Source organism: Tasmannia lanceolata, unplaced genomic scaffold (genome assembly GCF_043159265.1).
Source record: "Tasmannia lanceolata isolate RefF3 unplaced genomic scaffold, GAP_Taslan_0.1 ptg000006l, whole genome shotgun sequence".
Taxonomy (NCBI): Eukaryota; Viridiplantae; Streptophyta; class Magnoliopsida; order Canellales; family Winteraceae; genus Tasmannia; species Tasmannia lanceolata.
In genome coordinates, this window is record NW_027518683.1 from 1071099 (window position 1) to 1132046 (window position 60948).

The following is a 60948-nucleotide window of genomic DNA, read 5'->3' on the forward strand; positions in this document are numbered from 1 at the left end:
TAGGCATTTTGGTTCTTGTCTTTTCATTTTTAATTAAATAGTAACTTTTGATTAGTTAAAATCATTATAAAAAGAAAAAAACTTAAATTTTTTTTGATAATGTATGGGCCAAAATTCTCTAGGGTATTTCTGTCACATAGAAAGCTTGTGACATCATGTCTAGGCCGTATTAGCAAATTTACCAAAAATATCATTATTTCAGGATTATTTTCTTTTGTACCCACGAGGAGAAAGATATAAAGAGAGCAATGGTCCCTTGGAACTAATAATTTTGAGGAACCCAAGAAGAATATATTGCAAGATGTGCTTTGACTCGGTGGAATCAACCCCAAGACGTTCAAGACCATCGTCATCCTTTTTGAAAAAACATTTCTTTTCTTTTTCCTAAACCTATCTCAATAGAATCCAATGTCAAATCAGTGGCCACGAGAACAGAACATGGAAGGTTTGATTGCTGGGAAATCCCACAATTTTAGTGGACAGAAATGACAGCCTAAGGTCATCCCCACAAGCAGCAATTTGCTGGTTTGAATGGAATAATCAAAGCTGAGCTTTATACTGCAATTTGCTTTGGAGTTTTGAACTTTTGATTTACAACCATGACTTATAGTAGTCTTCTAATGGGTTTCTACCAAGAGTTCCCAAACTTTTTGGATGCTTTGCAAGTTTCAATTCAATCATTGTAAATTTACAAATAGAGAAGCTAAGACTAGAGAAAACAATTAAACATGTGTTGAACACATTTTTTTTTTTGGTGGTAACGAAGGGTGTCCCCACCCCCTTCGCGGGTAGGACTATTTCCCTACGGATGAGTGCAATCATCCGGAGACCACGCGCATCGGGTAAACAAGGGGGGATTCGAACGCTCGTCACTGGGGAGCAAACCCATGACTTTACGCCAAAGAGCCACACCCTTCCGGGTTATGTGTTGAACATCTCATACAACATTTCATTGATTTCTTTTATGAGTAGTTATTAGCTATTACATCATAATTAATTAATAACAAAAACACAATCTTTTCTATTCGTGCTGTTGATGGACCTAGACGTTCGGATCCAAATGATCTAAGCATTAAAAGAATGTATTTGAGGGTGACAGTTGGATTTGAATAGTGTCCATTGGATCCATATCCTAAGGTCTGAACTTATATTGGATCGTGCCCCAAATGTAGCCACACAATCCGATGGAGTGTCCTAAATCTGAATGGAGGATAACCTAGGGAAGTACCCTTCATATTTTTGTTTATTTATGTATATTTATTTATGAAGGGTTATTTTGTAATATATAATAACCATACTCAAAATGACAAATAACGTTTTATTTCCATGCCTTCTGTTTTGATGACATTTCTCCTCTAGCGCGTGCGCTTGCGCTTTCTCTCATGTTTCTTCCTTCTTCTCTTTCCTAAACATAAGCCCTGATTGTGCACAACATAAGTAGGAGCTAGGATGCTCTGATGTGAAATGGATCGTGACCCAGACTCAAAAAGTAGGATTTGATAGATCATGACGAAGACGTAGGTAGATTCGATTTGAAGTTGATTCATTGACACTTAGAGTGGTGTAGCTTATTGAAAATCAGAAACTAAATCAAGGATGTTACCATATTCTGATGCATATAAATTATGGGTTTTGCTAAGGAGTGCCGTAAGGGCACCCATTAAGGTGCATATATTGGAAAAGATATTTTCCAATCATTTTACACGTATTTTCATACTTTTACGCCTGTTTTAAGGTTTCTTTATCAAAATATTTGTAAAATATCTTTTCCAACACACCTTTTTTTTTTTTTTTTTTTTAACCCGGAAAGGAATGCGACCCCGGGGCGGGCCTCTGCATATTATTTATTGAAGGCACAATACAAGAGGAGGGCAAACAACCAGCCCTCTAGACCGCGACAAACAAAGGGGTACCAAAGACCCTACACAACACCACCTTATCTTTTCCAACACACCTTATCTTTTCCAACACACCTTAACGGGTGCCCTAATGGCACGCGTTAGCAAAACCCATAAATTATATATGGATCTAAAACACACACACACACACACATTAAAGGGATTTGCTAGCGTCCATTGCAAAAGTCATTTCGTGGATGGTCTGTTGCATGTGAGAGCAAATCCCATATATTAAAATAAGCTCCTCAGTAATTTCCTCCTGTTGAACACAGATGGTGCTGGTAAAGGAAATCCTAGCATTGCTGGAAGAGGGGGTATTGCAAGAATGCCACTTTAGGTATTAATAAAATTTAGATTGAATATGATAATTTTGTCCTTGTCAACATCATCAAAGGTAAAGACATAGCTCCTTGGTACATTCACTATATTCTAAAAGAATTAAAGAACATATCATCTGATGTGGATTTTGTTATAACTGATATTTTTAAGGAAGGTAATCTTGCGGTGGACAACTTGACCCATCATGCTTATACGTGATACCAACATTAATGCAATTTTTTGGGTTGGGCTACTCTTCCCAAGAACTTTAGAGTAGTTGTTAGATGTGACCAATTATGTATTCCTTATAGATAAAGTGTTTCATGTTTTCTTTGTAGAGGGGTTTTATTTTTTCCTCTTCCTGTATTTTGTTGGGTAAGAGGGAAGGTTCTATGCCCTCATCTTGTAACTATTTTTTCTAATTGATAAAATTTAAGGTGCCGTTCTGATTCCTAGATAAATTCCTGGTTAAAAAAGAAAGAAAAAAAGCCCCATTTCCTAGATAAATTTCGGGTTAAAAAAAAGAAGAGAGAGGGTTCATGAAGGTTGAAACTTGAAATAGATGTTTTGCTCGTGTCAGTTCCTCATTCCGGTGAACTGCATCCATCCCAAAAAAAAGGCACCTAGGCAGCTTCATCTTCTCACCAGAGGTGAATCATGGGAAGCAATCGCCATCTTGGGGAGAAAGGAAGGAGGACCACTATAATATTTGTCTTGAATTGACCTACAGAACCAAGTTTCAATCCAAGTCTATGAATGATTCCACTTGGAAATGTCTTAGGGCCCAAAGTGCCATTTAAAGCTAATAGATTTAAATGTTCTTACATTCTCAAGCATGCTATGATTTAGAAGACCAAGTAAACATAAACCCTAAAATGGAAGCCTATGAAAGGAAAAGCTTTCTTATTACTACTTATCACCACCCTAGGGCCTAGTCATGCCCTCACGGATTCCACTTACATCTCCATACAAATGGTCGCTTTCAACTTTAAATTAGCTTTACTGTTTTGTTGCAAGATATTCATTATATTCAACAAGAAAAGGGTTAAAAAATTATATGCCTCTAGTAACTTTTTTTAATTTGTAAACTTTAGGGCCTGTTTGGATACCAAACATACTCTGTATTTGGATTTGGAATTGAGTTTTGAGTGCAAAATGAATAGATCCGGCAGCTGATGTTGAGGGAGAGAGAGAGAGAGGGAAGGGGGTACTTTCTAGTGGAGGGGAGAGGTTGAAGAGCAAAGAGGGTGTAGGAAACTGTGCCACATCCGTTGATTTCCAATTTCTTATTTCCACAGTAAACTTAGAAATTTGATTTTTTTCACTGTCAGCTGCTGAATTAGAAATCCAAGAATTTGATCCAATCAAAACTACAATGCAAAAATGGCTACAAATGTGAGAAATCAAAATCAAAATCTTCTCGGCATCCAAATGGGCCCTTAAGGTGCCGCCCCGGGTTCCTAGATAAATTCCGGGTTTAAAAAAATATATATCCAACAAGAAAAGGGTCTTCTTGCAATATTATTTTCTTTGCATTTTTACCCTTCTACCGATCATAATTCAAATCTAGCTTAGTAAAAAGTTAGACAATAAATAAAGGAAATGATATTATGAGAAGCACATGAGAAGCATGACCTAGGCCCGCCCACACTAACTCAACATGATCTCAACCCTTCGTCTGAGTGGCCTGGATATGTAGATGACGTAATGTGAAATCACTTCATGAAACATTTCTAACCAAAGGATCATAACTTAAATGAGGATCATTAATTGCTCATTTTCTCTTAACTGTACAATTTCAAACCATCAATAGGGATTATTAGGATCATGTGCTGGCTTAGTTTTCTCATGTTTATGATAGGGCCCACAAAATAAAGGGTAGTGGATTATGCTAATGCCATGTGGGTGGTCCTGGATTAGGATTCTATTTGCTTCTTGTGTAAAGTTTCTCAAGGACAGAGAGCATCATTCCCCATAAAGTACATTAAATAGTGGAGCTGATATTTGCACCCCCTTGTTTTGCAACCCTACCCACGCCATCTCTCTTTTAGAATTTTCTACTATTTGTTGTCCCAGCCAAAGAGAAATCTAGAGCAAGAAATGGGGTGTATGGTGCTAGAAGTTGGGTCTGTAAACATGGAAACGAAAGGATATATGAAGGTGAAGGGAAGTGATGCAAAGGACAACAGAACAAAGGGTGTCATGGGTTCTTTTCCATCTGCATCAATTTCATTAAAAAACACATGTTCTGGTTGAATTGGCCGTTCACAACCATTTTGACTCTGTACATAGTAAGAAAGACAAGCATTTGTAGTACGAAATTGGGTCTTTGCCTTTTTTAATCTTATGTCCTTAAAAGTAGATTGAGATGTATCCAACACATGGGGGCGTAGTACGCACCTACTATTATCGTATTTAGTTCAACGCATGGATGATTAGAAGCAGAAGAGATAGCTTCCATTTATAGCACTGAAATGCTACCCCCCCTCTCTCTTTCTCTAATAACTTTTTAGGGTTTTGTATGGAAGTTAAAGCACGGGGACATTTTCTAGTTTCTACACCGATCATGACCCCCCACGGTATTCAATACCCAACTAGGGTTTTTGGTGGCACGTGAGATGGTGGGGGTTTCACTCAAGTGCCATTACATGTGGGTTGGTAGGCAGTCGGTGTTCTAGAACTAGTCTTTTTGTAGCCAGAATCCGACACCTTACTTTCATCATTTCCTCTTGTTTTTTAAGTGAAATTCATAATCAATTTTATTTATGTAGATTGGCAAAAGAGGCCCAAGATTGCTAATCATCGCTTTCAGTATCATATATATGTTGTTTTTTGTGTGTTAAACTTCCATACAAATTGGTTTTAATCTGTTTGGATTAACTAATTTTCCTTTCAATGTGCAAGAGAGTTCCATGTGTGCCACTTTGAATTTTGCATAGTAAAATAATGATTTTTTCTGTTACTAAGTTCTCTTGCGCTCGGAGAATGTTGATTTTTTTCTTTTCAGGTAAAATATCAGTATTTCAAAAACGAGGATGCTGGTCAAAATGCAACGAAAGCAAATTCTAGTCGTCTCGGCACAATGCGCTCGAGTAATAGGTCGACACAGTCATAACTCGAGAATCGAGAATATCAAAGGAGTTTTAATTGATTTTGTAGGGCAAAATGTGGGCAAGGTAAAAATGAGTTGACTCGGGTTGTCCGTGATGACACCATGCACAGTTTTGAAACTAATGAAAATATCCTAGTTTCATAGAAATGACACAATATCCCTATCTCAACAGTTAATTTTAAAGTAATATCAACATCTCTATAGTAATCTTTGATAGTCAAACAAAAGACGAACACCGATCGAAGTCTCGTCCTCTGGTTAATAAGGTGTTAGAGGAGAGTTCAACCCAAAAAGGATTTCTGTCAGTCATTAGAAAAATCAATCTAAATTGTAAACCTAGAATTTAGATTAATTTTCAATGGCGGAGTTCCATTCTTTCGGTGGTCAGATTTTCCTCATGTCAACATTTGTGTTGGATGGATGCAGAAGATAACTTCTCATCCTCTTCTAGACATGTCGTGCTTGTCTATGAACAATGTTGGTAAATGGTAATGAAGATGGGATTGCATTTTCTTGACAACCCTCTATAATATTGTAATATGTGTACTAATTAACTAGATTGTGTTAATTTTTAAAAAACTAAAATTTAAAATAGAATATCAAATGGATTAGCCACACTACGACAACAGAGAATGTTTACATAATATTTAGTCAAATAATATATGAAGGATGCAACCTAAACAGTAAAAATTACAACTATGTAGCTATAAATATAGGCTACTGATATTGACGCTACTATGTTAGATAATTTTACAAATTCCGCTTGAAAACCTTTGAAAGGTTAATACAGTTCCCAAAAAGCTCTCGAAGCAAATTAAAAAAGAAAAGACAAGCTGAGTTTGTGCAATTATTTAAGCATAGTAGTGTCAGTAGCCTAAATATATTTAAGATGAAATAGCTATTTCATGCGAAATTCATTTTCGCTTGCAATTGAATTACGTACATTCATTCAAATAACCCCTATCACATACAGATTACATGATGATTCGAAAATTGTCGTCAAGTAGGGCCACTGTGGATGCTAGTCTAGAAACCGCAACAATTGGGCAATCCTAGTCATCGAATCATTAGCTTGCAAAGGAATGGTTCATATTCAATTTTGTTATGAGATAATTCATCAAATAGTTGGATCCCTTGACTGGTGAACTTTATGAATCATTGTCAATCCATAGTGGAGGAAGCAGCAACATTACATGGTCACTTCAAGGTTTTGTGGGACACACATTTCAAAATACATGTTGGTTTTCTGTTGGACACACTAATTACTTTACCTAAACACAAACACTACTGCCTTTCTAAATTACATGTTTTGTTTGTGCTGCATATGTAACTCCCAATATTAGTAGTTTAATCACAACATAAAGCTCTCTCTATTCAAAGACAAAAATATTAGTTGTTTCCTAAAATGATCGGGGAAGGGAGAGAGATTTATGTTTATGAAACCTAAATATACGAGGTATTGTATACTGTTGAAGTATAAATGAATAAATAACACCAACTCTAACAGCGAATGCTTTTGGAGTATCAGAGCCAGTTCACTGTAGAGCTAGGTTCACGATAGGTCCTTGGGAGGTCATGGGTTCAAAACCCAACAACTCCTTGATATTAAACATTCATGTGTGGCCAACCCCGAAAGAGGGGTCATACGTGAGGGGGAGTGTTAAGTATAAATGAATAAATAACACCAACTCTAGCAGCTTAAGCTTTTGGAGCAATTGGTTGTTTCACACATATCTTATGGGTATGTGACTGTGGGAGTGAGAATGATTGCTTATAAGAACAACAAGACAGGGGGTACGATGAATGGATAGATTTCATCCATATGATCGCCATGCAAAATGATCCATTAGATGAATGGATAGATTTCAACCATACGTTGTGGAAGAAGAAATCTATCCATACCTTGATGAATCTGACATGCATTCATGAGAAAAAGAAAGAAGTAGCCAAAAAAATTACCAAGGGGCCATACGTGAAGTGAGTCTATATCGACTTGCAAAAGAAAAGATTAAAGAAAAGGAAAGTTAAGTCGTTGAAGCTAAGGTGAATGACTAAAACTGTCGCTCGTGCGGGTCATAAAGAAAACGAATAAAGAAAAGAAGGTGAGTCAAAGAACCATAGCTTCCCCTCTCTGTGATTGGAATTGGGATTGTTTCTTTTTGGCCCCCCTCTCTGTCTCAGGGGCTTGTTTTGCAAGTGTTATTGTTGTTGTTGCCCTCTGCATGTAGAGGGCTTGCTTTTCCTGCTTCATGTATATCTTTTCTCATTAATACATCTGGTCGGGGTCTCGCCCAACCAAGCTTACCCAGCAAAAGGAAAAAAAAAGAAAAGAACCATAGCTCCCAATCAGCAGCTTCTAGTACGAATAATCAAAAACTAAGAAATTGGATATGCCTTCGGTTTTTTATATAATTACGAATGTGAAAGTTGCCCGTTAGAAATGAATGATCACTGTTAGGTCTCGCATGAGACATATGTGCATAATCTGGGCCGTTGATTTTAGTTGACGATCGTAATTCATATGATCTTTGGTCCCACACCCAATGGAAATCCCATCCGTAAGATTGTGGAAATGAAACAAAATCTATTAGGGAAAAAATTCCACAAGAAAGGTTTTCCTCACTCATATTTTCCTTACACATATATTTGCAAGTTGGACGTGGATTCTCAACCCTCAACTTTTGCAAGCTACTCGTGCGTGCACATGTACAAAAATGGGTAAACCCGCGCCCCCCCCCCCCCCCCCCAATATGGATTATCGCTAAACCATTCATTTGATTGTCCGGACATAGATATGTCGTGCACCAAATTTTTTATATATGGGATTATCTTAAGATGGCTTAGAAAAATTCAAAAACTACATTTTCAAAACCTCCTAAAATCGGAGGGTTAGGATCATCCTGTGGATATAATTTTTCGTCTGCTGCCTATGTACATCATGAATTGGAATTGACATCATATTCCAATTCTTTCTCAAAATGAAAGACAAAAAAAAAATAAAAAAATTCAAACAATTCTTTTAAAATTCCATTCTGACTAGGGCTGATTCAGAATACCACCTCTGAGGGCGGGAAACAGCATTAATTCCTCTCTCTAATTCGGCTCCGGTGTCAATTCCATGCATTTGATTCAGCTCTCTTCATGAACGAAACTTTGTAATTAGACGGAATTGGAATCGGAATCAGATCCCAACTCCCGAACCTAGAGCTAGACCTGGCCGGGTCAACCCGCGGGTGCGGGTCACACGGGTCGGGTGAGAAAATGACCCGCATTTTTGCGGGTCAGAACTTAGGTGACCCGGGCGGCCCGCGAGTGGGCCGGGTCAACCCGCGGGTCACCCGCAAATTCAAACAGTAGCTTATTTTGGGAAATGTTATCACTAAATTTTGATGAGGGCGGTATGGCCGGCACCGTGGGATGATCCAAACCGTCCATTAGATGGCCCACAGGCTAAATAGGTGTTGCCCCAAAAATCATTTCAATAGGTTGATCCTAACCCTCCGATCTATAGAGGGTTAGGATCAAGTGATCAACCCTCTAACATTCAAATCGGAGGGTTGGGATCAACCTATGGTGCTAGCCATAATCTATTCAGGCATCAAACCCTTAAAAAATAGATTAGCATGACAAAATCACCATCCTTGGCATTAAAAAAAAAAGCCATCTAACTAGATTAGCATAACAAAATCACCACCCCTAAAAAAGCGGGTGCCCGCGGGTTGACCCGACCCGACCCGTGTTTTTACCGGTTGGGTCACCCGCGGGTTAATTTTGACGGGTCACTAAAACTCAGACCCGTGCCTGCAAATTTGCGGGTGGGTCGGGTCGACCCGCGGGCACGTGTCGCGTTTGCCAGGTCTACCTAGAGCCCTAGAGCGATTCTGAGAATCCAAACGTATCAAATAAGATCATGAGGTTGCAATTTTTCACCCTTGGCATTGCCACGCGCCTCATGAGCGACATGAATGTAATCTCACGCTTATTTCTCATGGATGGCTAACTCGGTAATTACGAGCAACTGTATGGGTGTTTTCTGCAACCTTCGAGATTTACTATCATAATCTGCTAAAACTTGAATTTGCATGTTACAAGCGCGGTTTGGATATCCGGGGTTTTTTCAAAATTTTAGCTAAAATACAAGAGAAGAAGCGGACCAGCCGTCGCTTTTTACTCGTTTCTGACTTCTCGCCATTCTTTCCGACAGCAAGAGAGTAGTAGATCCTCTCATATTTCTAGGTCTTAGAAATCTCAGGATATAGGAGAGATTTTTAAAATCTGAATTTCTCACTTAAAATCGGAAAAACGCTGTAGCTTGATCATGAACTCTTTTACACTGTTTTCAAACTAAAACCCTGGATTCTAAAATCCGCTTATCCAAACGCCCCTCAGTCTTTTAGTTTTTACAACCTAGGATTTCAGCTATCCCCCTTTTTCTCTCTCTCTATAGGGGTCTAGATTCTAGCCTAGCTAGGTTGATTCATTTCCCATGCTCTGATAAAGTAATTTCACCACCTGTAATAATCTGCAGAAAGCCTGCGTTATTTTCTCACACACCTCCCACTTGTCGATAAATTGAACTTCTCACAGCTATATATATTGGACATTAGAGAGTAGCTTTGGTGCCGACTAAACTTCAAGGCCTTTTTCAATAGGATATAATACAATGGTTGCAGGGCTATTCTCTGTTGTTTTAGTAGGTTTGATAGTTTTGTTCTTGGGTTTGATTTTCACCCATTTTTTGCCCTTGCTATTGAAGCTTGGACATGCTCCAAGGGGGAGTTTTGGATGGCCTTTAGTCGGTGAGACTTTGAGTTTCCTTAAGCCACATGCTTCAAATACTCTTGGGAGCTTTCTACAAGACCATTGCTCGAGGTGGAACTTCTTAATTATTTTGTTCTTGAATTTCAGATGTGATTACCACCAAGTAGCTGAATGTCATGTTTGTCATGTTTCTTTTGTTCCTTTCAAAAAATTCTACCCTTACAAAATTGACTTTTCCAATGAATTTGATTCTATTTTTATTTGTACGGGTTTTGTTTCTTTCAGTTTCCACATATGTGGTTTCAGTTTTAAGCATGCAGTTTGAATGAAATTACAATTTTTTTAGTGGTAGAGATGTGATTCAGACCCTTTTTATCAAATATTTAAGTAGTAGAGAAGTGGAATTTTTATGGCTTCGAGTGCTAGAAGAAAGGGAAAACCATAAGAAAGCTAATAGAGTGATGGGTTTTGGTTTTCAGGTATGGAAAAGTCTTCAAGTCTCATCTTTTCTGTTACCCAACAGTTGTTTCATGTGACCAGGAGCTGAATAATTTCATTCTACAAAATGAGGAGAAACTGTTCCAATGCAGCTACCCAAAACCCATCCATGGAATATTGGGGAAATCCTCAATGCTTGTTGTCGTAGGAGACACACATAAGAGGCTGAGGAACTTGGCTCTGACACTGGTCACCACAACAAAATCAAAGCCTGACTATATAAACGATATAGAGAAAACAGCAATTCAAATCATGGACTCATGGAAAGACAAGACACAGGTCATCTTCTGTGAAGAAGCAAGAAAGGTATAAAAAGAAAAGGAGAAAGGAATAAATTAAAGACATCCCCTTCTAGTTAACAGAAAACCCATACTTTTTTTGTGTGTGTGCTTTTCCCTCAATAATGAAAAACTATTCCCATAGGAAAATTCAAAGGTTCTAATGTTCTTTTAGTCTTTTTACTCCCCAGTTCACATTCAACGTAATAGTAAAGCAAGTCCTTGGATTAGACCCGGATGAGCCACAGACTGCAAAAATACTTGAAGATTTTCTCACTTTCATGAAAGGATTGATATCTTTTCCAGTCTATATTCCAGGCACTCCATATGCAAGAGCTGTCCAGGTACTTTAATTCATTTTCATGGAGACCATTTTTAGATATGATAACATAAAGAATATTTCCTATACATAATAATATCCATATCCATTACTTTCGTAATAACTTTTCCCTTGCCTTTTGCTCTCTCTTTACAGGCTAGAAGTAGGATATCTTCCACTGTCAAAGCTATTGTTGAAGAAAGAAGAAGTGGAGGGAATTGCAAAAAGAAGGGTGATTTTCTTGAGATACTCTTATCAGTTAATAGCTTATCCGAGGATGAAAAAGTGAGCTTTGTACTGGATTCTTTGTTGGGTGGCTATGAAACTACCTCCCTCTTGATGGCCATGACAGTGCAATTTCTAGGGCAGTCTCCACCTGCTCTAGAACAATTAAAGGTACCATTCTTTATCCCCCACTCCTACTTTTCCTTTACTATTTCAAGTTCTATTTTACAAACTAAAATTCACGAGAAAATTAGAAATTAAGCATGTCTGATGTTATTTCTGCAGTCAGAGCATCAAAACATAAGAAGCATCAAGCTGAAAAATGAGTATCTGAACTGGGAAGATTACAAGAAAATGGAATTTACACAACATGTAAGCTAATATTTGATCTCCTTTTTTTATTATTCTATCTGTTTTATCATTTTCTAGCCTGTTTTCAATGATGGGTGTATTTTTTTATATTTCAGGTTATTAATGAAGCTCTTAGATGTGGGAACATAGTAAAGTTTGTGCACCGAAAGGCTCTCAAGGATGTCAGATTTAAAGGTTTCCCTCCACTTATGATGGCTGATAATATAATCATGTTATATGCTTTTTCATAATATCATGCATGCATGAGCCCATCTATTTTAATATCCTCAGTTTTTTAATTGAAGAACTTAAATTTTCCTTTACAGATTATTTAATTCCTTCTGGGTGGAAGGTCCTCCCCGTTTTCAGTGCTGTACATCTTGACCCATCTCTTCATGGAAGTGCCCTTCAGTTTCATCCTTGGAGGTGGGAGGTAATTAATAGATTCTGATGAAACTTATCTTGATTTATATGTGTCTGTTCTTTGACTTTTTGAATAGTACATGTGTATATTATATTTTAATATAAAATTTAGCATTTTTTAATGTCAAATAATTATACTAATAGAGAAGAACATGGGGAGGGACCGATCCATATGATCGATACAAGACAACTCAACTCAACTAAGCCTGTGCTCCAAACTAGTTGGGGTCGCCTAATCAATACAAGACAACGAAAAAGAAATCATAAAAGCTCACGATACAAAACCTCGTCAAGAAGGGAGAAAGTGGGAGGTATCCAAAGCCGCCCAAGAGACTCTCCCTCTCTAGGTAGCCTATCAGCTTCACTATTCTCACCTTCTTACATGATGAAATGAAACGGAGGATCCTCTTAAAGAATAACAGATAAAATAATGCCATCTCCAAAGACTTAAGCTTTTGGAGTAATTGATTGTTTCACATGGAATCAGAGTAAAGGTCCTGAGTTCAAACTCCTTGATATTAAAAATCTGCATGTAACGGCCAAGCCAAAAAGAGGGGCCACATGTGTCACGTGTTGGCCAACCCTAAAAAGAGGGGCCACACGTGAGGGGGATTAATGTTAGTAATTGGTTGTTTCACTGATCCCTCGACACGATCCAAGATTTCGTCCATCCAATGAGCAAACTAATAAAGGTGAAGGAATACTCCCCTTAAACCACCTTATAACTTTAAGGGAGTCTTCCTTCACCACTGGGTCAATAATCCCAACACCTCGGATGAACCGCTCTGATCTCTACCTCGTTTGAATTTGTAATCCTAATAGGAGCTGGAAATGTTTCACTGCGTTCAGCTAGAGGGGGGAACACCTATTCCAGTCGGTCCTAGGCTTCCTGGGAAATTGTATTTGTAAACTTTTTCTGTTTCCATATTTTCAATCTGGAAAATTGATTTCTATTTTTTTGAATGAAAATCAGAATCAGAGTCAAACAACGTGCAAGAAATTTGCTCCGTTTGGTGGGGGACCAAGGTTCTGCCCAGGATCTGAACTTGCCAAGGTTGAGACTGCTTTCTTCCTCCACCACCTTGTATTGAGTTTCAGGTACTTAAAATTTTAACCGGATTTCTTATATGATATTATATTGATAACCAATATATTGGGAATACTATGTCTTGTGTGTGCCATAATAGCATTTCCCATTTCTGAGATGGGCTACAATGTCTCAACTAACATTGTGGCATGCCTCACTGTGCTTTGAACTCCACCATACATGTGGCGGACTGTGATGATCGGGACCATTGATATGGGGGATGACCACTTGAGTGGGGCCCCCCTAGGAAAGGTTCCACTAATTTTAGAGACCTTTTTGAATGCAGATGGAGTACGCAAGGCGTGGACCCCCCGATTGCCTATCCGTACGTTGAATTTCCAAATGGGATGCCACTCAAAGTCGAACCTATTCTCTCCCAATCCCTCTTTTGACCCTACATGAAAAGTGAGCACTGTATCTAAGCCAAATCAAGGGCCGCGTTGTAATTTCTTTAGAATTGAGGGACTTAATTGCATAAATGGAGATTTTTTCCATCTCCTTAACTTCTCGCTTGCTTCTCGTCATTATTTCGCGATAGAATAATTATCGGTCAAAATGAAGAGTTTGACTCTCACAATCGAGTTGACTGTGTTTTTGTTTGCTAAAGGGACCCACACACCCTGACATTATCTCGAATTACAAGGAGCAATAGTCTTTGGTTAAAATCCCTAAAAACTCCACAAGATCAGTGGTTGTGAATCTTTTGTGATACTCCTTGCATTACAAAATACAAAATTGGTTTGGGAAGTGATATTTTCACCCCATTTTCGTCCTTGGGCCACACCCCTTCTAGTGTAAAAAAGAGTAGTCCAAAATACACTGGAATGGGTGTGGCCAGGGACAAAAAGGGGGGGTGGGGGGTGAAAATATCATTGCCCTTTGAATCACACTCTTTGGGATTGGATTTAGAAGTCCCATCAATATTTTAGTTTTATCCAACTAGAAAGGACCAGGATGTAACCTTCTCAAGAATCCTGAGATGACAAACTCTGATTTTAGCATCAATATGAGCATATCAAACGACAACAATCACTAGGAATTAGATAAGCCATGGGAATTTTAAAAAATACATTTTTTTGGAGTGTTTAAGAGTGCAGATGCAGTTCGGAACGTGGCCGAAGAAAATTCTAGTCGACTCGGCACGTCGTGGTTGATCAGATTGGTTTTGGTCCAATGAATTTTATACAAGAATAGTGAATCAGCAAGATGGATGGATTGAAAATAGTAATTAGTCCAGGAATCAGTAAGACCTAGCTAACTGTTCTAGAGATTTAATATAAAAAGTGCTTAAAAAACTGAAAAAGTAATATGTTGGCTACCCATCCATATTATAACATTTCATGTGAAAATATTCAAGTATTATTTGTGAGTGGATCATAGGATTCATGTACATTTTTTTAAAAAGACAGAGTTGAACTTGTGAATGTTCTTCTCCTGATTTCGACTTGGATTGTAGAATCTGAACTGTAAATTTGAATTTGAATAGCATTAGTTTTTAGGTGTCTAAGAAACACTACTGATTTCCTCAAATAAGTATCAAGGTCCATAACTGATGAATGGAAGACCATGTTGGCGATGCATCAATTACATAGATGATTATTCGCTCAGTCGAGTTGTTTCTAGAGGCGTGGTCGGCAATGGCTTCATTATATTTACTTGGCGATTCCGTTCAACATTTAGGAATTTGAAAGGCTATCTTAGGCTAAATTCTATCAAAATTACAATTTTTTTGTCTCCAATGATGGTTATGTCACAAATAATAATGGGTATCGAATACAAATCATCTCTAAAAATAATAATGGGTAGTGATGATACAAACTTTCTCCTTCTGAAAATGTTGCTTATAATTTGCTGTTACAGAAATAATATAGGCATGCAAAAATTATTGCAGTAGACCGAGAGGCTATCTCTAAAAACTCAAGCCTCAAAAAGAATATCAATGTCCCAGGAAATGGTTCCATGGGGAATTATCATTGTCAAAAAATTCTCTTTACCTTTGAATTCGAAGGCTTCTTCTTTTGAGTTAACAGTGCAAAACTTTGGTTTTCTGCTTGAATATGCTCCAAAACGACCGGAGCCTCTCCCTTTGATGTTTAATTTACAGTTAGAATGATCTCTGATCATGTTTATTGCTTCCACAGCTCCACCAGAATTATACATTTCAGTTAATCCAATGGCCGCAAACTCAATCTTTTCATTGTAAACCTGTGGTAACCATAGGAGAAGAATCTTATGTTTTCCTTCTAAAATAAGATCACACTTGGAGCAGCCAATTGAACGTGAAATCAGTATTCTCAATGTGTATATGCTTTCAGACACTGATGCCATCTGTTAGTTGGAGTCAAAGACAAGTTGATAGATTAATCACTAACCTTGATTGGAGATATAGTGAACACATCGCATTCCAAAATTTTGAGTGAGACATCCACTGATTCCTTCTTTGACAATCTACAAAGAGATCCTGCAGTTGAATATAAGTACATGATAGTGTAAGAAGAAAGAATGGCATGTACTTGGTATTTCTTGAGCAAAATCTGTTACAAATTTAAAAACTGCAACAAAGCGAAATGGAAAATGAGTAGATTAATCTTAGTCTCTTAGAAATAAGGTCTTTTATGTGTTTTGTGGGAGGAAACTGCAAATCAAATCTGAAGGATGGTGTTGATTAAAATTGACCTGGTGGACAAGCACTGTCCAGATCCGTCCGGATCAATCCTAATGATCAGTTCTTGGGTCCATGAGGGGACATGTATGTGTAATCAAGATTCAAGCCCATTGATATTGCAGACTATTAACCACATGGTCATTGGCCCCATGCCGAATTAATGGACATCCCATCCATAAGATAAAGGACTAAAAAAATCAATGGTTTAGCTTTTCTTGGCAGATCTCTACAACAAGGCTTGAGTGGATCATGGGGTTAGGATCATCCGGTCAAGGTGCTTTTAATGGAAATGGGCTGGACTTGTGGTTACTGGTTGGATCCATCAATCTGATCATGTTCTTGTTGTAGATTTGGCGCCGAAAAAGTGGCTATTAGGAAAGATCCCAACAGCCACCATCTTTCTAGTATTTTTTTCTAAAGAAAAAATAAATTGAACTCAAACAGAGAAGCATGCAGTTAGTATGCACTTGGCAGTGAAAGTCATTTTCACAGGTGTGATAAACACATTTTGTGATGACCATGTACAGTAAACTCATTTGGTACCTAAAGCTGGTTATTAAATTAACAAGATTCAGCTCAATCAAATACTCAACTCAACTAAGCCTTTGTCCCAAACTAGTTGGGGTCAGCGAATGAATCCTTTAGAAAAATTTCATGAAGAAGGTGAAAGAATCTACCCGGCTCAAACTGACTAAGTCTAATCCTGACACTAGTTTGGTTCATCTACATGGATCATTTTCTTCCATTCTCTCCTATCCAAGGTCATGTTCTCTGTTATGTTCCTAGCCATCAAGTCTTTCCTCACTGTTTTTCTAACCAAGTTGTTTTCGGTCTGCCCCTACCTCTTTTTACTCCATCAACTTGGCACGAGTCACTTCTTCTCACTGGAGCATCCAGAGGCCTACGTTGGTTATGCCCAAACCAGCTCAATCAAATACTAAAGGAGATAAAATACGTGTTTCTAGGGTATTGTATGAACTATGAAAAGAAGAGAAGAAGAAGAGAGAGAGAAAGGGGAATAAAAAAGTGAGAAGAGAATAGAATTCATGAGTGGGTCCTACAAACCCTCCTCATAAACTAATTTAATTATAAAAAGTATGGATAATAATGTCCTTAAATATATCACAACACACCCGCTCAAGTTGGTGCATAGATATCCGCCATGATCAATTTGCCTAAGATCTCAAATAACCGAGCCTTGCTCCCTTAGTCCAAACATCTGCTAATTGCTGTCTAGTAGTAACAAAGTGAGTACAGATCTGCCATGACATCTCTAATAAAGTGTTCAACTTTAATATGTTTTGTCAGGCCATGTTAAACAGGACAATGAGCAATGCTGATAGCACCTTTACTGTCACCATACAAGGTCGTAGGACCTTTATGTCGAGCCCCAGATCATGCAAGAGGCCCCTGAGCCAAAGTAACTCACACCATGTGCCAAAGACCAATGCTCTACTTCAATACTAGATCTAGGAACAAGTGATTGCTTCTTGCTTCTCCAAGTCGCTATATTTCCACCAACTAAAGTACAATAACTAGAATTGAATCCTTGATTTGTAATAGACATTCGAATTAGCATCTCTGATTGCCTCTATCTTCAGATTCCACGCCCAATAGCAGAATGGCAGTAATATGGTCCTTTTATGTAATTCATCTTTGCTATTAGTAGTGTACTGTGTACCAATGAATTTTCTTCCACAAAGTTTTATCGTAGAAAGAAGACCACTTTTATAACTTCTTTGAGTGTACCATGCCTTTGCTCTGAGTCGCCACAGCTGTCAGATAGTACTTTTATGAGTAAATCACAAATTGTTTTGGACTTTACACACTATTTTAAGTCAATCAGTCAAATATGAAGCAAGTTTAGGTCTTGATTCAGAAAGAAATTATCTAATAAAGCGAGTTTCACAGGGCCTAAAATACCTATATAGATCAGGTAAGAAGGATTTTACCTGTGTTGAAGGAAAAGACAGCACAATCTCCTGTCCAATTTCCACCAGCAACCTCTTCTAGGTACTCAACATCAACAGGAGAAACATGCCCTTCATGGCATGATGGTTTTGAACTTGACTCATTCTTAACAATGTCCAGACAGGGCCAGGTTCCCGCTCCTTGGCAATTGAATATGCCAATAATGCCAGAAAATGTGTTCAAGTTCCAAATCTTTAACAGACTGCAATGTGAGCACCAGACAAGAAGGTATTGAAGAAAGGGAAGTAGATCAAGATTTTCCATCTGTCAGTTCCTTGTATTCCTAGTGAGCCAGAATCCAGATAAGAAAGTATACCTTTTCCCATCCATAACTGGGTCTCTGAATAAACAATCTCGTGTGGGCCTACCAGGATACCTAGCTCTGAGCACTGACCCGTTGGGAAGTACAAGCCTCTTCAGTATATTGAAATCATGCTGACCAGGCTTATCACTACAGTGACAAAAAAATGGGGATTTCATTATCACTGCCATTAATTTCTTAATAAACAAATCATTGATAGAGTAACCTCACATACCTAACATAGATTCCACAGCCTCCCACAGCTCTAGCTGCCGCATGAAACTCAGCTGAATAATGGTGGCTCTGATATTCAGTAAACATTAAAAATATCAGCACAAACCCAATCAAACAGACAGTAGCATCTAATTGTGAATAAAGGATGCATCTTACATAGAACATATCCCAATCAGGAACCGTGATTTCTCCTAGAAAGATGCTATTGAAAGCCACGGCAGCAACGTGCAATGTCTGTGATAATTGGTTCCTCGGCATGTAATCATCTGATGCTCTGGTAACAGCACTTCTTTTGGAACTGAAATGGTTTAGTAAGCAGAAAAATATAATGATCACATGAATTATACAGTGCAATACTTCAAAAAAATGAATTATATAATGTGATGATTAATGTAAACTTTTACCAGGGCTTGTGTTTATTTCATTACCTGTAAACAGAATCCGTGCTATGAGCCATGCAACAGATTATGTGGTTGTCTAGAAAATTTCTGGCTATGGACTTTTCTAGTGCTTGATGGTGCTGTTGAGTCAGAGTAACCCGCCCTCCAAGCCCAGCTCCAAGGGTTTCAGTTATATTCTGTACATCTACCTTAACTCCATCCACATTCTGAGAGGCAAGATAGCTGTGAAGATCATTGTAGAATTCAAATATTTTAGATGGATCGATTGCACCAACACCGTACTTCTCCATGCTATCCATAGATAAATCTCTTTCGTTTGTTAGAGTTCCCGGAGACTGAACAGGGTATACTAATTTTGAATTGTATTTCTGTGTTCCAGGTGCATTTGGGAGGAGCCCTCCCCAGTATCCCATCAATGCATGCCAGAGGTAGACATACCTTAAAATTTAAAGAAAAAATATTAGTATATGAAATATGACCCATATATTTTTCCTTGGAAAATAACAGCATTCAGAAGAGGTTATTGAATTAATCATACTTCAATCCAAAGGTACTTTTAATGCTCATGATGAAACTCTTGAAATCCTCAGGTCCCTCGTTTGTATTGGCATTAGCAGTTTTCCGAAACTTATTGTTCTCTTTGATGCTGACTAATCTGGCTCCAAACCTGTAATTTGGGAGAAAAGGAAAATCCAGGGAGATGGTATCCATTGATCAGACCCATGGAGACAAGACTAATTTCTGAATAAATGGAAACAGTTTTTTTTTTAATAAATGGAAATAGTTATGGATAAACTTACTGAGAGCCTTCAATAAATGGTTCACCTTCTTTCTGGAACTCATTTTGTGTGTCTTGCCACCCATCATCTATAATTAAAAACTTTGCTGGAGTACCCCCTTCAGATAAGCTAAACCAACACAAAACAAACCAATAATGTGGAAACTATGCTGAGACTAGGCACCTCTGGAGGTTTGAAAATATTAAAACATGTAAAAGCATGAATAACTGAGTGCTTTTTGACACTATAAACAAGGGAGAAAGAAAAATGGCAAAGGAATTGTGATAAAAGAGATACACAAGTCGGGCAGATAGATCCAAATGCGAGATTTAAGAGTTGAAATGGCCTGTATTAGATGAGAATTATTTAGAAGAGTCCAATAAAGGTATAATATGTAGTGGGTTGTGTAACTGGAAGTATGAAAGAAACCAGTGGTGAAATAGCAAGGTGAAAGAAGAAGTACAAGGGAAAACAGTAAACCTCATTAGGCCATCTTTGATACCTTGAGGATTAACCTCAAAGTAGAAAGCATCCCAAGTGCACCAACCAAACCAATCTAACATTCCAGGAAGCTGATTCAATAAGCAACAAAGATCAGCTTATTGAAATCAGTGAATTTTTGCTCAATGAACATGAAAAAATTGTGACTTGTGAGGCCAAGATAATTAGAGGTGGTAGGCCATGAAAACCAGTTGACCAAGCATGGGAGTCACGACTTGCCTTTTTGGTTTCACGGTGTGAGAAGGTTCCCTTGTGCTTCTCCAATATCCTACAAATGGATAAAGTTCTATAAATAGTTGGCATACAGAATTTCAGAATAATAAAAGTAGGTATTTTATGAAATTTGATCTTGTCCATTTCCCTGAGAGGCAACCTACTTCATAGATTCCTTCATCAGATCAAAGGGATTGTCTCCATAATTTACAAATACTGTCTCTAGAAATTGAGAAGATGCCACAGCAGGGTCACCTAAAATGATATCAAATAGATAAGAACCTTTCATAACTGCATAGTGAATCAGAGATACTTCTAAGTTCTAAATAACAACGAAGTTATCTAAGGGCATATGTAGGGATCAAAACCCATCAAAGGATTTTCTTCAGAACAAAATCTGTGAACAAATACATTTTATTCTCGATCAACATGAAAAAATTAATAATTAGATTCATTCAAAAGCTTACCACTTTCAATGCAAAACTCGAGTTCATTTGCTGAATTCCCTTGCAAGCTGCTTCTAAATTGACCATCTAACACGGGCAAGAAGAGAATATAGCACTCAGGTCTGTTGGAAACCTCATTACTTGTCTCATCAGCATATGATTCTTCCCTTCCCTCCAAAAGTAACATCTGTGTCTCAACAGGAATGTCACTTCCAGAATTCCCTACACGAGGAATCATCCAGAAGATCTTGAATCTGAAGAGGCAAAGTAATCTGTAATTCCTGCATCATAAATATATATGACAAAACTATTAAATCAGTTTTAACCTTTGAAATCTCTCTTTGACTTGATTTGACATGAGAAATGCACATAATGCTTCCATTGACAAACAAAATCTCTGCTGCCATTACACTCAATTTCAATTTGTAAAATGTTGAGATAGACACTGCAGAAATAGACACTAGGAAGAACTATGAAAATCGTGCAATCAGATAAGTTATTTAGGCCCTGTTTGTTTTGATTTTCAGTCCAATAATCAGTTTTGGACTCACAATCGGTTCTCAAAATCCAAAACAAACAGGGCCTTAACACGTTGAAAGCAAATCCCACAAAGTTTTTGCAATGTCTGCATTAATCCACTGACAGAACCATGAATGCAAACATTGTGCAGTTCCATTAGGAAGGATACAAGGCTTGGGTAGTGCTGTCTTTTTTGAAAAAAAATAAATTAATGTTCTGATCGGAAAAAAAAATCTTGAAAAGGTGATGGGGTGCAGAAATTGACTAAAATATCGCATGTTTACATTTTACCTTTCTTATGCTGATAGAAGATATTGCCACACTACTCTTTCAAGTGTAGTCCATTATTTTAACTACGAAATGTTAAATTACGAAGGTCATCTTGATGCAATGGCTAAGCTATCACAACATGTGCTTTTTTGAGTTCAGATAATATCTTAAATTACATGCTTATTAATTTACCAAATCTTGAGATTATAAAAAAGTCAGGCATTCATGCACACATATCAATTGTAGTTTGCCAGGACAACATCGTTCATGATCTTGGAAGACCGGTTAGGAAACAGGAGCACTCCATCAAAAAGAATCAGAACTTTGTTATTCAGATCTCATAAGAAAGAAGATCAGATGGTTCTTTGAAAATACAATAGCAGTGGTGGTTGGGCTGCTTAAGAAAGTCAAATTTCACAAACAATCTAGAAAATGTCTAGACCGTTAAAATGTCAACCAACCACTAGACAAAAAATTTCCAAATTGCAAAATCTAACCTGACAATAAGAATGGATTTCTATATCAGTCTACAAAAAAGATGGGTAAATTTCTATATCAATCTACAAATCGTAACTCCCAATTTATATGCTTCCTGAACACAAGATTGTCAACTTAAGAAATAAAAACTATAACACAAAAATCCAACCAACCACTAGAAAAATTTCCAAAAATTGCTAAATCTAACCTAACACCAAGAATAGATTTCTATATCTATCTACAAAAATGATGTGTAGATTTCTATATCAAGCTAAAAAAAAAGAAGAAATAAAAACTATAACATAAACCCCAACCAACTACTAGAAAAAATTCCAAAATTTTCTAAATCTAACCTAACAACAACAACATATTTCTAAATCAAACTACAAAATTGATGTGTAGATTTCTATATCAATCTACAGAAATGATGGGTCTAGCTTTCAAGCAGCAATAAATCAATTCAATAAAATTAAGACTATTCTATTAATATAAAAAGACACAAACTTCCATAACTTGCAGTTTATCTTCTTCCTGAACACAAGATTATCAAGAATGGAAAAAAAAAAAACATAAGAAACATAATAACTATAACCTAATACCAAACTCACTGAAGAAGTCCAAGCTTGAAGATATGTCGACAGCTCCTCTCCGGCGAGACTGCGCCCAAGAACACTGACCCATTCAATGAAGGCGTGACGATGACATTCTCTGGCACGCGAGTCAGTGCCTCCACACCGTTAATCCTTAAAATCCCATCTCTGATTATGGGTTTTAGACTTACACTCATTGAGTGCTTCCATGACTTCCGAAATTTCAAACACCCATCTGGTAAAACACCACGTTTTGGAGAAAGGAATAGGGAAGAACGGGAATTGAGTTGCAAAAGTTGGGTAAGAGACGGAGAAATCATGGTTTTCTGAGTAATAAAAATGTAGGGGGATTTGAATTTTCGGCCGTTGGAGAAATGTTTCCCGGAAAAGATGGGAGTGGTCTGGGGAATGAGAAGAATTTTAGCGGGTGGATGAAATACTACAGTCCATATCTACTATGGGTGTACACTATTTGTGTTCATTCGAGTGACCAAAATGCCCTTCATTTGCATTGCACGTGGAAGTCACGATCATTTTTCAACTGGTCCTTTGGCTCTAGATCCCACGTTAAATTTTAAAATTACTGACAAACCCCCTTGATGTAACCCCCTCTAAACAAAATATCACCAAACTTTTGTTAATCAACAAAAGGATACTTATATTGGCACTAACCATGTTTTGATAATTGGACCGGACTCGCCTTGTATTTTATTAGTTATCCAGTTTTCAAAGCTATTAAATTCCGAAAAATCTCCTAGCAGCTAGTATAAAAAAGAAACGACAAGGTGAGTTTGGCCCATTATCAAAGCATTGTAGTGCCAACATCAATTAGCTTACAAAGAATATATTTATTGACTGATTATATATTTTCTACCTCTATACCATTGGCCAAGGATATCATTTAGTTTTACGTTTTTATAAGCAATAAACAAGAAATAGATAAAAGAACTCTGTTTCTTTCTGTGTAAAATGGGCATAAAACAAATTTTAAGCCCTTAAAATTTGTTTTACGCCTATTTTAGGTCGAAAGAGATAGAGCCCAAGAATCTAACAACCCTTTGGCCCATTTTGTGCTCAGTGGATGCAATCACGTATCCACAAATCTAGCTAGGTGCCATTGAGAACACCATGATTGGATGATCATTGATCCCCGATGAAAAATTTAATGTTAGATTTTGTATACAAGGATTTATATCATCCAACATTGTAAAATCCTACATTTTACAAGCAAAACCTTGATCTTATAAGTTAAAAACTAGATTGTACATTTTCTTCAGGATTGCAAAATCCAAGTTTATATGGGTTTTAACTTATAGTGGCAGTTTAGATATCAATATTTTAAAATCTTGGATTTCCTCAAAATCCTGCAACCGAAAGAAGGAGAGAGATTTAAAAAACATGGATTTCTTACTTAAAATTATCCAGGATAATAGATTGTAAAATCCAGAATTTTACAACCCTTTCAAACTAAAACCTGCATTCTAAAATCCACGTATCCAAACAGACCCGTACAATCCAGGACTGTAAAATCCACGTATCCAAACGGCCTAAAGAGAAGAATTTTTGAAAAAGTTAGGGCAGACTTGGATGTTTTTGAATGACAGAGGGTAAAATGGGTAGAGAAAACTTGAGTTACTTAAGCAGGTTACTAGTAATTAACCGAAGTTTGGGGTTGAGATTAATAAAGAAGACGTCATGTTGAAAGCGGAAGAAGCAAAGCTCCAAAGCCTCTATTTTTGTTTTTAGTTTCGACGTTCGTTCTTTATACTTTTACTCTTTCTCTCAGGAGGAATCCGTACGTTGGTTAGAAAGATGAAGATCACTGTAATGACGGCCGATGAGCAGTTCATCACCTTAGACGTCGATCCTGAAGAATCTGTAAGCCTAATTTCTTCTCTAAAACCCTAATTTCAATACCGGATTCAGACTTTCTTAATTGTTTCTGTTGAATTGCTTTGCATCGAACGGATTTGGTGTTTTCTCCTTGACATTTTAGGGTTTTATACTCTCCTTAACTCTGGAATTCCATTCATCTCAATCTCAACCTTTTCCCTCTTTCTTTTTGCTTAATAACAGGTTGAAAACGTAAAAGCTCTTCTAGAGGTGGAGGTGAGCAATAATAATTTCTCCTAATTCCTTTCTTTCTACTGTTCTTTTTCCCCCTTTGGTGGTTTTTTTTTTCACTGATGATTCATCTTCTTTTTCTGTAGACACGCGTTTCCCTTCAGCAGCAGCAGTTGCTTTTTAATGGAAAGGAGATGAGGAATGCAGAGCGCCTCAGCTCTGTTGGTGTTAGAGATAATGATTTGGTGATGATGGTTTTGCACACATCTGCACCCTCATCTCGGTATTATACTTACTACTCCTTCAATTGCATTTAGAATTTCTTTTCGTGAACTCGGTGTTGTACTTACTACCCCATCAATTCCATTTAGAATTTATTTTCGCGAGTTCCTATTTCCATCAGGATTTGTACGCATATATAATTTGAATTTTCATAAAGTTACATGATTTTTTCGTGATGTAATAAGAATTTTGAATTGCACTGCCGTGAGGTTTGTCATTGTGGTATCGATTGATGATAATTTAATTGAATTCTGATGGAACATAAGATTTGGGTCCCTGTGTTCTAAATTACATGGTGGAGTCTTTGTAAACTAATCAGAGGAGACAATTGAAGTTTATGATGTATAAGCCTTAGGTTATCAAATATGGTAGTTCTCTCTTATCCCCACCGTGCATATGGTATATGTACAATGATTTATCATTCAGTGGGACTTTCTGCGGAGGGAGCATGGTTCAGGACTTTAATTGATCAGATGATACTAGCCGTATAATCAGTGGCTTGCACATGGATGGTTAAAAGGACATGGCCAAGATTTCCCATTCAGCGAGAAAAATTCCATTGATCAGATGGTCATGATCGATGCAATATTCGGGCAGTGGCCCTCCTCGGTGGGTTGTGGAGATTGGAGTGGACCAATAATTTTGGTAGTCCAAGGATTGCCTTCACTGTTTATTTAGAAAACATTCTAATAGCACCCAATCTTTTATGCAATGTTTCAAAACACGGATGCGGGCCAAAGCAAATCTAGTTGACTCTGGCATTTGGCGCAGCGCGGCCAAATTCCCGGTTGATGTGGTCATAGTTCGGTACATTTAAAGGAGTTTTGATTGACTTGGTAGGATAAAATATAGACTCGGATAAGAACTTGACCAAGTTAAAAAGGAGTTGACTCGGGCCAGGTTGAGGGCGAGGCATCCACTGTGGACAGTTCATGACAACCCCTCCTCTCTCCGAAGTCTTTGATTAGTAGGGGAGTTTGAAACAGTGCTTTTATGTTCATATTTCACCATAGTTACTTCACTATATTTTCCAGTGCTGTTTAATTGTGATCTTTGAGTTTTATAATGGATGATTTGCCATAAGTCAGAGGTGGCTCTTCCATTTTAACTCTTTCTTAGATCTCTAAGGGTTTTCTTCATTTTGAGCTTCATGGATGGGTCATTAGGTCCTGTTTTCTATTGACTATAATGCCTTTCTTTGACATACATGGTCTCACTTTTGGTTTTTATTTGTGCCATTATAAGTCATGCTCGTGACAGAGGTTATTCTTCAACGTTATCATTCTGTCCATCTAGAATGAAATCTATGACTTGTTTTGCAATGTTGATTGCTTTCAACCCAAATCTTTCAGTGCACCTACCAATGATCTGAGCTTTCACCCTGATGGTTCTGCCATCAACCCTGGAGCCTTCCAGCAGCATGTTAGGCGTGATTCTGATATGATGGCACAACTTCTTCAGGTAGGTGAGCCGTGCTTTCCAAATTTCTTATATATCTGATGATCGAGAATTTCTTCTGTTAGGAAGAACAAACACAACTTCATCTTTTCCTTGTCATGATGATGTGCTTTTCTTTTAGTTAATGGGCTTTCATTCATCTATGTATTTCAGTTTTACTGCAGACTTCTCTTCTATAAGCTAATAAGTTTAGGTGAACTAAGATTCAAAACAAAAAAAAGATTGTTACCTTGAGTGTCGCAATCCTTAATTCTCTCAGCACCATTCAAAAAAATAAAATAAAAAAAATCCTAAATTCCCTCAGCAGGACTTCTTTTTTTTTTTTTTTTCCCTTTTTCATTTTTTTGGCTTCATTCATAGTTGTTGAACTTGTAGCGTGATCCTGCATTGGCACAAGCTATTCTTGGAAGTGATCTCAATGGGTTACAGAACCTTTTAAGAGAGCGTCATCAGCAAAGATTGGAGTTGCGACGCCAACAAGAGGAGGAAATGGTAAGAGTTTATTATGGTTTGCTGCTTGTTTTCTTATTGTGGCCTTTTCGGATGAGTACTCATGCTTCTTTGTTCTGAAATGATAATATATTCTTGCCAGATTTTTTGTCATGGTTATGAGTCGTGGTGATTTTAGACTGTAGTTTTGATTTAAAGTTTATCTAGTTTCAATTCAAGGGGGAACTTCATTATGTTGCTATATTGTTATATATGCTGCAATTAGGTCTATACTGGTTACATATACACCAACTGGACTTTTCAGTAATATTCTTTTTATTACGGTTCACAGGCACTCATGTATGCAGATCCTTTTGATGTTGAATCACAGAAGAAAATTGAAGCCGCTATCCGACAGGTCAGTGTTTTTTTCCTTTTCTTTTCAGACAATTTCAAAAGTACTTTTTTGAGTTTTTTCAATCAAATAATAATAGTAGAAAGTTATTCTTCACTAAGCTAATAAATGTCATGCTTGTAAATGTTTCTTTTTTGCTCAATTGCTTTTGCTGTTTTAGATCCAATGCAACTGAATCCATAGTAGAGGACTAGATAAAACTGTGGTGCTGATGGAAATAAATCATGCCATTCTGATGAGTACGAAAATTTGTTTTGGCTATTTATTCTTCCCCTTAAATAAGGTGTGTTTCAGTGTCCTCTGCGATGTTCACCAGCCTCTGTGAAATCATCTTCTGTTGGTTGAGGAACACTGATCTGTGGCTTTTCATAGACTTGTACATTTTATCATATACGGAGTTAATTCTTGAATAAAAGGAGACTCGGCATTACAAAAGCACCATATTGTTGATTCTACTACCGAGATAGCTGATGAACTGAGTCCTTTCCTCACCGAGATGAATGCCCATCAAGATTGATTTGCTAAAGTTTGTTTTTTGATCAGTTTCTGCCTCATAACACCAAAGGAAAAAGCAGAGCCTTTTGGGTTAGATCATAGTCAATCCGGATCATTCTAGTAAAAAAAATATTTATGCAAAGGCCTCATTTTACTATGGAAGACATCTCTAAATTCTCTACATAAAAGCAGACAAACATGCAAAACAAACACAAATAAAAGTACTTATCCTAAAGCAGAAAAAAAATGAGGAAATAAAAATGCCAAAAAGTAACTTCCATATGCTTGAATCTTTAGAACACTTGTTTTACTTGGTCAGAATTTGCTTCTGTTGGACCAAATGAGCCTGATTACAAGTGTTATTATTGCCCCACCTTTCACCTCCAAAATTGTGATTCCTGATCATCCAAATCTTGAAATGAGCTAGTTACAACATTACCAGCCAAACAATATGGGAAAGTCTATGTTATTTGTCATAGAATGGAAGTAATCTGTACATCAATTTTGAGAAGGAACATCATGCCATTAGAAAAAAAATTTCAGTTTTGCTTTTTCCAGTTTGAGAAAGTATTAGTCATGATTATCAAAGTAGAATATCCTATTGTCATGGTTCACAATATGAAAATCATTTCAGCGCTGCAAATTCATTGGTCTCTCTCTCTCTCTCTCTCTCTCTATATATATATATATATATATATATATATATTTTCCTGTAGATTATTGGAATGTTGACGTCTTTCTTGAGTCTTGACGTTTTCTCCACTCAAATTCCATTACTCCTAATGATTCATTCTTCACCATTTTTATACCTGGTACCATTTTTTCAAACCACAGAAAGGAATTGATGAGAACTGGGCTGCTGCACTGGAGTACAACCCCGAAGCTTTTGCACGTGTGGTATGCCTCATCTCCTTTTTCAGTCCACAAGCTATTAGTTTTCTATGTCTACTTCTAATTTGGTTTTTCTTCAGATCATGTTATACGTGGATATGGAAGTCAATGGGGTGCCTTTGAAGGTAGGGCCATGGCATCTTATCATTCTTTTTATTTAGGCTCCGCTCTTTTTCTTTATCCTAACTTTCTTTAAACGACTACTGAGGTTTATACTGATTTTCTTAAAGAAAGTTAGCATAAAGAAAAAGAGCAGTGCCTATTTTTTCTTTATCCTAACTTTCTTTAAATGACCACTAAGGTTTATACTGATTTTCTTATTTCTCTTGTCTGACATGAGAAACTATTTGGTGAACATATTTGAAGAACTATATTGTATAGCTCAATGGATGTCGTAATTCTTTTCTTGATACATAGTGAATTCAAGGAGTAACTATTTTTTCTTGGCGATAACCTAATGAGTAAATATTTATGTGGAATGTTTTTGTTATCCAAATGTGACTCAAGCCATGCACCATACTTGACCTGACCGTTTCTGACCCATGGCTTAGTCATAACTGACATTGCTTTGCAAATGGTGGCTCAATGCCTCAATCAAATTGCCATTCAAAAAAAATAAAAAATTGCCTCAATCAAATAAAAATAATCTTACATAATATGGGATATATCAATGGCTTTGAGTCGCCAGACCATTATTAACCTGTCAAATTATGTTTTCGTAACGTTGCTTTTTCATATGTAGAGAAGGATCTTGCAAGTATCTGCAAATTCGAGACTTGGTGTTTAATAATTAAATATTTCTTTCCTCTTTTTAGTTTCAGGTCAATAAAATGCTTATAACATCCTCTAACAACTAGATGGAAAATTTGTACCTCGAGGATGATGGCCAATATTGACTTTCATTGCAGTTTTCTTTTCTCAATGAGCTTCCTAGTTACCTAGTATTACTTTTATTTGTATTTTCATATGTTGCTGGCTGTTACTGTGGCTGTTTTATTGCCAAACCAGATTGAATCGAAAAGCTCGAGTATTATAACCTACCTACTTCCACGATTGGATTTGCATACGCAAGTGACTTGAATTTCAGATTTAAGAAGAGTTTGTGAAATCAATTCACACATAATGCAGCATAGACATGGATTGGTTTGGCTCTGTTAAAATTGCATGTGGAATTAGAATAAGTTTGGAAATAACACTCTTTGCTCGCGTTGTAGCTCAACACAATTGGGGGCATGTCTTCTTTTGGGGATTAATCATAATGCGGATGTATTTCTGTTTCAAGACTGAAGGGCGAGGGCACTATCCTGAGACAAACCTATTACATCTCTCATTGAAGTTCTAGAATTTGGCTTATGTAGACCAACATTGTTCCTGTATGGTTTGACTTTGAATTGAATTGTAACTTTATCTCTTTGTTGTGCAAATCATTTTTTTGTTTTGTTTTGTCTTGTTTATGTTTTCTTCATTGCTTTCCTCAAATTTTGGTCCCTTCAAAGCATGACAGGTGTGATTCACTTATGATATATCCTCTCTCTCTCTCTCTCTCTAGAATAGTATATCATAGATCCACCCACCGCTCTCTATCAGAAAGCAATTATCTTGTAAACTTTGACATTGTTGAATCTATTTGTTTGCAAAGCTTCAAATTTTAGCAGTCTGTGTAACTTGGCATTTCATGTACATCAGCTGTTTACCTCTGTTTTAGGCATTCGTGGATAGTGGAGCACAGTCAACAATAATATCAAAAAGTTGTGCTGAACGTTGCGGGTACATTATTTTGTATTTCTTTCTTTTCTTTTCTTTTCTTTTCTTTTTTCTCATTTCTAAGTTTTAAATTAATTGTCTGAGATTAGTACATCAGATACTTTGTCAAAGCAACTTAAATGATAATAGGCAGAGACATCCAAATATGCTTCATCTTGGAGGTTTATTCAATTAGTTATCCAGTCACTATGAGTTAACTTATTTGCAATTTAGTCACTATATAGCTATTCTACCTATCAGCTTAAACAATTATTGAAATAAATTTCTAATTGTTCTGCTGATGAAAATTTAGTCAGCATTCTCTTAATGCAGATATCATTTATGAAACATCAAGGTGATGTGATTTATGTAGCCCACTTTTAGAGGAAACAAGTTATCAGTTAATAAGTTGTTGGATTGTCACACACGTCAATGCAATGCTTGGGTTTTGTAAATACTGAAGATTAAGAAATATAGACGGAAAAATGATTTTTTCTTTTAAATAACTAGAGTAACAGAGACAATGATATAATCTCTCTGGCTTAATGAGGACTCCAGCATGATGATAATTGACTGGTTCTGACGGATCATGAAAAAGGAACCCAAAACCCTCCCCCAGAAGCCTGAGAACTTGTCGTCGTCCTAAATAAAGGGATAAAAGTCTTTTTCTCAGGTTTTATATCACCCCATGCCAATCCTGACCACCAAATTGTTATGATGATGAATTGGCTTCTCAATACCTACATTTCAAAAAAAAAAAAAAAAAAAAAAAAAACCCACCTCCTGTCACTCTTCCATATCTGAGAATCGTGCAGGGAACTCTATGCAGTTAAAAAAGTGTAGTGGCAGGACAGGATGAGTCTTCAGTGCCAGGACCACAATGTTTGTCTGATTTCAAGGGGCTGAGTTATTGAATTTAAGCCCAGTTGTTAAAGGGAAGGACAGACCTCTGGATTGGGATTTCAGTGACTTTTCTGTTGAGGATCCAGTGGATTCCAAAATCTGTGATCCAACAGTTGAATTGAACTGAAACTTGCCTCATCTTACTTTTTTTTTGAAGTAATACATGCCTTATCTTATGTTATTACTACATAGAGTCAATCCTCATAGTTTGAAGCCGATCTCACCATTGGATCATTTCCAAATTTCTTGGGCAGTCTTACTTTTGATATTCACACCCCTCCCCAAACTAAAATTGTGCTAATTTCCGTTCTTCTCAATTCCCTCTTTTGGCTTCCATCTACTTCACTATTAATCACGCAATCAATCCCCTTTATTATTTCCGTAGCCCTCCCATACACCAAAAATTGTAGCTTAAACTGTGTCACCGTCACCTCTTCTTTTTGAATGCGGCATATGTGTCACCTCTTCTTTTGCAACATGTTACTGTGTTCTTCCTTTTATGGTCGTTTATGTGATTTAAAGTACATGAGATGTCCATTCACAGAAAGAGTCTAGTGTGCAATGGCTGTGAGATATATTTTTGAACGATAAGAGAGATTCAAAAGAGGAAAAAAACACCTAGAGAGCAGACCAAGGAGGTCCCGTAGCACCTACCTAAACATAAATTAACCTGCGGCCAAAGCCATACCAAAAAAAATCTATGCCGAAGGGTTAGAATCAGAATGACTAAGATATCCTGTGGCTTTTTTATACGGTTGGTGGATTGTCCTGTCAATTGTTTAGAAATACTTATGCCAGATATGGCCATGGAAATGGTTTTCTATAAGAAACATGATTAAAATTTGATATAATCCAATTTCTTTGTTATTTGGATATGCTGATATTTGTTTTTTTACTATGATTTGTGGACATGGACATGAGTGTCGTGTGTCGACACGGACACGGAGTGTCGGACACAGCAAACTCCCAAAAATTAGAAACGGGGACACGGCTAAAATAGAAAGTCTGTATAATCATGATGTGTGGACATAGATTAGTGTGCTGAGTTTCGACACGCATACGAGGTATCTGTCATGGAAACCTCTAAAAATCTAGAAATAATGGCACTCATACACGTACATACATATAAAGTTACTGACGCTTCTACCAATACACTTAAAAGTGTCTAAAGGAGTGTCGACACGTGTGGACACGGGTGTCCGACACGACACGGATGTTTGCAATAAATTCAAAGTGTCGGCCAAATCATAGTTTTTTTTTATCACTTTTATTTTCTTTCATTTCAAAATTGACAATGATGAACATCTAATGTTATCCATGTATTAATATGGTAGCTTCACCTATCCATAACCAATTGATTATGTTCTCAAATGACCACTTTTTGTTGATAAATGCATTTTTTTGGAATATTATTCCAGGTTATTGAGACTCTTAGATCAACGTTATAAGGGCATTGCTCATGGAGTTGGTCAAACAGAAATTCTTGGCCGAATTCATGTTGCACCGATTAAGGTAATTTTTTGTTGCCATTCATTGCCTCAAAGCATCAAATATCAGTCTTGTGGATGTTCACATTTTCTTTATTGTTGTGTGATTGCATCATTTGGATGATAGAGCATTTCCATTAATCTGGAAAGAAATAGATAACCATCCTTTCTGACGATCACAGATGTTTGCACATTTCTTCCTTCCAATGGTTCATTAAAGTAGAAAGCATGCATGTGTGTCAATAAGATATACCAGGAGAAACTGCTGACTTTTTGCAAAATATTGAACTTCCCCACTCTTAAGTTAATGTAGTTGTAAGAGGTCACGATGACAATGGGGAGCCCTACACAATATGATGCATATAGTTGTTATATTTTCTTGCTTTTCTATACCACTGTCATCTATGTCAGAATGACTCTCTGGAGCTCAACTGGATTTTATTTTGATATTCCCTTGATTCAAACTTCCCATGCAATATTTTTAGCTGTTGGTATTTCCCTTTGGCATTTGACCTTTCATTTCAAATCTGTTTCTCATTGTATTCCACTTATTATGAAATTTACTGTCTATTTATATATATTTTTGAATGCTAAAGGGCCCAACATCTACTATATTATACGAAAGTAATGTACACATTAAAAGCTGTGAACACTCGTTCACTGTATGTTACTCAATATGTATATATAAACTTAATCCAATAGATGCATGCTGCCATTTGTTACTTGTTAGCATGAATTGGAAATATTTTTTGACATATCAATAGATTTACAGAAAACCTAGAACTTTAACTCGTTAGTATTCTTACATAATCCATTCCATAGCATCAAAATGGAATAGAAAACTTTCAAATTCTAATCTTTTATAAGCCATGGAGGATGGAGTTAGCCTCTATTAGGTAGACAGACTCTGGAGCTAAAACTAAGTTCCATCCTTAGCATTTTGCCTCTGGTACTCAATTGTTGATGGAGCCTTCCACCATCATCTAAAACAGGCGCCAAAATAAACCTCATCAGATAGAAAGTGCCATAGTGCATTAGGAAGCTTGCTCAATGCTTGGCGTCGGAATTCAACGATAAAAAAGGAAAAGACACATTGACACAACATGTAGTTAAGGTTCTGTATTTCAAATATGTAAGAGATGCTATGGGTGTATGTTGATATGTGTGGCGTGTTATGTTACGAAGTCCTGGGGCGCATTAAAGCCTTATATGTTGCAGAATTAACTTTTATCTCTTATTTCTGCTGTTATCTGTGACAGATTGGTAACATATTTTATCCTTGCTCATTCATGGTATTGGATGCACCCAATATGGAGTTCCTTTTCGGGCTCGATATGCTCCGGAAGCATCAGGTAACATGCTTAAAAGGCTTGATTAATTATTTATGATTGAATATGGTAATTATTTTAAATGAGGTAATTTGTGCAGTGTATAATCGATTTGAAGGAGAATGTCTTGAGAGTAGGTGGAGGAGAGGTTTCCGTACCATTTTTGCAAGGTTTATCTGTGTTCTCCACATTTTATTTTATGTCAAATTTATTCATGTCTTGCAAGTCTCATTCATGGTGCTTCAACTAAAGAGAATGTATTGTTCTCTTTAGTTTACGTATGTGGCTTACTGTCAGCTTCAGAAATTTCCGATATTTAGTTAATAATTTTTTTTTTTGGAATTACCTAATGAAAGTGAGCAACATTTTCAGAGAAAGACATCCCAACTCATTTTCTTGATGAATCAAGATACTCAAAGCAAGGCTCTCTAGGCCCAGGATCATTACCGGTAAATAAACACATTTTATAATTCTGTGCATCGTCTATTTTATTTTCGCTTCTATTTAACCTATTCTGGCTTGTACTCCACATTTGCATTCTTTTATGTGCGTGTTTTTTTATTGGTCCTAGTGCTTGCAGAAAAACATGTCATTAGTTATTTAGTTCCCAGTCTTACCAGGAAGTGAAACTGCTCTTCTACCTTGATACGTATGTTGTAACCAAACATTTATTAGCAATTTAATAAATGTTTTATTGGTCAGTCCATGAGTAATGGAAATGTCAAAGGGCTCATTTGAAACGTGCTATTGTATTTTGGTCTTCCATATTTGTTGTCCACGTCTCTTAAATCATGTCAAATGGGGTGAATTAGTCTCATTTCATTAGCTCTTCTGAAATTCATTTTGTCGTCGTCATTGTTTTAATGTTTCTTGAATGAATGGACTGAAAGCTATGAGGTGGCACTTTGTGCCAAGTACATATTCGCATCTACTAGACCATCTATATATCGATATAGGGTCAGCCACACTGCCACGCTAGCTATACTCACATCTTCGATAGAGTAGGGATCATGCTCTATGGGAAGCCCAGTTTTTGCACCAAATTTGCCAAAATTATAAAGGTAATGTTTCTCTCTGCAGCTCTCTCTCATGCACAGCCACCTCTATTCATTGCCTCCTTTCACCCATCTCTTCTTCTATTTCTCTCTTTTCTTTCCTCCATTCCTTCCTTTCTTCCTCTTTCCTTCCTTTCTCTTCCTTCTTCCCTCTACTTCCCCGCATGGATAGGATGATACCACCAAGGTCCAAGCGAATCGTTGTGTGGCCCTTAAACATGTTTTTGAGGACCTACTCGAGAAAGAACTTCTGGTGGGAAAAGTGAGCGTACTCGGTCTAGTAGATAAGCTTATCTACTCAGTCGGCTAAAAACAGTGGGGGTCCACATTTTTTTGGGATCTTGGCAGAATCCTAAAGGTGCCCTTATAGATCAAAGGTTAGGATCTACCAATCAAGCTGGGCCAGCGTAAACAATCTTGATCGTGCCACATGTACGGCCATCGATGAGGGGTGGTGATCGAGCAAGTTACCATTATATAAATTGCATCTTCCTGCAGGTGGAATGCAGATCTGTATCATGCATTTATAATAAAAATGTGAGATGACTCGCTTGCTATGTTACATGGATTATTCTGAATGGTCGATGTAGCACCCATGTCGGATTCCAATACTTTAGGTTTCACTGCGTCACTAATACATCTCTTCATCTATTTTTTTTTCTAAATTATCTCTGATATTTTCAAAATATAGTGATTTTATCGCGATATTTTGATATGACGACTAAATCCCAAAATATTCCTGAGAATTTAAAAAATACAACGATAATTTTTTTACCTCGACCATATCAGTGTAATATCACGATGTTTTTACGATAATTATACGATATTTTATATTTTGTATTTTTTCTTAATTTATATATATTTTTAAATAATTTTATTTTATTATTTTTCACGATATAAACCCGAATAAATAAAAATAAAATTAATGTATTCCGAGATTTTCTCTTGCTGAGAAATTCCTGAGAACGATATCTGTGACATAGCTAAATACTACCACAATAAATTTAAAATTTTCACATGTTATGAGTTTTATCTCGACCATATCTATATAATATCACGATGTTTTTACGATAATCATATGATATTTTATATTTTGTATTTTTTCTTAATTTATATATTTTTTAAATAATTTTATTTTATTATTTTTCACGATAAAGACCCGAATAAATAAAAATAAAATTAATGTATTCCGAGACTGTGTGTAAGCATAAGTATATGGATCTGTGATTAGCGATCACCCAACTCTGATGGATAAGATGGTCGGCTGTCAACATTTTGTCTAAACAAGCAGTCCAGCAGAATGCAATGATCCTAGGCGATGTGGGAATAAACCTAAGTCTATAGGAGTATCACACCACTTCCCTTGGTCATCAGCCTGAAATGGAAAGACTTCACTAGAAAAGAATCCTATGGGGCCCACTTCCAAACACAACTCTCCTAATGTACACCGCATACAGCCTAGCCACTGTCTCTGTGACCATATCTGATTCGTGCTCAAAAAATTCCTACGGAAAGGAGTGGACCAGGAAACACATCCATATCTAGCCATATAATATCTCTGCACACTTGTGTCTTTCTAGCTGGCGGGTTTCCAATAGTGGTTGGTCTCAAAGCCAATCCTCATAAACCCCCATATCTCTGAGTTTTCTGATACCAAATTCTCCTCAGACAGGTACAGCATCCAATCAACCAAGTGATACTACCGTCCTCTCTCTCTCTCTCTATATATATATATATATATATATATATATATATATATTGAGTCTTACTTCCGCCCTATATTGTTCCAAAGGAAATTTTTCTGTAGTGTGTCTAATCTGTGGATCACACTGGCTGGGCAATGGTAGAGGGAGACAAAATAGCTTAATTTGCCAGGCCCGACTAAACCAATACGATTATGCCACCAAGAGAAAGAACACATTTCTTCCTAATAGGCAACTTCTTTCAAATCTTTCGGCAACAGGAGCCAACAAGGCCTTATGAGGACATCCAAAGCAGAGGGATCAGCCCAAGATAGGACAAGGGAAGATCTGGTGCTGGTAATGACTTAGTTATGGGTTCACCATGTGCTTCAGTTTTTTCCCCCTTCAATTCTACAACACTTCATTATTCCAGTGATGGTAGGGACTATTGGTTATAGTGTGCACTACAGCATACTCCAATTTGAGCTGTAAGGGTCTTGTCTTCTTTAGGATCATACTGTTCAATTTAAGTGTTTGGACTTTGAATTTAAAAAATACCAATCCTTCAGGGTGAGCGGCTTGAGCCAATCACTGCTTCATCTGTAAGGAATTTTTTTGTTCTAGGACCATACAGTTCAGTTTGAATCAGTATCCTTTGTCCATGGTCTTGATCCTCGGAATTCTAACTTCCTGGGGAGAAATTCATGGTCACTAATTTCACGGTTACTGACCCGATAATGAGTGGTCCATGTACTTCATATGCCAACAAAATAAGGAAGAATTCTAACAATGGTTCAAAGATCTAATTTAATGTTTAAACGAAAATGGCTTTTATATATTTTATCTGAAGTTGTTAATATGATAGCTCCTGTAACTGTTTAAGGTTGTTGTTGATTCCTGTATCTATCTTTAACCTATAATGGGGAAGACAAGCCACATCCAGTGCCCATTGTGCTGCAGCAAATTGCTCTTAAATTATACTACTAAATATCCCTGCCAATTTATGTTTCTTTTTTCTGTGAGTACGTTTGGTTATGGTTTAGCGTGGTTGACTTTCTTCAATTTATTGGTTGATTTTTTTTTTGCCGAATGGTTTCAATTTATTGCTTGATATTGGTTGGTTAATTGTGATTCGTCAGGAATCATCGGGAGCAAAAGAAAAGAATGATAATATGCCAACAGGAAGTCGCAGTTCTGGTTAGCTTCAAAATTTGCTCATAGCTTTCATACTTTCTTTTCTATATGTAATTAGCTGGCTCTTATCAGCTCCCATATTTACTGTCTTTCAGAGGGGCTCCTTGTTATTGTTTATTTAATTAAATCGGTTTTGTGATTCATCCTTCCTATTTTGTTCTGATAACTGTACACAAAATTCTTACACGTTATTTTTAATCCGTCTCGACATTTCACTACTGACCTTGGTGCTCTCTGTATGCTCACAGGAACCACACTCAGCGATCCAACACGGGTAAGATGTCGCTACTAAAACTTGTTGCTTGAACTTTCTACTCCTTCTACCATTTTCCTGTCAGAAAATTCAACTATTTCTATTATTTATTTGTAGTTTACTTGGTAATTGGTCTATGTCGTTTTTGTCTGAGCCGATTTTCATTTTCAAATAGACTGGAAAAACAGAAACTGCTTGGTATTTGTTAGGCATATATCATGGATTGCCTTAATGTTAATCAACTCAACTCAACTCAACTCAAATCAACTAAGCCTTTGTCCCATACTAGTTGGGGTTGGCTAATTTTTGAAAACTTTGCCATTTTCTATGCCTTAATGTTAATCAAACTAAACAATGTTTTGTTTTTTGAAAAAAAATAAAAAAATAAAATAAAAATAAAACTAAACAAAACGATCACATTGTTTTCTCCATTCTATTCTATTCAATGGATCATTTTAAAAAAATGGTAATTGGATTCTAAATTCAGAATAGTAGTAGAACAGGATGAGGTGTCCTGGCATGCAATTAAAGAAAAAACAGAAAAAAGGAATAGCTTAGACAATAGAAAAGCATTCGCTGATGATTAGGATAGCACTCTCAATTCCTTCCATCACTGAAGCACCTGCCTCACCATTTGCTTATCTGAATTCTCAACCGATGAAATCCACAGTTTTTAAGATAATTGGGGCTAGACGCCATGGACCCTCAGATGTTTTTTTCTCCCATGAAATCACCTTCCTTGAATCGCCTTCAATGATACACGTGCCACCGAGTTGTTTCTTGAAGACGCTTATACCCATGAGAAGGGTTTGTGCTTCTGCTTCATTAGCATCTGTCATGCCACACAGTCCATAGATGCCAGTAGAAAAGGGGCTTCTCCTTCTCCATCGTTCTGGTCATGTTGCAAGCTCTGGATAGCTTCTCTGGCAAAGACTGCTTCAGCAGATCAAAGGGTCGGAATGGGATGGAGGAAAGGACTGCTCTGGAGATCCTTGTTGAACTCCCCACAGATACCAGTAGAAAACCAACGATCAAGCACCTTCAAATGAATCAAGTCTCTCAGAAATGCCCAATCAGAAGATAAGATCCGGGATCGGGTACACTTGTCACTGTCATTAGCTTCTCATGCATCTACACCTCCAACACTTGGCCAAATATCTTCCCCAGGGAAATCATGGTTGATTTAGCCCAGGCATGCAATGGAATTCCGTAAATATCACACCCAGCTCTCCATCTGCCCATCCTGTGAATCCTTCCAGCTTCAACATCCGACTGGAAATGGAATAGAATCTTGTTGTTACTGATTTTCTGTCTGTCCAATGTCTGTATTTCCTCTATTTTCCATTTGATTTCCTTCAAACGGTTTGTCCCGACCTCTTTTTGAAGTTGTGAATTGCAATATGAGCACTTCCAGTCCCCAAGTAGGAACTGGACTCTGCTCACTTGGGGGATTCTCCTTTTTCTTCCGGTTTGATATTCCCATTTCCCATCTTTGTCCTCCAAATTCTCTATCCTCCAAAACCTTACCTTGCAACAAACCTTTCCTTGTTCTGTTAACTGCTTTTTATGTTAACAAAGCAACAGTTAGGTAACACATGCAACTGATCTTCCACACCGCTATTCAATATATCATGTTCTGAACAATAATAATCTTGCAGTCATTTTCTATAAAGAGACATAATGCCTCTATACTGAGACACTGGTGGACCCTTTCTCTTACTACATGGAGTAATGTTTGTGCAGGGACCAGAATTTGAGGCCAAAATTGCAAAGCTTGTAGATCTTGGGTTTGGGCGAGAAGCAGTAATTCAAGCCCTTAGTTTATTTAATGGAAACGAAGAGCAGGCTGCCGGCTTTCTGTTCGGAGGTTAAAATTATACCACTTGTCTCTTTTAGCTACGTTCTTGAATCTGTGTCAACTTCAAAAAAGGGTCTCTTTGGATGTCTCAATACATGTTTGCATGTAATTTTATATGCAAATGGCTTTGAAGTTAAATGTGATTAATTGCAAAGAATGCTCACAAGCTTACAATAGTTTTAGGAATTCTATAGTTAATGGCTTCCAAAGAGCTGTTAATGTCGCATATTTGCGAATAAGATTAAGTTAATATTATATTATTTGCAAATATGGACCAATTTTGATGGCATCCAAAGAGGCCCAATAAGTCATTTTTTCTAATTCAACAACTGCGCTCAAGAACAGATCAATTGATTTCTGTGTCATTTTGAAGCCATGGGTTGATGGATCAATGGGTTTAAAAACAATGCCTTGAGTGGGTTTGGGCTTCTTCCATCTTTTAATAATCTTTGATGGCTGATTTTGTTTCCTCTCTGCTTTTACTTCAAATTTGTGAACTATAATTACTTTCAGAAAAGCACCGTTTTCCTTCAACACACTCATATGAATATGGCTCCACTGTTGAGGTTATGCCATTTTTTTTTGACCCCATTTTGATTTTGCAATAGGCAATACTGACCATTCCAGAATGTGATACCGTTGTAAACTGAGGAATAAAAAATAGTGGTTTAATACTTACACGTTCAGCACAAGAAGCTATAGGGTTAATATAATCCTAAAATCGTGTGTCTCGGCCTGGTAGAGTGCTTTTGCCGTTCTTTTACACATTTGTAAACCGTACACATGGATTTTTAATATCAAAGAGTTGGTGGGTTTTTAACGCAGGACCTGCCTTGAGGCAATGAGGCAATAGCTCTTATACCTTATGAAAATAACCAATTACTCTAAAAGCTTAAGCTGTTAGAGTTGGTGTATTTAATCATTTATACTTCAACAACATTTCACCGCTCTACCTTCCCTCTTGCCCCACCAGTAACTACGAATCATAACTATAGGTTGGTGTGAAACACAGCTTGATTTGGATTTAAAATAAATTCATAAATCCCTGATGATTTCTGTATTAGAAGAGCTTGTTTGGGATTGTTTTCTAAAAGATAAACTTAGGCATTTATTGTATTTTTTTTACATCTGTTCTATTCCCTAAAAACTCATCAGCCAACCAGAGAAGTGCATTATAAAATCCACATAACACCCACGTCTTGCAGATACCAGAAAATACAATCACTTGTATTTTCTCTCAAGAAATGTACGAGCTTGGACACTACTATGCATATGCATGCACTTGAATCCCTGTTGAAAAGTATGAGTGCAGATGCTGAAAACCAAAGTAGGAAGAAAATTCTATTAATCTTTCTTCACTTGGCCAGAACCCGAAAAGACATTAAAACCAAAGCTGAGAAACCTAACAGTCCGGACATTTAGTGAAATGGTAGGACTAGCTGAATGTTTTCAAGTACATTTTCCTTTAGTGTTACATGGATGCCATCTAAAGGACTAGTTGAATGTTTGAAAGTAAAAGATGGTGCATCTGTTAGTGCTTTGGTGAAGCCCAGAGTTTTACCACAAAAATCTTCTAACTGAGCCGAGCGAATAAGTACTCTCATAGTAATTTTGCTACTGTTTGGCAACCAAACACTCATAGCCGACGCCGCACCCCAAAGTGGAAAATAATACCTAATAACGCCAAGCTTTGAGGCAACCAAACAGAGAGCCCAAAGAATAGTATGATGGAAGACTTCTAAATACAACCTTCTTAGCTATTGTTCACAAAACTTTTAGTAATGTAATTCTTTGCTATTCAAAAAACATAAAAAAACATAAAAAAAAAAAAAAAACTATGATTAACAAAACAAATCAAACATATGTTTATTTAACTTTTCTACAAATTTATTAGCTTACTGCTTCAAGGTTCGTATCAACATACTAAGGGGCCATTTTGGATGCGCATATTTTAGAATCCTTGATTTCCTCAAAATTGTAGTTGGGAGACGAGGGAAGAAAAGAGAGCAGTTGGACTTTTTTGATTTCTAGCCCTTCTTCCCAACAATAAGAGAGCTGGCGATCGTCCCATGTTTCCAGGTTTTAAAAATCACATAGGTTTTTTTTACTTAAAATCCAAGAAACATTGCCAGGACAGCGGCAGCAGCTCGATCTTGAATCATCTTTTACACTGTTTTCAAACTAAAAACCTGGATTCTAAAATCTGCGTATCCAAATGGCTCCTAAATGTAATTGTGGCCATGTGGGCACATTAGACTGCAATTGTGTGCGGGAGTTGGCAGAAAATTGAACCAAAAAAGAAGGAAAAGAAAAAAAACAAAGAAAATGCTGGCAATTTCCTCCCAGATATATTCTTTTATACTAAACCATAAAGTGAACATAAGAGAAACCCCTTTTACCATATCTACGTGACCACAATAGGACTCCTAACATAGTGCACACCATCGGACCAAATTAGCCTCCCAAAACTATATTCATCAATCAAACCACCTTTCTTAGGCCTCAGACTAACCTTAAACATCTTCTCTTCCCCAATCTTCTCAAACTTCAGGCTCTTCGGCTGGACAGAGACAACCACATTCTTCGGTGCACGGAAGCGAACCTTGTATGTGCCAGGGGACCCGACGTTCTTAACAGTTCGAGTTACAGTGGTCAGCTCGGTGAGATGTGGGACCGAGATGGATGGGTAATTGAGGCTTGTGAGACTTAGAGTCTTAGATGGACATGAGTAAGATTTATCAACAAATGTCGCAATTTGAGTCGAATTGTAGCCAATGGCGCAAAGGAAATTCAAGTAATCATCCACTGTTATGTCGTAGACCAAACCAGGGTCCATGGCACGGTTGGGTCGGACATGGCCTGCGCCATAACTGTATGGGGTGGCCTTGATGAAAGACGAATTCTTCATGGGCTCTCTCACATTATCTCGGGATCTTGCTACGGACCAAAACATTAATAAAGAGTTAGCACAATAAAAGTAAATCTAACTAAAATTACACGCAATGTTTCAAAACTCAGACTCAAAACATAGATCGGGGAAGGTTAATTGGACCCTAGCCAATGAGCGAATGGTTTAGGCCCTCAACCTTTCATTAACTTCGAACAAGCGAGTGGTTTAGGCCGTCAAAGAAGTTTTGATTGATTTGATAAGATAATGGTCAAGGACTTCGCCGAGGTAAAAGGAAATGGATAGGACAGAGTTAGCGTGCCAAGAGTAAATCTAACTAAAATTACAAGCAATGTTTAAAAACTCAGACTCGAACCATACCTTGGAAAGGTAAATAGGAACTGACCCAAGTTAGAATGATTTATGCAGAACCACTAATTAACTTTGGGAAGTCAAAGAAGTTTTGATCGACTGGATAGGACATTGCTCAAGGACTCCACCAAGGTAAAAGAAAGTTGGTTAGGGCACATTGACAAGAGACTCTGGGAGTTTGAAACAGTGATTACATCTAATATATAGTAATTTTCGAATTAATATTTTCTTCAAAAAGCCAATTTAATATTATATCTAGGGAAATGATTCCAATGTTTTGATAAACTTGCGCTCCCATGTTTGTCATGTAGTGTTTAAAGGGCTTTAAGAGCCTGTTAAGAACCATAATATTTCTCTGACAGCCCTCAGCCCTTTAAATATTACACGACAAACATGGGAGCGCATGTTTATCAAAACATTGGAGCGCTGAAATCATTTCCCTATATCTAATCTCATAGAAATCAAGAGCCAAGGATTCTCACAAGTAGTCATGACCGCTGATCGAATTGCCGATGGGCTCCAATCAGGATGGAGTGTTTTCAGAAGGCCAACAATGCCAGCAACATGAGGGCAAGACATCGATGTGCCGGATATTATGTTGTAGGGAACTCTCCGGGTATCGAAGGGAAGACCGGTAGGGCTTGTTGCTGGAGAATAGGCAGCAAGGATACTCAGTCCAGGTGCAGTAATATCAGGCTGCAACAAATAGTACCAATTAAATTAAAAGCATAAAATTATATAAATAGAGTTGAGAAAAATAAAATAAAATAATCGGGTTTTGTCGTAAACCTTGAGGATCTCAGGATAAATGATGCTGGGACCCTGTGAAGAAAAAGCAGCCATGAATGGTGCCGGTTTTGTGCCCAAATCGGTCGTCGGACGTGTGATATATGCAACTGGTGATCTATAAAAAATTCAAAAAATATTAATATACTAAATAACATTTTGCATGAGGCACGTTTGGCTGATTGGATGGCATCTATGCTATGTTAGAGGGATTTTTTGAATGGTCAACGTACTTTAGGATTCACCATGGCACTTCAAATTTACAAGTATCAGACACTCGCTACCCATGTCGAATTCCGATACTCGTACCCACACTCATGCAACATAGCATCTATGCCATCTAACACAATGACATCAGTTGTGAAGTTAAAGTAAATTATCCAAATGGAAATGTTATAATTATGATGCCAAAGAGAACTAACTTGGTTGAATTGATGTATGCAAAAACAGCAAGACCATCGACGGCAGAGATTTGAGTGGCCGGAAGGACATGAGGATCGGCCAAAATTTCGTTTCCGCTAGCAGCGTCGTTGGCAAGAATCATGGCAATACCGCCAGCCTCGCGAACTGTCTCCCCCTTCTGGACTCTTGCGTTGACACCGCGAAGGCAGACCACAATCTTTCCTTTCACCTTCTTTGGGTCGAGTGATCCAGCTTGGCAGAGCTCTCTATAAAATTAAACACAATCATAGGCATTGCTGTATGCATAATTACATTGAAAATAACAATCTAAAACTTCAAATTGGTTGAAAAATGTAGTATTAAATAGCAGAAGAGAACCCCCCAACTAAGAATATTGTCCAACATGATGAAATTATAGAATTTTGAATAGTGACAAAAATGATATAGAATTTAACTTTAAAATATTATGCGCTATAGAGATGGGTCTGTATGTACGTATAATCTTCCAATATTATGAGAATATTACAAAAGAGGTTGAAACTTTTAAACTAACAATAATATAAGATAGAGTGAAAATATACTTTTAATACCTAATAAAAATAAGAGAAAAGCGTTCCAGCGCTGCAACGCAAGGAGCTTAACTGCGCTTAAGTGGTTTATAAAGCCTTCCATTAGTTAGTACAGCGGGTACCCCTTTAAAACGTATAGCGGGTCCACAAGAAAGGAACCGAATTGATGAAATTAGATCATCTCAAATGGAATAGTAAGAACGAATACAAATTTAAATAGTGACATTTAAATTGACGAAAACAAGTAAAACAACATTTAGACCCCCTGTGGTTTTTGACACATTCAACTTAACCCCTAAAGTTTAAAAAGTTACAAGTAGACCCCTTGTGGTTCCAAAACGTGACAAGTACACCCCTTCGTCAACTGTCCGTACGTTTAACCTGATGGAAAGACTAAAACTAACCATGGTTAATATTTTGAGGACAGAAATACCCTCATTTGCAGAGGGATTAGGGTTACGCCATTTCCCACCGCCGCCGTCGCCCTTCTGGCCACCGCCGTCACTTCCACCACAGACAATCGAACCCCACCCCATGGCTATATCAAACCCACATTTCAAGAAAAAAACTTTGATAAAAACAAAAAATAAAGCCCTAAAACATTAGGGTTTTTGTGCAAATCATTATAGTTTATAATGATGTAAATGAAGACAAATAAAACTCCTAAATGGAGGGTTTATGCTGATAAATCAACAAGGATTTGAATCAAACCCTAATTTTTAGTTTCCAAGTATGAAAACCCTAATTTTCAGTTGGGGAAGACGAGGGCGAGGGCATTTTGGTCTTTTCCTTCACACCGTCAGCTCCGTCCAGTTAAAAAACCCCAATGAAACCACAGGGGTCCACTTGTAACTTTTTAAACTTTAGGGAATAAGTTGAATGTGTCAGAAACCGCATGGGGTTGTATTTTTCCCTATAAAATATTATACTACAAAAGAGGTTAAAAACTTTGTTACTAGAAACAAAAAGTAGATAATCTCAAATGTAATAGTAACAAAAATTACAAATTTAACTACAAATTAACAGAAGCAATAGAAATCTAAAAATACAATTAAAAGAGATTGAATTTGTTGAAACGAAAATAATTTAAATTATTAAATGAGATGAATGTAATAATAAAATGACAAGTTTGGCCTTACGCATCGTTGACTGTTGCATTGGCAGCCTTTGCATCTTCAGACTTAATCAGAGGGTAGAACTTTTTGGGCAGGAATTTAGATGAAAGGCTCTGTCCCTGTAAGTGAAGGGAAAATGTTTATATCCAATTTAATTAATGGAATGTAAAAAATATGGAGAGGGGGGCATGTAAAGATCAATTTTCAAAAGAAATCCTCACCTTGTACACCTTGTTGTTCCCAAGCTTAACGTCCGAAGGGAACTGCCTATCCATGGTGCTAGCTCCCACAGTGAAAATCCACGGTGCCACATTTGAGACAGTCCCTGCGGCGGGCCCTGAATTCCCAGCCGAGGCTACAACAATTATCCCCTTTTGAACGGCATGGAACGATCCGATTGCAATCCCATCTTCAAAAAAATCAGCAGGGGTCCCACCAAGAGAAACTGATAGAACATCTACACCGTCGCTTATGGCAGCATCAAAGCCTGCCATTATATCGGCATCAAAGCATTCGCTATCGTTGACTGGGGGCCAGCATACCTTATAGGCTGCAACCCGAGCATTCGGGGATCCACCCTTGGCGGTCCCATTAGCGTTGCCAAGGATGTTAGCACCCACAACAAAGCGGCCCCCGGCCGTTGATAGGGTGTGGGTCCCGTGGCCATCATTGTCACGCGCTGTATGGAAGGAGGAATTGAGTGGGCCCACGGCGGCCCGATATCCATCGTTGAAGTACCTCATTCCGATCAGCTTCCTACATTGTCATTGAAAACGAATTACACGATGAGATCTTAATTTGAAGCTCCAACTACACCCTATGGTTAGTTTGGATTCCCGGAATCAGAATCGGCGTCCTCATTCTAATTCCACTGGAATCACATTACAACTTGTTGGGTAGGAAAGAAATGGCCATAATTAATGCTCTATAAATTTATAATCTCTTATATCCTATGCTTAGATCAGGAACCGACATTGTTCCTATGTTGGTAATTTATAATTTCTTATTTCTAATACTTAATGGAAAAATCTAGTGATATAAGATACAAGAGAGTATCTTCTTAGAAATGTTGTTAAGAGTACCTATATAATACTATTTGTAGGTTTAACATACGAAAAAGGTAATAGATTGGACTTATGATTGGGGTTTGAACTGTTAGAATTTCAGTTTTGATCATTATTATCATATATCCATGCGTGGTTGAGTACCGATGGTCTCTTTTTCAAGTCAAGCCTTCGCCAATGAACCAACGGTCCATCTCATAGGGCCTTGGTACAGCTCGGCCATGTATAAAAATCTAAACTGTAATTTTAACCCTTCAATTTTGGCTGTTAAATGGAGGGTGAGAAAATAAAAAAGTAATCAGAGAAGCAATGGTCTGTATTCATGGTGACATATTGGAGGGTTGGAATCATCGGATGACCTGATTTTGGGACTAACAAATAAACAGTTTGGATCACTGAGCAAGTGAGCCTCACTCACCAATTTCCAAGAGTCTCAGTGCTTAACAAACTGAGAATCACTCACTCTCGAAGAAAGGAAGTATGGCGTTGTTGAATCAAGAGACAATATTTTTAACATTTTATTGGGGAAATGGAGAAAACCAATCTTAGATCTAAAGTAAAGAATCTTATTAAACTACATAAAAATGGTGTTTATTTTACTTTAATACCTAAAAATGCTTAGGGTTTTGAACATTAAAAAACACAAAAGTGATTTTATATATACATCTGTTGACCACATAAGACACCAGAATTCCTATTAGTCCATATAGTAATGTCTAATGGAAGGTTAGGATTGGTTGATCCTATGGATAATCGAAATTGAACCATCCATCTGTTGACCACCAAACAGTCTCCCAAAAGAAACCCAAAAAGGAGCTCACTTTTCATGATTCCCAAAACGAAATAATCGCTCTAAAAGAACCGCACGGGAGTCATAAAAATGAACTGTTGATGAGAACTTTTTATTTGCTACTTTATTCAATGCAATAAAGTTGAACAACTTTGTAGTACCCACCAAATTTAAATTAACTACTTCTTCTTAGTGGAACATTCTTGGCCAAATTTAGATTAATTCTCATAAGCTAAATTAGGAGTATTTTGTGGTGGTTTTATATTGAAATTAAATTAACAGGTGGTGGAAAAAGAGACCTGTTGCAACGAACCGATTGGGCATCATCGTTCTGACAGATTCCTTTCCACTTTGATGGAATGGGCCCAATTCCTTCATCCTTAAAGCTCTCTGATTCCGGCCACACCCCTGTCTCCAACCCACAAAAATGTCAAAGATGATAGCAACTGACAATGAAATAGTTATAAATTAAAAGGTATATATGGGAAACAAAAGCAGAAAGGTCAATGCTACTCTGTTTCATCTCATTTTAATTAGCAACCCTTATTTGGCATTCAATTGGTAAGAATATCATGTGGGTGAATCAGATCAAATGCAAAATAGAAATAATAGGTATCATCATGTAAGTTAAGTTTTATGACAAATATGGAAAAAGCTACCAACTACTTTCTTCCTTTTTAAAGTTTTACATGAAATATTCATATGGATCAATCAATCAAAAGTAATAATCAAGTGCATAAAAAAGGTGGGGGGATCGAATTTCAGTGATTTGAGGATAAGCCGAAATCAGGTGAGCTGATTTTGACAAAGAGGGTGGTTGAAATTGAATTACAAAACTTGTATTGAAATTTTAACACAACATCCATTTTGTTCAAATACCAAGATGCAAAAGCCTTCCCAACAATCAAAATTTTATTCTTGGGGCCAATTTAAATTGATATGTTAGTCAATGACAACTCAAATTTCATGTTTTGTGTTAAATTTTTCCAGCAATATCTTAGGTGGGTCTAATTATATAAAGTACATAAAAGTTTAGAATTATAATTCAATAAAAAAATGAAATCATGCTGGCAAAATTGACATCAACCAGTGCGTATATATTTGACAAATTTATGGTCAAAATTGTGATGTGGGCTGAACAAATCAGATAACCAAACAAAAACAATACTAAGTAGGGAAACTAAATCAGTTTGACAGAAAGCATGCGATTTTGTTTTGGTCAGAACGATAGAAATGTGAACAGGGTTTCAGACAGGCTTTTAGAACCAAGCATCCAATAATTCATAAACCATGAAAAAACTATAAAATTCTATGACTCAGACAGTCAGACTCCACTGAAATGAATCAACTATTACATTTTTTTTTTTCCCTTTTCAATCATGATGTGTAAAATTGAATTTACAGACCTTTTGACATTTTCCTATGATAGTAAAATGCAGCGAAGGAGAGAACCGAAATGCAAATCATGAATTTAGATAAATTGATTTAATGGGTTCTTATCTTCACGTTTCTATATCTGTTTGGATGATTAGATACAGGGTAATTGATTAACAAATGACAATGTTATTGGAAAAGAAAGTATTATTCAAATGGGAATGAAAAGAAGTACCAAAAAATGCTAAAATCAGTAGAAAAAAGTACCTGTGTCTAGATTTCCGATAATTGTATCCTTGCCAAATTGTGCTTGTTTCCAGATGGATTCAGATGGGATCACACCATCTTTCTCTAGTCCGAGAAATTGCCAAGATCGAGTCGTGTGCAATTTTCTTCCCTTATTTTCAAAAACAGATATAACTTCTGGATACTCTACACAAGTGAAAACGAAACCAGGTGAACATAAACTAAATAATGCAAAACAAAATGCAAACAGAGAAACATAAATAGAGAGTACTTCTTACTTGCAATCTCCATTGCTTCTTCGTCTTCGAGATTTGCAGCGAAACCATTGATGTTTCTTGTGTATGAATAAAAGATTGCATCTTTTGCTTTTTCCTTACTGAATAAGAGAAAATAAGAAACATGTTCTTTGTCAAAAACAACGAGTGATAAATACAGAGATTTGAAAAGTTCAGAAAAATTATGAACCTGCCCAAGAATGATCCCAGAAAATCGTAATGTGAATCAGTTACTCTCTCATAATCAAGAGAAGAAACTTCTAAACCATGAGAATGTCCTCCAAAGTAGACCACATATGACTGATAAACAAACGAAGTGAAAATGGAAAAGAAAAACCAATCAGTACACAGACTAAAACAAAAGAGAAGGATAGAAAAAAAAAATCCCAGATCAGACCCATATAAGAAATGGCCAATAGTTAATAAGGAGATTATAAAAAACCAATTATCAATATTAAAAAATGAAACCCACTTACCTTTTTGATAGCAAAGGTGGGTCTCTGCAACAGGGAGAAAAGCAAGATTGAAAAAATAAAAAAACAAGGACTTGTAATTCCCATTTCTTGTCTCTTTTTTTTTAAATTTTTTCTCTCTTGTGCCCTGTTTCCCCCAAGAAGCCAAAAGGCTAAGTGCTTTCCCCTATTTTAAAAGCCTTTCTAATGTCCCTTTTGAAGAACCTCTTTTTTATAACGGAAAGCAGAGAAAATTTCTGTTACAAAACCTTCCTTGTATAGAAAAACTTGCAATAATAATCGTTGAATTTTTTTTTTTACTGATTCAGTTCCTATAACTATATAAAGAAAAACTTCTAATTACTGCACAAAGAATATAACGGAAAGCAGAGAAACTTTCTGTTTCAAAACCTTCCTTATGTAGAAAAACTTTCAATAATAATCGTTGGGTATTATTATTCTTTCTTTTTATAGTTATAGGAACTGAATCAGTCAGAAAAAAAGTCAACATAAATCAAGGGATATGGATTCAACAAATTAGAAAAAAAATCAGTTTTTTGGGGCGAAACTCTTGGGGTTCTCTACCTATTCATTCTCAAAATGGTGTTTGTAACTATTTATTTTATTTAAGAACTTGAAGAGAAAAGATCACTCAAATAGCCGTTTTACAGCTTTAATCAGAAAACACAGAACCTTAGCCGTTTCATATTCAGTATTCACATTGAGGTGCTGCGAGCTATGGTAGTTCGCGCGAGTGACAGTAACATGTTTATGATGATCTTTGATGTCTAGTGGTAGTGGGCCATGGCCATAGACGAAAATCACGGCAATTGGAAGGTCAGCCAAAAATGGAATACTACCAAATGATGTGTCTGATCATTGCAATCTCATGCTACATCTTGGCGAGTGCTTACTGGTATTTTCTCTCTACGATGGGACTAGATGATGTTAGATTTGTTCTTTGCATAATCTTTGGCAAACGCGCATGTCACTAGCCTGTTAACCCAACTTGGACCCAAAATTGGGCAAGTTGCCCTCACGTTGAAGATCAAAAATAGTGTTTGACACTATTAGTAATAGGGGTGCAACTTGGGTTGGGCTCAACCCTAACCCAACCCAATGGGTTAACCCGATTTTGGGTCCAAGTTGGGTTGGGAAAAGGCAACCGAATTTGATTTTGGGTTGGGTTAGGGTTGAGGTCATGGGAAACCAGACTCGAACCAGGTCCATCCTCTAATTTTATCACGATTTTTTAAATCTTAGGGTTATCTTTTCTTTTTTCAATTTCTTTTATATTTTTTGCCCCGAATCACGCTGAACCCAAACCAACGGACCCGAGCCAATTTGTTGAGTTAGGGTTGAGAGATTTAGTGGCGGGTTGGGTTAGGGTTGACCCTCTTCGACTTGAGGCTCGGGTTAGAGTTGAGGGAATGCTACAGCAAGTTGGACTAGGTTTAGCCTCAGCCTGACCCAAGTTACACCCCTTATTGACATCATGTTGGTGGACCTAGGTGAAGCTTCTCGTGGGATTCTCCGTATTAAGGGAAACATCTTTTAAGATGAAACCGTTTTGATGAAGGGAAACGATCATGTAGGTATATGGTGATTGGGTCTATTGTTATTGTTGGCCATCGCCAATCTTGCCTATTGCGCTTGCTCGCACCCTTATCAAAAGATCTTAGACCGTTGATCAAGCATAATGAAAATCTGCCCTAAAGATGTGTTCATGCCATTGATTCTTGCAAGCCCCATACAGGCCTCTCTCTCTCTCTCTCTTTCTCTCTCTCTCTCTCTCTCTCTCTCTCTCTCCAATGTAAATAGGTAAAAATTTCTTTCGAAGATTTAGAGGGATATTTCCAATCCCACTCATTGTGTTAGTTTTGTATTACCATTGTAATCATGTCCCTTGCTCCCTTTTAACTTCTCTGAATCAAAACTAACTTCTGATTGAAATAATTATAATCAATGCATTACTTTTTTTTGCTAAATAACTATTAAGACGTCGTTTTATAACAATTAAGTTTTTTTTCTCGCCCGCGCATCGCGCGGGGTGATTTACTAGTGTATATATATATATATGAAATATTTGAGTGTAGAGGGTTGAGGCGAGTTTTGTATTAAGAGAGCTTAAGGAGGAAGGAGGTCAATGTTCGAGGGTCGAGGTGCTAGGGTTTTTATTAAAAGAGTATGGGTTATACTTTCATATAAAAAAAGTTAAGAAGAAAATATGTTTAAAGGGAAAATATATAGGATTCACATTTCAAAAGAAACAACGATGAATCAGATTTGTCGGAAAAAACAGAATTCGTTCGGGACACGGCTACAACAAGAATCCAGGTATGTCCCACGTGAATCCATGTCCGATTCGGATGTGGAGACATATCGACACGGATTCGGCATAGAGGGGCAAAGAATCCATGCAACATAGTTGGGAAATCTAGGGCCTGGGGTATTGGAGTCTCCTTCGAGATCATGAGGGGGCAACCATCGGGGCGTTTTCGGTCCATTTGAATCACAGACTCAAATGGGGCAGAGATTAGAGCGGTGCACAAAGAGTAAGGCTTCTATACCCGAGTAATATCAATTGGGTGAGAGTGGTCAATGTAATAAAGTGGTTTAGGGAAGCTTTTCTCATCCTTGAAGGTTTGCACATGGGTTAATGGGATATTAGATTGAGCAGCGGGATCATCCATCTCTTTTCAACATGTGAGAAGATCAACAAATAGTGAGGTAGACCGGTTAGCAAGGGAAGGGGTTGCTAGAGCATCTTTGGAGACTTATGACTTTCTCCCCCGTGACAAATTGGTCTGGGTTGGTTTCTTATTTTTTTGTATTTTTCGTTGTATGCTTGTTCCATCTTGTTCTTCTCGATCGCTGGGTGTTCTCCGGTTCTCATTATTAATTTAATTCTTTACCAATAAAAAAAAAAGGGAGAGAAAGATTAGTCAGATTAAGAAAGCAAACCTATACTCTAAAATTTCTTTTTGTATTCTTGTTTGCACCTTCAAATTTAAATTTGAAAGAAAGATCATATGTTAATTGTAAAATGTTCAAATTCAAAATTTGAAAGATAGATCACATGGAGATTGCAAACAGTAGGGCAGATACAAAATGGTTGATAAACAACTACCTGGGTCAAAATTTATAAATAAAAGGGGAGATGAATTTTGAGGTCACTCGCAACATCAACGTCCTACTTGTATCATTTTTCTTTCACCGAGTAGTTTGTAAGTTAGAACTTTTCCTTCCATTATCATTCCATTCTGCAATTCAATCCTATATAGTGAAAAAATGGATATTGCCATGAAGAAGGTATTCCCTAGTTCTGTTCCTTGGTGAATTTCTTTTCTCTTTACACTAAACGAATTGTTAAAGTCCTTGTTCACAAGGCAATTGAACCAGCAATCGTTTGATTGTAGTTCGCACAATACTTGAATTCGAGTTACATCTTTGTTAATTGAAAAGGCATTCAAAGACTTTCAATCCAAAGACACTTTCTCTCGTATATAAGTAGTATGTAAGATTTTTGCATCAACAATTCTACATGATTTTCTCTTTTTTTGGACGAGTTGAAAATTGGGGGATACATACAAAAAAATTAAAAATATAGGCAAAGTCAAATAAGAAAATGTAAGGCTGTTACAATAAAAAAAAAAAAAAACAGAAGCAATGGAAAAGGAGTAAAAGATGATTTCCTTTTTTTGTGATAGGCTATATCAAGAAGTAAAGAAAAACAAATAAAGCTGAGAAAGAAGAACCACACGAGCAGGGAAAATATATTCTCTCTCTTTCTTTCAATTTGCAATTTGTCGGTCTTTAAGCAGTAAGCTCTATGATCAAATAAAAAATAATAATAAAAAAAAAACTATCGACATTTTCTTAATCTTAATAATAAATTAAAATTTCAAGTTGGTGTTTTGTCTTTTTGTTGCTGTACAACTATAAAATTTTGAATCTCTCCTCCTGCTGAGAAAATCCGTTGGGCAAATCCGATCCGATCATACACAACTAAATGGAAAAATAATTGTAAACACCATTCAAAAAAAAAATTTGTAAACACCAGTCACTGTTGGATTTTTTAAAATATTTTATTTTTTAAATAAAAAATAGTTTTTTCAAATAAACACTTCTTTTTATGTGAAAAATTATTTCTAGTCAAAAGACACGTGTTATGGAAGGAAAGGGGTTATTTTAAATTGAAAGGTAACTTTCATTTGAAGGGGTGCCTTCATATCCCTTTATCTTCTATAAAAAGAAGATTGGGTCTCATTTTAAGAATACGACTCTCCTCTTTTACTCTTCTATATTTCTCGTTTTTGAAGGGCATACTAGTTGCTTTGAACTTGGGGTGTAGCCCTAGCTAGTTCTTAGTGCAGGCATTGTATCATCGGGACTTATTTCCATGTTAACCACCTGTATAAGTGGGGAAATTAAAGTCATTAAAGAAAGCTTCCGCTTGCCTTGAATAGTGTTGGGTATATATAATATAACCCATGTATGTTCTAATATAAGCCCAATAGGTAATGGACCAGGTGTAGTGGGCCCATTTGGGCTGGAGCCCATTAACCTCTCTTAACCCTAGTGTATCTCTATATATAGGGGCTGGAGGCAACAAACTTGGTATTCCAAACTAGATACCTTGGGTGTAATGCTTTAAGCATCTTGCTTAAACCCTAATTGCTCTAACAATCTTAAAGCATTAGGAAAACCCTAATTTCTGAATCGTCCCATCGTGATGGCTGATTTTGCTCTTCCTCAACTCATACGCCCACAAAAGAAGACGTTTCTGCCGCTCGTGGTTGTTTAATCCATTGTTGGAATTCTTTGGTGGCAACGAGTTTAAGCAATCGTTGGAATTTCTTCAACAGTAAAGTGCCGTCTGTCACTCTCTCGCCCAACAAGCAATCGTTTTTGTTTAGCATCCATGAATATAAAGGACTTGCTGATTTTGGGTTGGGTGGTTCTTACGACAGGGTATTATCCTCTCTCTCCCTCCAAATAAAGTTTTGTCTCTTTCCTCCCAAGCAAACCCACCGTCCCTACCCTCTCTTGTTATTAAAAACAGAGAGCCGAGACTTCTTTTGGGAGGAGATTTTGTTGGCCGAAACCCACTTGTTCCTATTTTCTGATAGTGACAGAGTATTGGTCGGTGGAATTTTTGGGCGTGATTGCCGATTCCAATTTTTGGAAAACGTCCATTGCCGAATCAAATTTTTGTGGCTAAATCCCATCGTAGAAACCCCCTTGGAGGAAAGCCCATTGATAGCTTACTTTGGTGGTAGTTTGGAGTGTAACCCTCATTTGGGGCTGATTACTTTGGTAATCGTTTCGGGTCCATTGGCTAATCTTGCCGTCGGTTTGAATCGGCTCTTGGACTCGGCTTTGATTTGGTTCTTGGAGCTCAACTTGGAATTAGTTCTCTGCTTTCTTGGATTTGGTTCTGCATCTCCCATCCAGGTGCACTCTTTCCAATTTTTTTTATTTTCCTCTAAAAATACAATGGAAAAGAATTCTATGCCTTTTGAGATGGTCAAACTTCAATCCTTTGGTGGGTCTGAGTTTAACTCTTGGAAGCGAAAGACTCAATTCGGTCTAAAATATATTAATTGTTTTTACACCGTTTTGAGTACCTTTGCTGAGACGGATGAAGAAGTTGATGAATCTCAATGGCTTAGAGACGAGGATTTCTGCAAAGACTACTTGTTGAATTGTCTTTCAGATCGTCTTGCAGAAACCTATAGTAAATTTAACACTGCTAAAGCAATATGAGACAACTTAGATGCTCAATTCAAGAAGGAGGAGGAATTGTCCAAGACCCATCTTGTGGACAAATTCATGGATTTCAAGTTTCAAGAGGACAAAGAAATCACTCCTCAAGTGAATGATCTAGAGAATTTGAGATCTAAGTTGCATAATGAAAAAATAGCTGTCTGTGATTCGTTTCTTGTGGGTGCAATTATATATAAGTTACCATCTGCATGGCATTCTTTTAAAACCAAAATGTATCGGAAAAAGGTGCAAGTGGGACTGGATGATCTTAAACGATTCATTCGAATCGAAGATGAGAATCGAGCTAGGAATAACTTGGAGATGGTTAGACAGCAACAATCAGCTGCTAACGCGGTAATATATCCCAAGAAATTTCCTCGGAAATCCAAGTCACCTAAAAGTGACCATCCCAAGTTGGAGGCCAAAAAGACTATCTTTCAGAAAAAGAAGGGCAAGTGCCACAACTGTGGGAAATGGGGTCATTTTGCTGCAGAGTGTAAACAACCTAAGAAGGCTAAATCTGACACACCACAAAAGGAAGCTCATATGATGGTGGGCAGTGCTGCGCCTAAGAGCTTTATTGCCATGTTAGGCAATGGTAAGGCCAGTACTTCTTCAGACTGGTGGTTAGATACAGGAGCCACCTGCCATGTTTGCAACTCGAAGAAACTACTTACGGATGCTGTTGGCGTGAAAGAGACCGTTACAGTGGCTAGTGGAGCTGAGGCAACAGTGACTCACACTGGAACTGCGACCCTGGTCCTTTCTTCAGGTAAAATACTAACTTTAAAAAATGTTAAAGTAGTTCCTGCTATTCAAAAGAATTTAATTTCTATTAGTCTCTTGGACAATGCTGGCATGTGTTCTTCCTTTTTGGGTGGTAGAGTAACTTTAACTGTTAACTCTTATTATTTTGGCTGTGATTTCTTAATCGATGGTATGTATAGACTGAATTTAGCAAATGAAACTGTTAGTCAGGTTAGTTCCACTTTGATTGATCCTAAGTTGTTACACACTAGATTGGGACATGTGAACTATAGGAAAATGGTCAAACTTGCTAAAACTTATAATATACCTTTAGATACATCGATTAGATTTGACAAATGTGAAGTGTGTGCCCAAACCAAGATCACTAGAAAATCTTTTCGTTCGGTTTCTAGGAGCACACAACTTCTTGAATTAATACATTCTGACCTCTGTGACTTTAAAAGTTTCACTACTAGAGGTGGTCGGAAGTATTTAATCACTTTTATAGACGATTTTTCTCGATATTGTCATATTTATCTCCTAAAATCGAAAGATGAAGCTTTTGATAAATTTAAAATTTTCAAGAATCGTGTTGAAAATCAATTGAACTTGAAAATTAAGCGATTTAGGAGTGATAGAGGAGGAGAATACACTTTGACAGAGTTCAAGGAATTCTGTGCCTCTCAGGGCATAATACTTGAAACTACTGCTCCTTACTCACCTCAATCTAATGGCATAGCTGAACGTAAGAACCGGACGTTGAAATGTTAAACTCTATGTTATTGACAGTTGGCATGCCTACTAGCTATTGGGGAGAAGCAGCTTTAACTGCAAATCACATCCTGAATAGAGTACCACACTCTAAGTTGCCCTCTACTCCTTATGAGTTATGGCATAACCATCCTTGTAGATATGACACTCTTAAGACTTGGGGCTGTATTGCTTATGTGCGGATACAAGACCCTAGGAGACCTAAGGTAGGACCTAGAACCAACACTTGTGTTTATCTAGGTGGTGCAGAAGATAGTGCTGCTGATCGGTTTTTGGATCTATCTACCAATTTGGTTATAGAATCTAGAGATGCAGTATTCTTTGAGAATAAATTCCTCAGAGATCATGGTTTGAACCTACCTGGCGATACTGAGATGATTACAGAATCGCATGTAGAGTTTGAACAGAATACTTCTGACACCTGTCCTACACTGATTTCTAGATCAGAACCTTTAAGAGTTTCTACAAGAGATAGAGTACCCAAGAACTTTGGTGAGGACTTTGTGACCTACCATATAGAGAATGATCCATCAACCTATAAGGAAGCGATGAGATCTAGGGACTCTTTGTTGTGGGCAGAAGCCATTGATGATGAAATGAGCTCTCTGCTACAAAATCAAACTTGGCAGCTAGTCGATTTGCCAAAAGGGGTTAAGACTGTGGGCTGTAAGTGGATTTTGAAGAAGAAACTTAATCCTGACGGATCCATAGCTCGGTATAAAGCACGTTTAGTAGCTAAGAGCTATACTCAAGTCAGTGGGATAGACTACTTTGATGTTTACTCACCGGTCTGTCATTTGGCAACGATAAGAATTCTTCTTGCTTTGGCTTCTATTGAGAAGTATGTTGTGCATCAAATGGATGTAAAAATGGCTTTCCTTAATGGAGACCTCACAGAGGAAATCTACATGAACCAACCTGAAGGGTTTGTCATGGAAGGTTTCGAGAACAGAGTTTGTAAGTTACACAAATCTTTGTATGGTCTTAAACAAGCACCTAAATTGTGGCATCAAAAATTTGACAAGGTAGTAAAGAGCTTTGGTTTTCAGACCAGTTACTCAGATAAATGCCTTTACTATCGTTCTGTGTCGAATAAGGTTGCGATTATTTGTTTGTATGTAGACGATATGTTGATTCTTGGTTTCGATCTCTCTGCAGTGAGTGACGTGAAAACCACTTTGGCTCAAGAATTCGACATGAAAGATCTTGGTGTGGTTGACACCATTCTTGGTATGAAAGTAAGTTTTGAAAGGCAAGGGATTACTCTTAGCCAAGGCCATTATATTGAAAAACTACTTTCTACATGGGGATACAGTGAGTGTAAACCGATTGAGACACCATTTGATTATACCAAGAAGCTGATCTCTAATGAAGGAGACAGTGTGAATCAGTTAGATTATTCTAAACTGATTGGTAGTCTCATGTATGCTATGAGTTGCACTAGACCAGACATAGCCTTTACAGTTGGCATGCTGAGTCGTTTCACTAGTAATCCTGGCCATGAGCACTGGGATGCCCTTATGAGGCTGATGAGATACCTTAAGGGTACTCAAGGATATGCTCTATGTTATACTGGCCATCCTCCTATCATGGAAGGGTATTCTGATGCATCATGGGGCTCAGAATTAGGAGACAGTAAATCTACCAGTGGTTATGTTTTTACACTGGGTGGAGCCGCTGTTGCATGGAAGTCAAAGAGACAGACTTGTATTGCTCTGTCATCTATGGAATCAGAACTTTATGCTTTAGCCTCTACAGGAGATGAAGTAGAGTGGATAAGAGATCTGATCCTTGACATTCCATTGACCCATTTAAAGATTAACTCTTTAAGTTTGTTCTGTGATAATCAAGCTACAATTACGATTGTGAAAAACTCACTCTTTAATGGTAAGAGGAGACATGTCAGGCTGAAACATGCCACGCTGAATTATCTTCTAGAACAAGGTATTATCACTTTGGTTGATGTGAGATCGAAGGATAATATGGCCGATGCTTTTACGAAGGGACTGAACAAAGATCGAATATTCAAAACTGCGGTGGAGATGGGGTTAAAGACTGTGTAGACGTGTCTTAACCTACATTCCTATTATTTTGAATTTTTTCGAATCTCCCTATCTTGGCCAAGATAAGCACTTGATATGTTTCAATGATGTTTACAGTTATCTTTATGTCATTCCACATTTGATGACATGTCCTTCTTGGGAAAGGTTGTTTCATTCCAAACTTGATGATACAGCTTAACTCAATTTGGATATGATGCCTGTAACATTCCAAATGGAAACATGGAATGGTTCTTTGTAAAAGAAACTATTTAGGTCTTGTTCTTGATTGAAACTTGACATTGATGCTTATTGATATTAATATTTATTTTTTCAGCCATTATGAAATTGTACTAAGTTCTTCTGGTAGAATTAGATACTTTTAGTAAAATACACAAATGATTGGATTCATTTTTTAATGAAATTCATATTTGATAATTTACAGGAATTGGCGAAAATGGAGGAGATTGCCTCAATTTGGATCTTGATGAGGATGACTTACTTGATCAGTGAATCCTTATAGCGCAGTGGGAACTATTATTTTCTTTTCCGTTGATTAAATAGTTCACTTACATATGAAACTGCTTATGTTTGAGTTTGGATTATTTCTAAAACTTTTGGTTATTCTTTAAAGTATTTTGTTTTCAATTGGATTACAAATCTTTATTGATATGGTGATATGGGGTGCTTCAATAATTTTGTTTGGATATCACATTATCTATCTATTGGATTGTGCTATATGTAGAACATAGGAGGAGATTGTTGGGTATATATAATATAACCCATGTATTTTCTAATATAAGCCCAATAGGTAATGGACCAGGGGCTGGAGGCAACAAATTTGGTATTCCAAACTAGATACCTTGGGTGTAATGCTTTAAGCATCTTGCTTAAACCCTAATTGCTCTAACAAATAGTTCTCTCCCACATTCTCTTTCTTTCTAAATGGTTTGTTCATCCACTATACCAATTTGGGAACACCAAGATTTATGGAGTTCGGCACAAAGGACTACATCCACGGGCAAGAACACAATCTTCCACCATGAGAAGAACAATATACAACGATTACAATGGATTAACCCAAACCCATAAAGTCACAATCCTTTCCTTGTCCTC

General features: G+C 37.1%; 4 protein-coding genes across 5 annotated transcripts; 2 read left to right on the forward strand and 2 right to left on the reverse strand.

The window, feature by feature from the left end:
* The first annotated feature begins 9931 nt into the window (after window positions 1-9931).
* On the forward strand, window positions 9932-13776 carry LOC143879178 (cytochrome P450 724B1-like). The gene is made up of 9 exons (XM_077381398.1): window positions 9932-10200; window positions 10569-10893; window positions 11057-11209; window positions 11341-11580; window positions 11695-11781; window positions 11877-11955; window positions 12087-12193; window positions 13157-13281; window positions 13557-13776. Exons 1-9 carry the CDS (start codon window positions 9992-9994, stop codon window positions 13660-13662), a joined length of 1431 nt encoding a protein of 476 aa, XP_077237513.1. The 5' UTR covers window positions 9932-9991; the 3' UTR covers window positions 13663-13776.
* A 1259-nt stretch (window positions 13777-15035) lies between these two features.
* Window positions 15036-23069, reverse strand: LOC143879177 (putative galactinol--sucrose galactosyltransferase 2). 2 transcript variants are annotated; one of them, XM_077381396.1, is made up of 14 exons: window positions 22656-23069; window positions 20803-21062; window positions 20500-20590; window positions 20342-20390; window positions 20102-20193; window positions 19643-19750; window positions 19381-19509; window positions 18870-19280; window positions 18598-18739; window positions 18443-18510; window positions 18223-18357; window positions 17888-18108; window positions 15643-15731; window positions 15036-15475 (listed from the first exon to the last, which is right to left on the reverse strand). In XM_077381396.1, exons 1-14 carry the CDS (start codon window positions 22955-22957, stop codon window positions 15188-15190), a joined length of 2385 nt encoding a protein of 794 aa, XP_077237511.1. In that variant the 5' UTR covers window positions 22958-23069; the 3' UTR covers window positions 15036-15187. The 2 variants fall into 2 exon arrangements, with proteins under 2 accessions (XP_077237511.1, XP_077237512.1); XM_077381397.1 differs by lacking the exons at window positions 15036-15475; window positions 15643-15731 and adding an exon at window positions 15770-17710.
* A 1249-nt stretch (window positions 23070-24318) lies between these two features.
* On the forward strand, window positions 24319-40518 carry LOC143879180 (protein DNA-DAMAGE INDUCIBLE 1-like). Its single transcript, XM_077381400.1, has 16 exons — window positions 24319-24515; window positions 24714-24746; window positions 24848-24984; window positions 26336-26444; window positions 26817-26933; window positions 27223-27288; window positions 28615-28677; window positions 28752-28796; window positions 30377-30438; window positions 32736-32829; window positions 34064-34156; window positions 34233-34302; window positions 34505-34581; window positions 38009-38066; window positions 38312-38337; window positions 40060-40518. Exons 1-16 carry the CDS (start codon window positions 24450-24452, stop codon window positions 40186-40188), a joined length of 1245 nt encoding a protein of 414 aa, XP_077237515.1. The 5' UTR covers window positions 24319-24449; the 3' UTR covers window positions 40189-40518.
* A 1982-nt stretch (window positions 40519-42500) lies between these two features.
* On the reverse strand, window positions 42501-51152 carry LOC143879179 (subtilisin-like protease SBT5.3). The gene is made up of 11 exons (XM_077381399.1): window positions 50531-51152; window positions 50245-50354; window positions 50058-50155; window positions 49801-49965; window positions 48459-48567; window positions 46527-47061; window positions 46330-46424; window positions 44642-44887; window positions 44223-44337; window positions 43916-44129; window positions 42501-43111 (listed from the first exon to the last, which is right to left on the reverse strand). The coding sequence occupies exons 1-11, from the start codon at window positions 50612-50614 to the stop codon at window positions 42579-42581; spliced, it is 2304 nt and encodes a 767-aa protein (XP_077237514.1). The 5' UTR covers window positions 50615-51152; the 3' UTR covers window positions 42501-42578.
* Between the last annotated feature and the right edge of the window lie 9796 nt (window positions 51153-60948).

Bases quoted from the DNA above. Each gene is read 5' to 3' on its own strand.
- LOC143879178 (XM_077381398.1), top strand. From the start codon at position 9,992: ATGGTTGCAGGGCTATTCTCTGTTGTTTTAGTAGGTTTGATAGTTTTG. The intron at 11,782-11,876 runs GTAAGCTAATAT...TTTATATTTCAG, and splicing joins AAATGGAATTTACACAACAT to GTTATTAATGAAGCTCTTAG. The intron at 12,194-13,156 runs GTAATTAATAGA...AATGAAAATCAG, and splicing joins TTCATCCTTGGAGGTGGGAG to AATCAGAGTCAAACAACGTG.
- LOC143879177 (XM_077381396.1), bottom strand. From the start codon at position 22,957: ATGATTTCTCCGTCTCTTACCCAACTTTTGCAACTCAATTCCCGTTCT. The intron at 18,358-18,442 runs GTATGTGAGGTT...TTGTCACTGTAG, and splicing joins GGCTGTGGAATCTATGTTAG to TGATAAGCCTGGTCAGCATG. The intron at 18,109-18,222 runs GTATACTTTCTT...CTCACATTGCAG, and splicing joins CCAGTTATGGATGGGAAAAG to TCTGTTAAAGATTTGGAACT.
- LOC143879179 (XM_077381399.1), bottom strand. From the start codon at position 50,614: ATGGGAATTACAAGTCCTTGTTTTTTTATTTTTTCAATCTTGCTTTTC. The intron at 46,425-46,526 runs GTGAGGATTTCT...CTTCACTTACAG, and splicing joins GGAACAACAAGGTGTACAAG to GGACAGAGCCTTTCATCTAA. The intron at 44,338-44,641 runs GTTAGTTCTCTT...AATTTTTTATAG, and splicing joins GCATACATCAATTCAACCAA to ATCACCAGTTGCATATATCA.
- LOC143879180 (XM_077381400.1), top strand. From the start codon at position 24,450: ATGAAGATCACTGTAATGACGGCCGATGAGCAGTTCATCACCTTAGAC. The intron at 28,678-28,751 runs GTATGCCTCATC...GTTTTTCTTCAG, and splicing joins CCGAAGCTTTTGCACGTGTG to ATCATGTTATACGTGGATAT. The intron at 32,830-34,063 runs GTAATTTTTTGT...TATCTGTGACAG, and splicing joins TTCATGTTGCACCGATTAAG to ATTGGTAACATATTTTATCC.